Source organism: Oncorhynchus gorbuscha, linkage group LG02, assembly GCF_021184085.1.
Source record: "Oncorhynchus gorbuscha isolate QuinsamMale2020 ecotype Even-year linkage group LG02, OgorEven_v1.0, whole genome shotgun sequence".
NCBI classification, from domain to species: Eukaryota; Metazoa; Chordata; class Actinopteri; order Salmoniformes; family Salmonidae; genus Oncorhynchus; species Oncorhynchus gorbuscha.
In genome coordinates, this window is record NC_060174.1 from 89,184,597 (window position 1) to 89,256,685 (window position 72,089).

The window sequence follows — 72,089 nt, forward strand, 5'->3', positions numbered from 1 at the left end:
ATAGATGACCAGCATGGTAAAATAATAATAATCACAGTGGTTGTAGAGGGTGGTTGTAGAGGGTGCAACAGGTCAGCACCTCAGGCATAAATGTCAGTTGACTTTTCATAGCCTATCATTCAGAGTTCGAGGCAGTATGAGAAAGTTGAAAACAGCAGGTCCGGATCAAGGTGGAACGTCCAGTGAACAGGTCAGGGTTCCATAGCCGCAGGAAGAACAGTTGAAACTGGAGCAGCAGTACGACCAGGTGGACTGGGGACAGCAAGGAGTCATCAGGCCAGGTAGTCCCGAGGCATGGTCCTAGGGCTCAGGTCCTCCAAGAGAAGAGAAAGAGAGACATTTAGAGGGAGCATACTTAAATTCACACGTGACCCCCAGATAAGACAGGAGAAATACTCCAGATATAACAGACTGACCCTAGCCCCCGAGACAAACTATTGCAGCATAATTACTGGAGGCTGAGACCGGAGGAGTCTGGAGACACTGTGGCCCCGTTCGACGATACCCCCGGACAGGGCCAAAGCACAGCCCCCACACCACGAAAGGGATATCTTCAACCACCAACTTACTACCCTGAGACAAGGCCGAGTATAGCCCCACGAAGATCTCACCCATGGCACGAACAAGAGGGGGGTGCCAACCCGAACAGAAAGACCACATCAGACTCAACCCACTCAAGTGACACACCCCTCCTAGGGACGGCATGGAGGAGCACCAGTAAGCCAGTGACCCAGCCCCTGTAATAGGGTTAGAGAAAGAGAATCCCAGTGGAGGGAGGGGAACCGGCCAGGCAGAGGCAGCAAGGGTGGTTCGTCGCTCCAGTGCTTTTCCGTTCACCTTCACACCCCTGGGCCAGACTACACTCAATCATAGGACCTACTGAAGAGATGAGTCTTCAATAAATACTTAAATGTCGAGACCGAGTCTGCAGCTCTCACATCGATAGGCAGACCATTCCATAAAAATGGAGCTCTATAGGAGAAAGCCCTGCCTCCAGCTGTTTGCTTAGAAATTCTAGGGGCAATAAGGAGGCCTACGTCTTGCGACAAAAGCGTACGTGTAGGTATGTATGGCAGGACCAACTCAGAAAGATAGGCGCAAGCCCATGTAATGCTTTGTAGGTTAGCAGTAAAACCTTGAAATCAAACCTAGCCTTAACAGGAAGCCAGTGTAGAGAAGCTAGCACTGGGGTAATATGATTTTTAAAAATTGGTTCTATTCAAAATTCTAGCAGCCATGTTTAGCACTAACTGAAGTTTATTTAGTGCTTTATACGGGTAGCTGGAAATTAGAGCATTGCAGTAGTCTAATCTGGAAGTGACAAAAGCATGGATTCATTTTTCTGCATTTTTGTACAGAAAGTTTCAGATTTTTGCAATGTTACTTAAATGGAAAAAGCTGTCCTTGAAACAGTCTTGATATGTTCGTCAAAAAAGATCAGGGTCCAGATTAACGCAGAGGGATGGTGAGTCGGAAGTAGGTGCAGGTGAAACGTTTTAATAAAACAACAAAACCAAGAACATGACACTAACATAAGACAGAACACCAATACACAAGAACAATACCAACTGGCGAGTGACCCTGGGAGAGTGACATATAAAGCGGAGGAAATTATGAAGGTAATGGAGTCCAGGTGTGAATCATAGGTGCGTGTAATAATAAGTGCCAGATGTGCGTATTGATGAATCCCAGGACCGGTGGTTAGTACTCTGGCAACGTCGTAAGCCGAAGGAGAGGAGCAGGAGCAGACGTAACAGTAACCCCCCTCTGATGTGCGGCTCCAGCCGCAGTATGACACTGACCAGGGGGATGACCCCGAGGGCGAGGAGTTGATCCGGGCTGCGAAGGTGGGAATCACTGATGATGTTGGGGTCCAGAATGTCCTCCACCTGAACCCAACACCGCTCCTCAGGGCCATACCCCTCCCAGTCCACCAGATACTGGAGCCGACCCCCACGATGTCGGGAGACCAGTAGGGATTTGACAAAGTACGCCGGCTCCCCTTGATGTCCAGGGGCGTGGGGGTGTCGTGGGGGACAGCATCAACTAGGGGACAAGGAACCACCGGCCTGAGAAAGGAGACATGAAAAGAGGGTGAGATACAGGTTCCAATTACCAAGTCACTACCGTATGTCACCTCATTGACACTCTGGAGAACCTTGAACGGCCCCACAAACCGGGGGCTCAGTTTCTTGCATGCAGAGAGCCAGACGCACTCCCCAGGGAGGAACACAGGGTGTCTCGCTGTGGTGATGGTCTGCCTGCTCCTTCTGACGATGGACAGCATGCTGGAGTCTCACGTGTGCATTGTGCCACACCACCTCCGCATGCTTGAACTACTCCTCTACCGCAGGAGCTGTGGTCTGGCCCGGGGTCCACGGGGCCAGGGCCGGCTGGAAACCCAACACACACACTGGAAGGGGGTCAACCCAGTGGAGGAGTGACATAGAGAGTTCTGGGCATACTCTGCCCAAGGAAGGAAATGTGCCCTCTCACATGCCGCTCCTGACAGTGACTCCTCAGGAACCTCCCCAGCTCCTGATTCATCTCTCCACCTGTCCGTTAGACTGAGGCCAATACCCGAATGTGAGACTAACCGTGACCCCAAGCTTCTCCAAGAAAGCCCTCCATACTCTGGGTGTGAATTGGTGGCTACGGTCCGAGACGATGTCCTCCGGAAGGCCATAATGCCGGAAGACCTCCTGGAAGAGTGCCTCAGTGACCTGGAGAGCAGTAGGAGACCAGGAAGAGGGATTAAACAACATGACTTGGAAAATCTATCCACTACCACGGTGAAAACATCAGAAGGGGGAAGATCAGTAACAAAGTCAATGGACAGATGGGACCAAGGTTGCTGAGGCATGGGAAGTGGCAGGAGCTTCCTTACTGGATGGAGCAATCTGGAGGGACTTGTTTTGAGCACACACGGAACAGGAGTTGACATACCGCGTAACATCCTGCACCAATGTGGGCCAACAGTATTTCTCAGTGATGGAATGGATGTTGCAGCAGTCGATCCCTTATCTTTGTGGGAATGTAGATGCGCGTGGGAGGACAATTCCGGGGTGCGGGCTCCCTCTCTAGGACCTGGCGGATGTCCACAGCTACGTCCAAAACCACTGGACCCATGACTCGGGAGGACGGTATTATGGGGGCCATCTGGAAGGGCGATATGTCAGCGTGAAGTCGAACCTGGTGAAGAAGAGGGCCCACCTGGCTTGGCGCGGATTCAGTCTCCCAACTGTCCATATGTACTCAAGGTTCCGATGGTCGGTGAGGGTGACGAATGGTTCCTTGGCACCCTCCAGCCAGTGTCCCCACTCCTCTAATGCCAACTTCACCACCAAGAGCTTCCTTATCGCCAACGTCGTAATTCCTCTCTGCGGGGGGCAGATGAGGGGCGTTGATGGCACTGAAGATCCTGATGAAGCAGCGGTAAAATTTGGAAAACCCCAAAAACCGTTCTAACCTCTTGATGGTGGATGGGACTGGCCATGACCTTAGCGCATCTACCTTCTTCTTCTCCATCCTCACTCCCTGTGGGCTGATTTGGTAACCCAGGAATGAGACAGCCCTCTGGTGGAATTGGCACTTCTCCGCCTTGACGAACAGGGGATTAGCGAAGAGACATTCCAGGACTGCTCAAACGTGAGTGATGTGATCCTCCAGGTTAGTCGAGAAGATCAGGATGTCATCAATGTTCACAATCCCCTGCAATCCGAGCATGTCCCTGAACACCTCGTTGACGAATGCCTGGAACACTGACAGAGCAATGGCTAAACCAAAGGGAATAACCAAGTACTCGTAGTGACCAGACATCGTGCTGAATGCTGTCTTCCATTCATCCCTCTCCCGGATGCGAATGAGATTGTAGGCACTCCGCAGGTCCAATTTGGTGAAGAACCGGGGCCCGCGGAGCTGCTCGATGGCATCAGCGGGAGAGGGTACCGATACTTTGTGGTGATGTCATTGAGTCCACGATAATCGATACAAGGGCTAATCCTCCCTCCTTTTTGGCCACGAAGAACAAACCAGCCGACGCAGTGGACTTGGATCTGTGGATGAGGAGTAGCACAGGAAAACAGGTCAATGGCACAGTCCCAGGGGCAATGAGGAGGGAGACAGGTAGCGCGCGTCTTGGAGAATACCTCCCTTAGATCCTGATATTCCTCTGGAATGTTGGGCTGGAGGGTCCAGTATGCAGCTTGAAGATTTAGAGGCCATGACTATTTTCATCAATGCGTCAAGAGATATAGTATTAAAAAACTTGAGTGTCTCCCTTGATCCTAGGTCCAGACAGTGTTGTGCAGACTCAGGACAACTAAGCTTTGGAGAAATACGCAGATTTAAAGATGAGTCCGTAATTTGCTGTCTAATGATCATAATCTTTTCGTCAAAGAAGTTAATGAATTTCACTGCTGAAGTGAAAGCCATCCTCTCTTGGGGAATGCTGCTTTTTAGTTCGCTTTGCAACAATATCAAAAATATATTTTGGATTGTTCTTATTCTCCTCAATTAAGTTGGAAAAATAGGATGATCAAGCTCTTCGATACTGCACTGTACTGTCTTTCCAAGCTAGTCGGAAGACCTCCAGTTTGGTGAAGCGCCATTTCCGTTCCAGTTTTCTGGAAGCTTGCTTTAGGGCGCGGGTATTTTCTGTATACCAGGGAGCTAGTTTGTTATAACAAATGTTTTTTGTTTTTAGGGGTGCGGCTGCATCTGGAATATTATGCAAGGTTCAATTGAGTTCCTCAGTTAGGTGGTTATCTGATTGTTGTACTCTGACGTCCTTGGGTAGGTGGAGGGAGTCTTGAAGGGCATCTAGGAATCTTTGGGTTGTCTGAGAATTTATAGCACAGCTTTTGATGATCCTTGGATGGCGTCTGAGCAGATTATTTGTTGCGATTGCAAACGTAATAAAATGGTGGTCCGATAGTCCAAGATAATGAGGAAAAACATTTAGATCCACAACATTTATTCAATGGGACAAAACTAGGTCCAGAGTATGACTGTGACAGTAAGTAGGTCCAGAGACATGTTGGACAAAACCCACTGAGTCAATGATGGCTCTGAAAGCCCTTTGGAGTGGGTCTGTGGAGTTTTCCATGTGAATATTAAAGTCACAAAAAAATATAATATTATCTGCCATGAATACGAGGTCCGATAGGATTTCAAGGAACTCAGTGAGGAACGCTGTATACGTCCCAGGAGACCAGTAAACAGTAGCTATAAAAAGTGATTGAATAAGCTGCATAGATTTCTTTACTAGAAGCTCAATAGACTAAAAGTCTTATTTTTTTGTTGTAAATTGAAATTTGGTATCGAAATGTTAGCAACACCTCCGCCTTTGCGGGATGCACAGGGGATATGGTCACTAGTGTAACCAGGAGGAGAGCCCTCATTTAACACAGTAAATTCATCAGGCTTAAGCCATGTTTCAGTCAGGCCAATCACATCAACATTATGATCAGTGATTAGTTAATTGTCTATAACTGCATTGGAAGTGAGGGATCTGACATTTAGTACCCTATTTTGAGATGTAAGATATTACAATCTCTTTCAATAATGACAGGAAAGAGGTCGTTATTCCAGTGAGATTGCTAAGGCGAGCACCGCCATGTTTAGTTTTGCCACAGACACGGTCTCAATGGAGATAGCTGAGCTGACTACACTGACTGTGCTAGTGGCAGACTCCACTAAGCTGGCAGGCTGGCTGGCTAACAGCCTGATGCCTGGCCTGCACCCTATTTCATTGTGGAGCTAGGGGAGTTAGAGCCCTGTTCATAGATAAGATGAGAGCATCCCCCCAGCTAGAATGGAGTCCGTCACTCCTCAGCAGGCCAGTCTTGGTCCTGTTTGTGGGTGAGTCCCAGAAAGCGGGCCAATAATCAACAAATTCTATCTTTTGGGAGGGACAGAAAACAGTTTTCAACCAGTGATTTAGTTGTCAGACTCTGCTGTAGTGCTCATCACTCCCCCTAACTGGGAGGGGTCCAGAGACAATTACTCAATGCCGACACATCTTTAGCTGATTTACACGCTGAGGCTATGTTGCGCTTGATGACCTCTGACTGTTCCATCCTAACATCGTTGGTGCCGACATGGATAACAATATCCTTATACTCTCTACACTCGCCAGTTTTAGCCTTAGCCAGCACCATCTTCAGATTAGCCTTAACTTCGGTAGCACTGCCCCCTGGTAAATAGCCTATGATCGCTGGATGATTATTTTTAAGTCTAATACTGCGGGTAATGGAGTCGCCAATTACTAGAGTATTCAATTTGTCAGAGCTAGTGGGAAGCTTCAGCGTCTCAGACCCCATAACGGGTGGAGGAGAGACCAGAGAAGCCTCGGCCTCTGACTAGTTGCTTAATGGGGAGAACCGGTTGAAAGTTTCTGTCAGCTGAATGAACGACACCGTTTGAGCATTCCTACAGCATTTCCTTCAAGAAGCCATGAGAAAGTTGTCCCGCTGCGGGGACTGTGCGAGGGGATTTATACTACTATCTGTACTTATTTGTGGCACAGACGCCGTTTCATCCTGTCCTACACTTAAATTACCCTTGCCTAACGATTGCATCTGAAGCTGGGCTTGTAGCCTGGCTATCTTTACCCTAAGGCGATCTTTCTCCTGTATATTATTGTCATGAGTATGATGGGAGACAGTGTGCTGGTTTCAAGCGCAGGGCGCAGCAGGTGATTATTAGTAAAAGACCACAGGAGGAGGCAGGTAGTTGGGTCCAGGGACAGGGACAGGCAGAAGGTCATACATAGGGACTCCAAAAAGGTAACAGTACAGGCAGGGAAAAGGCTAATAATGTAGTCCAGGAGATCAGGCAAGAGGTTGACGCCAGGAAATCTGATAGGCAAAAGTACTGGCAGGTAATAAGGCAAAAAGGTGTTGTTAGTGAGGATGGCCAAAAACTACGATACATGGGAGGACTACTACTGAAATAAACAGCGCTCTGAATAGACCATGTATCAAAACAAATGGAACAATGGAATAGTCCCAAAAGTAAAAACCCCACACCCATCGTTCACTCCAGGCATGTTCAATCAAACAGTCAAAGTATTTGAAAGAAAACAAATAGGCTACTATTTGAACCCATGTGTGATCACAAATCAGACGTTACTTTTGAAACACAAACGGAGGAGGAGCAGCAGGATTTGGGAGCAGAGAGGAACACAACAAGCCGGTACCCAGAACCCCCACTCATTGCCTGGAGCTGTGGTGCCTTTGTTGCCATAGCAACTGTCATTAAGTGTAATAGTGTGGTTTGTATTGCAGTCACAAGGGGTGTTTCAATCGACAAAGACAATTTGGCTCCTTTGTCTGTCTGTGGCCTCTATCATTTCTTTGTCCTTCAATATACAGTGCCGTAATTAAGTACAGCAAGTTGGTATAAACATCCTCTGTGTCTGTGACTAAAACACTAACTCCTGAAGCATGATGTACAGAAAAAGGCACTTATTATTCATAAGTAAATGAAAAGGGCACATTCCTATCACGCCTCCAATAATAAGGACATCAGTTTGATTAATCATCACGTGGGTTTAGTTTTGCTTGATTTGATATTTTGAAAGACATACTGTATAATATACTGTGTACTATTCAGAGGGGTACAGAACAATCATTTTAATATGGGTTCGGGGACAACACATGCAGTTTTTGTAAAGTCTGCTTCCAACTCGCACTCTCAAACATGTTGATCCCCTGAACGCAGCTCACTTTCCAGCTCACACTCTGAAACACATAGATCCCCTGAACGCAGCTCACTCTCCAGATTCCAATCACCTGAATTCTGATCACCTGTTCACACACCTGTATGTCATTATCACACACTATTTAGTTCAGTTCTCTGCGAGGTATTATTTGTTTTATGACACACTTCTAGTCAGAGCTCTGGTTTGCCCGTAACTTAATCCTCCCGTATATGATAGTTTTTGCCTGCCTCACTAACAACGCCTATTCCCTGCCTGTACCTTAACCTATTGGATTTCCTGTAATCAACCTATTGCCTGATCTCCCAGACGACGTTACTAGCCTTTTCTCTGCCTGTACTGTTGCCTTTTTGGACCCCCTGGGTATGAACTTCTGCCTGCCCCTGGACCCTGCTACTTTTCTCCTCCTGTGGTCCTTTACAAATAAACACCTGCTGCATCCTGCGCTTGAAACCATCTCTGTCTCACATCGTGTTCATTACAGTTTTGTGTTAATGCAACTTGTTACATCTGCACCAATTACTTGTGGAGTCCATTCCTAGGACCATGTAAATGTCCTCTGTTGAATCAACTTCTATTCGCCTCCCTCTGGTTCTCGGCTGCATCATGACTTCGTTTTATATCACTTCACTGCAGCGGTACATCAAAGGGGCAGTCCTTAGAAAGACATTTATCCAACTTATCCAACTTGGTATTAGGTTCTTACTGTGGAATGCAGTGATGGTTTTCGCAAAGCATAACTTATTTATTATTTAACTAGACAAGTCAGTTCAGAACAAATTCTTATTTACAATAACTGCCTACCCCAGCCAAACCCTAACGAGGACGATGCTGGACGTATTGTCCGCCGCCCTGTGGGACTCACAATCATGGCCGGTTGTGATATAGCCTGGAATCGAACCAGGGTCTGTAGTGATGCATTTAGCACTGAAATGCAGTACCTTAGACCGCTGCGCCACTCGGTAGCACAAATATGGGACCCATGTCATCCAAAAAGTTATCCTTTTGACAAATCTGACCATAGAACATTCATAAAAGATTCTTGATGATCATCCAGATGCTTCCAGGAGTTTTTTGGCAAACTTGAATCACTTTTTGGTTGAAAATGGTCCCATTATGTCTGGTGAAAACCTAACACTGCATTCCACTGTAAGAACCTCTAACGGATTTCCTCCTCTTCGTCTGAGGAGGAGTAAGGATCGGACCAAAGCGCAGCGTGGTAAGTGTTCATGATGATTTTTAATTCAAACTCAGAACACTAAACAGAAAATAACAACGTGAATTTACAAAACCGAAACAGTACCGTGTGGCCAAAACACTCACACGGAAACAAACAAAAGTGAAACCCAGGCTACCTAAGTATGATTCTCAATCAGAGACAATTAACGACACCTGCCTCTGATTGAGAACCATACTAGGCTGAACACAAAAACCAACATAGAAAAACAAACAGACTGCCCACCCCAACTCACGCCCTGACCATACTAAAACAAAGAATAAACAAAGGAACTAAGGTCAGAACGTGACAACCTCATTCCAACGGTCAGGCATGGTGGTGGTCGTGTGATGGTTTTGGGATGCTATACTGCTTCAGGACCTGGACCACTTGGTTTAATAGAAGGAACCATGAATTCTTCCCTGTATCAGAGAATTCTACAGGAGTATGTCAGGCCATCCGTCTGTGAGCTGAAACTGAAGAACAGCTGGGTCATCCAAAATGTGTTAAAAAGCAACACATTTGACATTTTGGAATGGCCTGGTCAAAGTCCAGACCTAATCCCAATTGAGATATTGTGGCAGGACTTGAAAAAAGCAGTTCATGCTTAAAAACCCACGAATGTCACTGAGTTATAGCAGTTATGAATGCAAGAGTGAGCCAAAATTCCTCCACAGTGATGTGAGAAACTGATCAACAACTACATGAAGAATTTGGTTGCAACAACCAGCACAACCAGTTATTGATTATAAGAGGGCAATTACTTTTTCACACATTTATATTTGTAAACTCAGGTTCCCGTTATCTAATATTAGGTTTTGGTTGAAGATCTGACAACATTCCATTTGCAAAATTTGCAAAAAGTGGCTTCTTGAGTGGCACAGTGGTCTAAGGCACTGCATCGCATTGTTGCGGTGTCACTACAGCCTGGGGTTCGATGTGTCACAACCGGCCATGACCGAGAGTCCCATAGGGTGGCGCACAATTGGCCCAGCGTTGTCTGGGTTGCGGGAGGGTTTGGCCGGAGGGGCTTTACTTGGCTCATCGCACTCTAGTGACTCATTGTAGCGGGCTGCAGGCTGACTTTGGTCGTCAGTTGAACAGTGTTTTCTCCGACACATCGGTGCAGCTGACTTCTGGGTTAAGCCAACAGGTGTTAAGAAGTGTGGCTTGGTGTGTCATGTTTCAGACGACGCATGACTTGACCTTTGCCTCTCCCAAGCCCGTTGGGGAGTTGCAGAGATGAGACGAGATCTTAATCATAAAGTAGGGAAGGAAAAGAGGGTAAAAAAATATGGAATAATATGCAAAAAACAGAGAAAATAAGAAAGGGGGCAAATACTGTTTCAAGGCACTATAAATACATAACTTTTGTCAGCTCAACTTTAACATGATTTTTGAATGATGACCTCATCTGTACCCCACATACAACAGTTTTGGGTCACTTAGAAATGTCCTTGTTTTTGAAAGAAAAGCCATTTTTGGGGTATTTTTAAAATAACATGAAATTGATCAGAAATACAGTGTAGATATTGTTTATTTTGTAAATTACTATTATAGCTGGAAACGGCTGATTAAAAAAAAAGGAATATCTACATAGGCGTACAGAGGCCCATAATCAGCAACCATCACTCCTGTGTTCCAATGGCATGCAGTGTTAGCTAATCCAAGTTTATCATTTTAAAGGGCTAATTGATCACTAGAAAATCCTTTAGCGTTCATGATAGCACAGCTGAAAACTGTGTGCTAATTAAAGAAGCAATAAAACTGGCCTTCTTTAGACTAGTTGAGTATCTGAAGCATTGGCATTTGTAGTTTCGATTACAGGCTCAAAATGGCCAGAAACAAAGAGCTTTCTTCTGAAATTCATCAGTCTATTCTTGTTCTGAGAAATGAAAGCTATTCCATATGAGAAATTGCCAGGAAGCTGAAGATCTCGTACAACGCTGTGTACTTTTCCCTTCACAGAACAGCGCAAACTGGCCCTAACCAGAATAGAAAGAGGAGTGGGAGGCCCCGGTGCACAACTGAGCAAGAGGACAAGTCATTTAGAGAGTGTCTGGTTTGAGAAACAGATTCCTCACAAGTTCTCAAGTGGTAGCTTCATTAACATAATTGCAAAAAGGTTTTCCAGTGATCAATTAGCCTTTTAAAACGATTGACTTGGATTAGCTAACACAACGTGCACAGGAGTACACAGGAGTGATGGTTGCTGATAATGGGCCTCTGCTCGCCTATGTAGATATTCCATTAAAAAATCTGCCGTTTCAAGCTACAGTAGTCATTTACAATGTCTACACCGTATTTCTGATCACTTTAATGTTATTTTCATAGACATAAAATGTGCCTTTCTTTCAAAAACAAGGAAATTACCCCAAGCTTTTGAACGGGAATGTATCTGCAAGGTCCCTGAGTTCAGCAGTGAATTTCAAACAGACTCAACCACGAAGACCAGGGAGGTTATCCAAAGCCTTGCAAAGAAAGGCACCTATGGGTAGATGGGTAAAACTATTTTAAAAAGCAGACATTGAATATCCTTTTGAGCATGGTGAAGTTATTAATTACACTTTGGATGCAATACATCCAGTCACTACAAAGATGCAGGTGTCCTTCCGAACTCAGTTGCCGGAGAGGAAGGAAACAGTTCAGGGAATTCACCATGAGGCCAGTTACAGAGTTTAATGGCTGTGATAGGAGAAAAATTAGGATGGATCAACAACATTGTAGTTACTCCACAATCCTAACTTAATTTACAGAGTGAAAGGAAGGAAACCTGCACAGAATATATATTCCAAAGCATGCATCCTGTTTGCAACAAAGCACAAAAGTAATACCACAAACAATGTGGTAAAGCAATTCACTTTTTGTCCTGAATACAATGTGTTTTTTTGGGGAAAATCCAATACAACACATTACTGAGTACCACTGTCCGTATTTTCAAGTATAGTGGTGGCTGCATCATGTTATGGGTATAATTCTAATCATTAAGGACAGGGTAGTTTTTCAGGATAAAAAAGAAATGGAATGGAGCTAAGCAGGCAAATTCCTAAAGGAATACCTGAATCAGTCTGCTTTCCACCAGACACTGGGAGATTAATTCACCTTACAGCAGGACAATAACCTGAAACACAAGGCCAAATCTACACTGGAGTTGCTTACCAAGAAGACAGTGACTGTTCCTGCGTGGCAAAGTTACATTTTTGACTTAAATCTGCTTGAAAATAAGTCTATGACAATATTTGAAAATGGTTGTCTAGCAATAATCAACAACCAATTTGACTGAGCTTGAAGAATGATGGGCAAATATTGTACAATCCAGGTGTGTAAAGCTCTTAGAGCCTTACCCAGAAAGACTCTCAGCTGCCAAAGGTGATTCTAACATGTATTGATTCAGGGGTGTGAATGTTTATATAAATTAGATATTTCTGTATTTCATTTTCAAAAAAAGTCTAAAAACATGTTTTCACTTTGCTATTTTACCAGCCAAGTCAGTTAAGAACAAATTCTTATTTTCAATGACGGCCTAGGAACAGTGGGTTAACTGCCTGTTCAGGGGCAGAACAACCTTGTCAGCTCAGGGGTTTGAACTTGCAACCTTCCAGTTACTAGTCCAACACTTTAACCACTAGGCTACCCTGCCCTATAGTGTGTGTAGATGGGTGAGAAAAAATATACATTTGATCCCTTTTGAATTCAGTCTAACAACAAAATGTGGAATAAGTTAAGGGGTATGAATACTTTCTGAAGGCACTGTATATGCACTGTATATGTGATATATATATATATATATATATATATATATATATATATATATATATATATATATATATCGCACATATACAGTGCATATGTATATTGTACGATATATATATATATATCGTACAAGTCAAGTTTGGATAAGTCAAGTTTGGACACATCTACTCATTCAAGGGTTTTTCTTTATTTTGACTCTTTTCTACATTGTAGAATAATAGTGAAGACATCAAAATGTTGAAATAACACATATGGAATCATGTAGTAACCACAAAAGTGTTAAACAAATCATAACATATTTTATATTTGAGATTCTTCAAAATAGTCTTGCCTTGATGACAGCTTTGCACACGCTTGGAATTTTCTCAACCAGCTTCACCTGGAATGCTTTTCCAAAAGTCTTGAAGGAGTTCCGACCTAACCTGAGCACTTGTTGGCTGCTTTTCCTTCACTCTGTGGTCCTACTCATCCGAAGCCATCTCAATTGGGTTGAGTTTGGGTGATTGTGGAGGCCAGGTCATCTGATGCAGCAATCCATCAATCTAAGAAACCTAGAGAGGAACCAGGCATGAGGGGTGGCCATTCCTCTTCTGGCTGTGCCGGGTGGAGATTATAACAGAACATGGCCAAGATATTCAAATGTTCATAATTGACCAGCATGGTCAAAGAATAGTAATCACAGTGAACAGGTCAGGGTTCCATAGCCGCGGGCAGAACAGTTGAAACTGGAGAAGCAGCACGGCCAGGTGACCTGGGGACAACAAGGAGTCATCATGCCAGGTATTCCTGAGAGAAAAAAACAGAATTAGAGAGAGCATACTTAAATTCACACAGGACGTGATTTTCTGGATTTTTATTTTAGATTCCGTCTCTCACGGATGAAGTGTACCTATGATAAAAATTACAGATCTCTACATATTTTGTAAGTCGGAAAACATGCAAAATCGTTAGTGTATCAAATACTTGTTCTCCCCACTGTGTGTATATATATATATATATATATATACTATACCTTTCAGTTAATCCAAGTAATGAAGATGATTACTATTATTTATATATCACTACAGTACTCAGCTACCAATGTGTTGCCTCATTCAGAAACCTTGACAGAAGGCAGACATTGATCAGGGTTCATTTATGTTTGTATTCTCATATCCTACCTGAATAATTAAATAGAGCATGGAGAGATATTTATCAGAGGAAGAGAAACTGTATTTGTTATATTGGGCTGAGACAGATGGAAGAAGATAAACTTTGTAAATGTTGGAATTCCAATATGGCTCCAAATACAATTTTATGTGTAGCAGTTGATTTTCCAGTTCTCTTAAATCATACTGTAAATTGTGTTTAGGATATTCTATCTTGAGAAATGCCACATATATAGAATATTTTGTTCTCTGTACCTAAGCTTTTTTCAACTTGGTCTCAACTCAAGAGTAGGTTTCACGTACTCAGTGGCTCTAAAAAAAAAAACAATCAGAAAACAACGACTAATTTTATATCCTGAACAATTGTTTAAATTGTCTCAAACTACAAAAGAATAGAAGATATGAGTCATTTCTATGGAATGTATTTCTGGTATCATGTAGCATGATAGAGTACTCAAACACCCAGACCTAAAGCATTACATTCAGTGCAGCACGCTAGTGCTCTAATAGGAAAGTAGTTTGAGCATGTGTAGATGCTGCTCCTCCTGGATAAATTGCAGGTGTTTTATTGCAACTGGGACCACAGAGCGGGCACAAGACCAGCTGACCTTGGCTATATCCCTTTACAATGGGAGGAATAATACCAGGGATACAGACTGTGGGGCGAAGGAAGAGCTGTAATGAACAAGCAATGGGAGAATGGCAGAGTGAACAGAGGTGGTAGAAGCCAATGCTACCACATCCCCACTTTTTTGCCAGTTGTGCAACATTTTTGTTCCTTCTAACTTGGCAATATTGGAGAAAGCCATTGTTGTCAAAACATTCAATTTGCTACGATCAAAATTAGGAGTTTAGGAAATAAGACAGACTTGTCATTCAACAGGAGCCAACTGCCAGAATCAGATTTTGGAGTTTTTCAAGGATTCCCTTCTCTCTGTCATCCTGTAATCTTATTTTGTGAGCTGCCTTCCATCGTCTTCTGTCATGGTCCTTAAAGTAAAATACCCGAACAAATATCTTCTTCAAAAAAAGGAAACTGAGACGGGGTGCATGCCTTTTCAACAATTTGATGTTGTCTGTCTCACCTGTCTGGTACTAAAGAATAAATGGGTTGTGAGATTTCAAACATGTAATCAGTTGTTGTTGTTTTTTTTGTGACAAATTCTGAAGAAATCTGACAAATGTTTTCTTTGCTGAAGAGGTTATTGAGTCCAAAGCATATACAGAATTTGACACATCATTCAATATAATCTTATATTACTTCACTGATGAACAATTTATCTTAAAATGACTAATTCACTCATTCTGAGTACTCTTTTATTTCACATTGCCATTTTAATACAGTAGCTTTGATCTCGACTGGTCTAGTCTGTCACAGGGCAGGGAGTTCAGACAGTTCCTCCTCATCCAAAACACCTGCTGCATGCACTCCTCAGAGAAACAATCGTATTCTAATCCCCATGCCAAAAGTATTTAGCTCATTTCCAGCTAAATTACCACTTTCAGCATGTTCTTCAATCCAATCTTGATCCAATTTAGAAATGTCTCACTGTACTGCCTCTCGTATAGTCGGTTTTCTTTTTAACCATCTGTGAAATTCTTTCGATTAGAGGATTATTTTTACCATGTCAAATATGTGGCAGTTTGGGGGCTTTAGGAATTCTGCTCAGAATGTGGCCCTTTCATAATGCTAGTCAGGAAATTAAAGCAAATGAAAAGAAATGACACAACTGTCTGTCTGACTACCCATGTGACTGCTGCTTGTACTGCAGATGAAAGACCTGAATGTTATGCATCACTCGCTTTGTTTTTCAATGCCTCATCCCTAAAATTCCGTTCAGAGGGCTGTGACATTTTTTACGTGATTTATTCCATTGTCCCACCATGCCCCCCCCCCCCTTCTCCTTCCGTCAGCTTTCAACAATCACAGCCTTTGTTTTAGGAATGAGAAGCAGAATTCTTCCAGAGGGATGACCTCTTCTGTCTCCACAGGGCTGGCATTGAGGAAGAGTACCCTGCTGCCGGTGGATCGAATACTCCCGCCCGAATGCACAGCCCGGATCAGCCTGCTCAGACTCAAAGCTTCTCAGTGGGGCAAATCACTTTGTCTAGTTTACTGGAGAGAGAGGAGGAAGCTGACTTAATGGGTCCCGTCTGACACACTATAGCACCATCACCAGACACTGTAGTGACTACAGGATTTGCCTGAGTCACCCTGAGAAGAGCAGCAGATCCAATGTCCTTGTGAGTATGATGAGTCATTCATGTTTGAGTTGCTGTGGCATTTGATTTCCCTCTTATTTTGGAATCAGTCCCAATCTCAACCACAGGAAAATAATGACCACCATCATAGAGTGTTGACACACATGGGGATGTCTGTTCTATAGATTCTATTTCTATGATCTCAAAGTCAAGAATGTTTAACCTGCTGTCCAGGTTCAGGGACTGATCCAATTGGATTGACCTGAGAACTACATGTCATGTAGGTCTGTGGCACAAATAGGTAGTATTTATAATGATGATTCTGTAACTGCTTAGATGCCCATGCAGACCACTCATGGGAACACAAATATTGGTTCCTACTGACCAGTGCAGTCAAAAATGTGATTTTCCTATATTTTATATATATTTCCATACTATGAGGTTGAAATGATACTGTGAAATTGTGATGCCCGTTTAGTGTAAGAGCTGTTTGAAAAGACTGCCTGAAATTGAGCCTATTTTTGTGGGATTGAGTTTTGGCCTTCCACGGTGACATCACCATGCAGTAAATTAGTTAATGTACCAATAAGAAAGATAGTTCCAAATCTTTTGTCTAATAACAGAAGTTTTCAGTTTCCCCTCCCCACTCAGACCATTACCAAACAGTCCTATCAAAGTTCTTGCTTGAGAAATTGCTCTTTGCTAAGCATCTATTTTTGTTTCTTTTTGACAATTTTAATTGAAAACAATCACAGTAATTATTGTATTTTATAATTGACACTGATAAACACTCCATGATGCTGTGTCATGCTGTATGCATGCAAAACATGTCTGCATCTGTATGTGCACTTCACATATTAAAACCAATACATTAGTCTACTTTCTCTTTAACATTTAAAATGGACAACAATCCACTGTATTCCATGCTGACATATTTATAACCTTAGCCTAAAGCATCTTTCCTGTCCTACTCCCACCTTGTGACGGTCGTTAATGCCGACAACATTGTGGATTTCCCGACTGAGACTAGGATTTAACACAAAAAGACCCCTGTCTGAGTGTTTTGATATCAGAAGTCGAAAGTTTACATGCACTTAGGTTGGAGTCATTAAAACGAGTTTTTCAACCACTCCACAAATTTCTTGTTAATAATTTTTTTCTTGTTATAATTTTGCAAGTCAGTTAGGACATCTACTTTGTCCATGATACACGTAAAGTTCCCAACAATTCTTTACAGACAGATTATTTCACTTATAATTCACTGTATCACAATTGCAGTGGGTCAGATGTTTACATACACTATGTTGATTGTGCCTTTAAACAGCTTGGAAAATTCCAGAAAATTATGTCATGGCTTTAGAAGAATGTACATATTTTGAGCCCATTGGAGGTGTACCTGTGGATGTATTTCAAGGCCTACCTTTGCTTGACATCATGGAAAAATAAAATATAAATCAGCCAAGACCTCAGAAAAAACATGTAGACCTCCACAAGTCTGGTTCATCCTTGGGATCAATTTCCAAACGCCTGAATGTACCACGTTCATCTTTACAAACAATAGTACGCAAGTATAAACACCATGGGACCACGCAGCCGTCATACCGCTCAGGAAGGAGATGTGCCCGGTGTCCTATTGTCCTACTGCCAGGTGTCCTACTGTACCACAACTATTGTCGATGGCAATTTGACTTTACAGCCATCCCATTGATTTTGTGGCTGAGAGCCTGTATAGTATTGCAACAAGCAGCTCACAGCAGAGGCAATATGGCTGTCTTGATAAGTGTCCGCATTTGATTATTAAAAGACCCGCAAACTGACTGAACCACCCGCACGGTCCAACCAGAGTTTATGGGTGGCCTGCTTACAGTTACCGGGCCATACCCACATGTAACAAGGCCAACCCCAGTGGTTTCCATTAGTAAGGATCCCTGCATCTTCCAGTGTGGTTTATGGTTTGGTCCTTGTCCAGCTCCTTCACTGAGTGTGAGTGTGAGTGTGAGTGTGAGTGTGAGTGTGAGTGTGTGTGTGTGTGTGTGTGTGTGTGTGTGTGTGTGTGTGTGTGTGTGTGTGTGTGTGTGTGTGTGTGTGTGTGTGTGTGTGTGTGTGTGTGTGTGTGTGTGTGTGTGTGTGTGTGTGGGGACACGCATGCACGTGAGGCTCTTCGTGATGTCTCTGTCACCATGGAGCATGCAGTGAGACTTGCTGTCAGTCCCCCAAATCTATGGCATTCAGAGGACAAACTCCAGAGCTGCCAAGCATTTGAAAAAGTGGTCTGACTGTTATATCTACAGTACCTATCAGTTAGATTCAGTTTGCACATCTACTATATATACCGTAATTTCCGGACTAGAAGCCGCTACTTTATTCCCACGCTTTGAACCTCGCGGTTTATACAATGACGCGGCTAATTTATGGATTTTTCCCGCTTTCACAAGATTCATGCCGCTAAAAAACTGAGCACCGTCACATAATGTGACGGAAATCGAGCGCGCTCAAACTTCCCATCATTCTGATTACAGTAGTAATTTTGTCACCCTCATTATGGCAAAGACACGGAGAAATGCATATGATGCAGCTTTCAAGTTGAAGGCGATTGATCTGGCTGTTGGAAAAGGAAATAGAGCTGCTGCATGGGAGCTTGGCCTTAATGAGTCGATGATAAGTTGGAAACAGCAGCGTGAGGAACTGACTCAGTGCAAAATGAAAACAAAAGCTTTCAGAGGGAAGAAAAGCAGATGGCCCAAAGTATTTGCAGCCACTCGACATCAGTGTAAATCGTGCATTTAAGGTGGCGCTCCTTGTTCAGTTGGAGGCTTGGATGACAAGTGGGGATAAATCCTTCACTAAAACGGGCCGCATGCGAAGAGCAACTTATGGTCAAGTCTGCCAGTGGGTCCTGACAACGTGGAGCATTGTCAAAAAATCCACTATCATCAACGGGTTTCGAAAGGCTGGACTGTTGAAGGGGCAGCATGAGCTCAGCGGGGTATTTGCCTCCGGATGAAAGTGACGAGAGCGACAATGAAAACGATCCAACATCGGATGAAGCAATTCTGAGGCTATTCAACTCCGACACCGAAGGAGATGACTTCAGTGGTTTCAGTGCACAGGAGGAGGAAGATAGTGACCAATGACTTTCTTGGTAGGCTACTGTTTAATTTTTGTTACAAGCCGTGTTTCATTTAAAGGCTGTGTAAAGTTCATTTGTTTCAATGTACCGGTAGGCACCTGCGGTTTATAGACATGTGCGGCTTATTTATGTACAAAATACTTTTTAATAATTCAGTGGGTGCGGTTTATATTCAGGTGCGCTTAATAGTCCAGCAATTACGGTAGGCATCACAACGCTGAAAAAGATGTGACTATTAATTGGCGTCACTAGTAAGCACATAAGAGGTAGTGAGCATTTACAAACATCAATACAGTAAGTGTAACGAGGGAGTAACAATTAAAAAAGTAAGTTGGTTTGTTGTCAGATAAATCAGATACTGTAAGTGTTGTGTGTTGGGCGGTCTTCTCATTCCATCACAATGTCCTGGGGGGGTTGTATTGTGTGATGTGCTTTGATATTATTTTGTCGCTCAGAAAAGCTTTGCATGTAAAACAAGCTGAGTTCATATCATGAGTATAAACATTTAATATATCTACACTGGGTTGGCTTTGCTTGTCTGGCTTTTTAAGCTCAAGATTTTTAATACAAGTTTGTTTGCAGATTTTAACAATACCCCTATTATGACCTGTGGCTATATTATTCCAGTATGATACACTTTACAGTCCATTCACGTCTTAAAATACTGACACGAGAGAAGACACCGTTGTTGCTGTTGTTGTTCCTCTTTTCATCACTGTTTAGTGAGGAAGAACAAGGTCATGGTTTTGTCTTGACTCAGTCCAATCACATAATGACATCCATGGTATGTGCTTTGCTTACCACGCAAAATGGAGTGGAGTCTAAAACTAGACTTAATATACTATCATCAAATAACTGCTTAAAACAGTAACATCTTATATTTTATGTTCATAGTCTGTTTTTAACTCTACCTATTTATATTTGCCAACCACAAAACATACACGGATCTTAGAAATGAGGCTAATGACAAATAGCAAAACATTTGACTAACCTTCACCTGCTCATAGTTGTTTAATATCACGTGTCGCACACCAGATGATGTCATCAGTGTCACCGGATTATGTCATCAGAAACTCTTTGCTTTCTATTTTTTTGACTACAAAACATAGCAACCTGCCATTTTCACAATTTGATATTGGGTTGGTGCTGAAGATATTGAATTTAATGTTGAAAAAGGGTGGAATTTCCCTTTAACAATGAATATAGATATTAGTCATGGTTGCTCTAATACCACATCAAACTGATTACATAATTATAATGCACAGTGTGTCAGCTTTAGGCTTGCCATGTTGGAGCAATGCTGGATGTGTACCCTTTCTAATGAGCCCCAGCCTCTAGATAGGCTTGGTGTGGGCTAGCCCGTGCTAGGCTTGGTGTGGGCTAGCCCGTGCTAGGCTTGGTGTGGGCTAGCCCGTGCTAGGCTTGGTGTGGGCTAGCCTGTTCTAGGCTTGGTGTGGGCTAGCCCGTGCTAGGCTTGGTGTGGGCTAGTTCGTGCTAGGCTTGGTGTGGGCTAACGCTTGCTGGGCTTGGTGTGGGCTAGCCCGTGCTGGGTTTGATGTGGGCTAGTCCATACTGGGCTTGGTATAGGTTGGCCTGTGTTGGATTGGTGTGTGCTAGTCTGTGTTGGGCTGTTTTAGGCTAGCTCGTGTTGGGCTGGTGTGGGCTAGCACGTGTTGGTCTGGCATGGACATGGTGTAGACTAGCACGTGTTGGTCTGGCGTGGACTTGGTGTGGGCTAGCACGTGTTGAGCTTGGAGTGGTCCTGTTGGGTTGGTGTGGGCTTGGTGTGGTCGTGTTGGGCTGTTGTGGGCTTGGTATGGTCGTTTTGGGTTGGTGTTGGGCTGGGGCTGGTGTGGTCGTGTTGGGCTGGTGTGGGCTTGGTGTGGTTGTGTAGGGCTGGTGTGGTTGTGTTGGGCTAGTGTGGGTTTGGTGTGGTTGTGTTGAGTTGGGTTGGTGTGGGCCTGGTGTGGTCGTGTTGGGCTGGTGTGTGCTTGGTGTGGTCATGTTGGGCTGGTGGGGGCTTGGTATGGTCTAGCCTGTGTTGGGTTTTTGTTCGCTAGCACATGATGGGCTGATGTGGGATTGTTGTGGGCTAACCTTGCCCACTGAATACCCACATGGGGTCAATGGGGTCACGTTGGCTGGGTTTACATTAACCATAGCTGTTATCATACAAACAACCAGTTGAACATGGTGGTTTGGTGTTAGGATTGCAGGCCAATTCTCTTTCCACAGGTTGGCCATAATATGACATTGTGCTGATACTGTCCTAATGGGTAATGTAGGCTATAATGATGTTGCATTAGGGCTCAGAGCGGATAAGCTCAGTATCTGGTAAGGTTTGATTTAAAGTAATGTTTGTGTCTCAGACAGAAGTTTCTATTTTTCAAGTAATTTTTTTCAAGTTTTCCAAATTGATTTCCAGGATGCTCTGTAATGTCAATTGCCCTTCGGATATTAATTATACCTAATTAACAAAGAGACCCCCAACACGACTTGCCTAGCTCGAAAATTAGATACTGTGTCCCTTTGATCTCCCAGACTGAGGTTTATCCTCTTTAATCAAGGATTAATTACATCTAAAGAGCTGTGACTAACAAGCCAATCTGTCTTGTTCACACATCGAAGGTGAGGAGAATGAAAAGAGGGTGGGTGGATATTTTTTGTGCCTTATTTATCCCTCCTGTTTTGGTTGGAGATAGGTGGTAACTTAAAGAGGAGTATTTGATTTATGGAATACATACAGTGCCTTGCGAAAGTATTCGGCCCCCTTGAACTTTGCGACCTTTTGCCACATTTCAGGCTTCAAACATAAAGATATAAAACTGTATTTTTTTGTGAAGAATCAACAACAAGTGGGACACAATCATGAAGTGGAACGACATTTATTGGATATTTCAAACTTTTTTAAACAAATCAAAAACTGAAAAATTGGGCGTGCAAAATTATTCAACCCCCTTAAGTTAATACTTTGTAGTGCCACCTTTTGCTGCGATTACAGCTGTAAGTCGCTTGGGGTATGTCTATCAGTTTTGCACATCGAGAGACTGAAATTTTTTCCCATTCCTCCTTGCAAAACAGCTCGAGCTCAGTGAGGTTGGATGGAGAGCATTTGTGAACAGCAGTTTTCAGTTCTTTCCACAGATTCTCGATTGGATTCAGGTCTGGACTTTGACTTGGCCATTCTAACACCTGGATATGTTTATTTTTGAACCATTCCATTGTAGATTTTGCTTTATGTTTTGGATCATTGTCTTGTTGGAAGACAAATCTCCGTCCCAGTCTCAGGTCTTTTGCAGACTCCATCAGGTTTTCTTCCAGAATGGTCCTGTATTTGGCTCCATCCATCTTCCCATCAATTTTAACCATCTTCCCTGTCCCTGCTGAAGAAAAGCAGGCCCAAAACATGATGCAGCCTTCACCATGTTTGACAGTGGGGATGGTGTGTTCAGGGTGTTGCTTTTACGCCAAACATAACGTTTTGCATTGTTGCCAAAAAGTTACATTTTGGTTTCATCTGACCAGAGCACCTTCTTCCACATGTTTGGTGTGTCTCCCAGGTGGCTGTGGCAAACTTTAAACAACACTTTTTATGGATATCTTTAAGAAATGGCTTTCTTCTTGCCACTCTTCCATAAAGGCCAGATTTGTGCAATATAGGATTGTTGTCCTATGGACAGAGTCTCCCACCTCAGCTGTAGATCTCTGCAGTTAATCCAGAATGATCATGGGCCTCTTGGCTGCATCTCTGATCAGTCTTCTCCTTGTATGAGCTGAAAGTTTAGAGGGACGGCCAGTTCTTGGTAGATTTGCAGTGGTCTGATACTCCTTCCATTTCAATACTATCGCTTGCACAGTGCTCCTTGGGATGTTTAAAGCTTGGGAAATCTTTTTTTATCCAAATCCGGCTTTAAACTTCTTCACAACAGTATCTCGGACCTGCCTGGTGTGTTCCTTGTTCTTCATGATGCTCTCTGCGCTTTTAACGGACCTCTGAGACTATCACAGTGCAGGTGCATTCATATGGAGACTTGATTACACACAGGTGGATTGTATTTATCATCATTAGTCATTTAGGTCAACATTGGATCATTCAGAGATCCTCACTGAACTTCTGGAGAGAGTTTGCTGCACTGAAAGTAAAGGGGCTGAATAATTTTGCACGCCCAATTTTTCAGTTTTTGATTTATTTAAAAAAGTTTGAAATATCCAATAAATGTCGTTCCACTTCATGATTATGTCCCACTTGTTGTTGATTCTTCACAAAAAATACAGTTTTATATCTTTGTTTGAAGCCTGAAATGTGGCAAAAGGTCGCAAAGCTCAAGGGGGCCGAATACTTTCGCAAGGCACTGTACCTAGATGTCTGACTAGACTGTAAACTCTCCTTCCAGACTCATATTAAGCATCTCCAATCCAAAATTACATTTAGAATAAGCTTCCTATTTCGCAACAAAGCCTCCTTCACTCACGCTGCCAAACATACCCTCATAAAACTGACTATCCTACCGATCCTCGACTTTGGCGATGTAATTTACAAAATACCCTTCAACAATCTATTCAGCAAACTGTATGCAGTCTATCATAGTGCCATCTGTTTTGTCACCAAAGCCCCATATACCACCCACCACTGCGACCTGTATGCTCTCATCGACTGGCCCTCACTACATATTCGTCACCAGACCCACGGGCTCCAGGTCATCTATAAGTCTTTGCTAAGTAATGCTCCACCTTATCTCAGCCCACTGGTCACCATAACAACACCCACAGATAGCACGCCTCCAGTAGGTATATCTCACTGGTCATCCCCAAAGCCAACACCTACTTTGGCCGCTTTTCCTTACAGTTCTCTGCTGCCAGTGACTGGAACGAATTGCAAAAATCATTGCAGTTGGAGACTTATATCTCCCTCACTAACTTTAAGCATCAGCCCATCTGTAAATAGCCCATCTAACTAACTACCTCATCCCTATATTGTTTTTTTATTTACTTTTTTTGCTCTTTTGCACACCAGTATTTCTACTGGCACATCATCATCTGCATATCTATCACTCCAGTCTAAATTAGATAAATTGTAATTACTTCACTACTATGGCTTATTTATTGCTTATTTATTGCCTTACGCCATTTGACCACACTGTATTTAGATTTTTCTATTGTGTTATTGACTGTACTTTTGTTTATCCCACGTGTAACATTGTGGTGTTTTTTGTCGCACTGCTTTGCTTTATCTTGGCCAGGTCGCAGTTTTAAATGAGAACTTGTTCTCAACTGGCCTACCTGATTAAATAAAGGTGAAATAAAAATGTAAAAAAATAATAATAAAAAATGACAATGCCACCAGCCATACTGCTAATTTTGGGCACGATTTCCTGCAAGACAGGAATGTCAGTGTCTGCCATGGCCAGTTAAGAGCCCGGGTCTCAATCGCATTGAGCACGTCGGGGACCTGATGGATCGGAGGGTGAGGGCTCACAGAACTGGCAAATCTGGTGCAGTCCACGAGGAGGAGATGCACTGCAGTTCTTAATGCAGCTGGTGGCCACACCAGATACTGACTGTTACTTTTGATTTTGACCCCCCCATTTGTTCAGGGACACATTATTACATTTCTGTTAGTCACATGTCTGTGGAACTTGTTCAGTTTATGTCTCGGTGGTTGAATCTTGTAATGTTCATACAAATATTTACACAAAATAAACGCAGTTGACAGTGAGAGGACATAAACATTTTTGCTGAGTTTATATATTCTGATGACAAGTTATGAGGCTTGCATGGAGTATGAGCACATGAATCATGCAGTTACTGGCAGTTTAACCAATGCTTACAGCCCCACCTCTTAGCCTTAACAGGTCAATTGGCTAACAATAATCATTGCATGTCAAAACAGAGGAAAACGACATGTTAACATGTCTGTAAGTAGACTGTTAATGTGTTGCCAATATCAAAACGATATTTACAGAGGGAACTGTAAAAGTGTAAAGGAGACTAAGCACATAACACTCCCCATCTGTTGTGTGTTGCAGGTAATGACGTGGCTCAGGTTTGACCTCGGAGATGCCGAAGAGACGAGACATTCTGGCCATCGTGTTGATCGTGTTGCCTTGGACGCTACTCATCACTGTTTGGCATCAGGGTGCCATCAACCCCTTGCTAGCTGCTCGAAAGGGTAAAAGTCGTTCCTGCATTTACCTAGGGGGGTTTCATCGTTAGTCTCTCTAGTAATGGAAACCATTTTTTCTTATTTTGGGATGCTCCTCTTTATATAGTACACTTTAGAGACATGATTAAAAATAACAGCGTCTACACATGTCCCTGATTTTACAGCTGATTTTTTGGGGGCATTTTCCCCCACTTAACATTTTATCAGAATATGCTTCATTCTCTATTGCAAGACTTTTAAGACAATGGGGATATGTTTTTGTTCATAATGAGCTGAAAATCTCACCTGTGTGTGAAGGAAAATTGTCATTTTGTGAGACCGTGGTATGAGGTCACTATCAATTTGAGCTCTATCAGTACAACATGTATGGTCTGCGAAATTGAATTTCACTATATATACAAAAGTATGTGGACACCCTTTCAAATGAGTGGATTCAACTATTTCAGCTACACCCGTTGCTGGCAGGTGTATAAAATCGAGCACACCGCCATGCAATCTCCATAGACAAACATTGGCAATAGAATGGCCTTACTGAACAGCCCTACCATGGCACCATCATAGGATGCCACCTTTCCAATAAGTCAGTTCGTCAAATTTCTGCCCTGATAGAGCTGCCCCGGTCAACTGTAAGTACTGTTATTGTGAAGTGGAAAAATCTAGGAGTGACAACGGCTCAGCCAGGAAGTGGTAGGCCACACAAGCTCACAGAATGGGAGTGCATACAAATCTGTCCTTGGTTACAATACAAGGCCTAATCGCCCAAAATCAGTGCCAACCTCACTAATGCGCTTGGGGCTGAATTTGAAGCAAATCCCGCAGCAAATGTTCCAACATCTATTGGAAAGCCTTCCCCAAGAGTAGAGGCTGTTGTATCAGCAAGGGGGGGGGGGGCGCAACTGCATATTAATGCCCAGGATTTTGGAATGAAATGTTCGACAAGGTCGTGTAGTGTATTCCTCTATTCGGGTTCACACCTTAAACTAACTCATATTAGTCTGACAACTACTTCATTCCTTTATAAGTTAGTGATGAGTATATTATATTTATCACAAGGAGAATACATGTCTCGCAAAAGAGCATGGCATTAGATTTCAGAATGATACGTTTGTTCAAAAGATTTACTCCATAACATATGGGTAAGTCCAACTGTATAACTATGTACAACTATTTGCAAGACTAGATCTTGCCTTACTCTCTATGAAGGCCATCTTTCTGGAAACATACAGTTCCTAAACAGTCTATAATAGTTTATTATACCAACAATACCAGCTTTCTTTCCCTTCTCCTAGATGACAGACATGAGAGTCGACGAGACTCCCGGAACACCTTCACCCTCAAGAAGCCCTGCTCCTCTGAGAACAACAAGGACATTGTGGAGGTGGTACACACCGAATACGTCTACAGCCGCCCGCCGCCCTGGTCTGATGTCCTCCCCACCCTCCACGTCGTCACCCCAACCTACAGCCGGCCGGTCCAGAAGGCAGAGCTGACACGTCTGGCTAACACCTTCCTCCACGTGCCTAACCTGCACTGGATCCTGGTGGAGGACTCTCCGAGACGAACCCCGCTGGTCACCAGGCTTCTCCGGGAAACAAGCCTGAACTACACTCACCTCAACGTGGAGACACCCAGGAACTATAAGCTGCGTGGGGACACGAGGGACCCCAGGATACCCCGGGGAACCATGCAGAGGAACCTGGCCCTGCGCTGGCTCCGAGAGACGTTCAGCTCCAATAATAGACACAGCCAGCCAGGTATCGTCTACTTTGCAGATGATGACAACACCTACAGTCTGGAGCTGTTTGAGGAGGTGAGTGGAACAGGGAGAGATGTTGTACAGTACAGAGTTGTTTCCTCTTGAGTTACCAAAATAGGCTAAATTTTTGGCTTCAGTGCACACTAACTGTGTAATGACTTAAAGAACATGAATCCTTACAGTATTCCATTAGGTAAATGCACAGCCTAAAAACATAGGCATCACTTGACACCTGCCTATTTGCACACGATAAAATAAATTAATATCCAATAAATGTGGAAAATCAATACTTATTGATCACATGGTAATCCTTCTCCAACCAATGACTCAACCATATAATTACATATAGAATACAAATCTATATGGGAACAACCCTCTCTCTCCTTCATCTTGTGTAGATGCGTTCAACGAGGAAGGTGTCGGTGTGGCCTGTAGCCTTTGTGGGCGGCCTGCGCTACGAGTCCCCTAAGGTCAACCTCCTGGGCAAGGTGTATGGATGGAAGACTGTGTTTGACCCGCACCGACCCTTTGCCATAGACATGGCTGGGTTTGCGGTGAACCTCCGCCTCATTCTCTTTAAACCTCAGGCCTACTTCAAGCTGCGGGGAGTCAAGGGAGGATACCAGGAGAGCAGCTTACTGCGGGAGCTGGTCACCCTCAATGACCTGGAGCCCAAGGCTGCTAATTGCACTAAGGTGAGGATAGTTGTTCTGTGTGGCTCAGTTGATAGAGCATGATGCTTGCAACGCTATGTTTGTGGGTTTGATTCCACCCATAAGAAAATATATGCACTCACTACTGTAAGTTTCTGGATAAAAGTGTCTGCTAAATGGCATATACTATTATTATATTAAAGAGGCGTGTTGTGACTGTTGACCATTACAAGACAAGTAGACAATGTTTTTATTAACCAGGTAGGTTAGTTGAGAACAAGTTCTCATTTGCAACTGCGACCTGGCCAAGATAAAGCATAGCAGTGTGAACAGACAAGACAGAGTTACACATGGAGTAAACAATTAACAAGTCAATAACACAGTAGAAAAAAGGGGGAGTCTATATACATTGTGTGCAAAAGGCATGAGGAGGTAGGCGAATAATTACAGATGACCTGGAGCCAGTGGGTCTGGCGACGATTATGTAGCGAGGGCCAGCCGACTAGAGCATACAAGTCGCAGTGGTGGGTGGTATAAGGTGCTTTAGTGACAAAACGGATGGCACTGTGATAAACTGCATCCAGTTTGCTGAGTAGAGTGTTGGAAGCAATTTTGTAGATGACATCGCCAAAGTTGAGGATCGGTAGGATAGTCAGTTTTACTAGGGTAAGTTTGGCGGCGTGAGTGAAGGAGGCTTTGTTGCGGAATAGAAAGCCGACTCTTGATTTGATTTTCGATTGGAGATGTTTGATATGAGTCTGGAAGGAGAGTTTACAGTCTAGCCAGACACCTAGGTACTTAAAGATATCCACATATTCAAGGTCGGAACCATCCAGGGTGGTGATGCTGGTCAGGCGTACGGGTGCAGGCAGCGAACGGTTGAAAAGCATGCATTTGGTTTTACTAGCGTTTAAGAGCAGATGGAGGCCACGGAAGGAGTGTTGTATGGCATTGAAGCTCGTTTGGAGGTTAGATAGCACAGTGTCCAAGGACGGGCCGAAAGTATATAGAATGGTGTCGTCTGCGTAGAGGTGGATCAGGGAATCGCCCGCAGCAAGAGCAACATCATTGATATATACAGAGAAAAGAGTCGGCCCGAGAATTGAACCCTGTGGCACCCCCATAGAGACTGCCAGAGGACCGGACAGCATGCCCTCCGATTTGACACACTGAACTCTGTCTGCAAAGTAATTGGTGAACCAGGCAAGGCAGTCATCCGAAAAACCGAGGCTTTTGAGTCTGCCGATAAGAATATGGTGATTGACAGAGTCGAAAGCCTTGGCAAGGTCGATGAAGACTGCTGCACAGTACTGTCTTTTATCGATGGCGGTTAATGATATTGTTTAGTACCTTGAGCGTGGCTGAGGTGCACCCGTGACCGGCTCGGAAACCAGATTGCACAGCGGGATTCGAGATGGTCAGTGACCTGTTCGGGAACAGGTGTGGGAAGACTAAATGATGATTAGGGGAATAGGATTGAGGGGGGGGAGGGATAGAAGGAGGGAAAGAACCAAACAAGACCAGCAGAGGGAAACGAATAGCATGGGGAGCACAGGGACAAGCAGACAATAAATGACAAACATGACAGTACCCCCCACTCACGGCGCCTCCTGGCGACGAGAGATCCTGGCGGCAACGGAGGAAATCATCGATGAGCGAACGGTCCAGCACGTCCCGAGACGGAACCCAACTCCTCTCCTGTTGACGTAAAGGAAAGTGGAAAGCCACAAACTCTTAATCCTGCGTTTATTGGCGGCTCTGTGCCCACCGTCTGTGCCCCTGACAAACGTAACGCGGACCCTCCTGCCCAGGGGAGGTGACGCAGGGTTTCTGAAAGAAAGGTTGCGTAGTTAATTGGCCCTCTCTCTCTTGACCGTTGGCTTTCGAAGACCTTAGATAGGCAGGGCAGGATGGATATAGGTCTGTAACAGTTTGGGTCCCGGGTGTCTCCCCCTTTGAAGAGGGGGATGACTGCGGCAGCTTTCCAATCCTTGGGGATCTCAGACGATATGAGAGGTTGAACAGGCTGGTAATAGGGGTTGCGACAATGGCGGCGGATAGTTTCAGAAATAGAGGGTCCAGATTGTCAAGCCCAGCTGATTTGTACGGGTCCAGGTTTTGCAGCTCTTTCAGAACATCTGCAATCTGGATTTGGGTAAAGAATTACTGTATATTGGTTACAGCTGATATTACACTGACATTATAATCTTGTTGTAGTGACTTCATTTCAACTAGTTTGGTGCTCTGAAAATGTGGTCATAACAAATAGTGGTATGCACAGCACAGGAAGTCACTGAAGCAAACTTGTCTTTTAGTTGTTCTTTTCCACTGTAAATGGAGGAGAATAATGCTCTTACTGTATGGATTTCAATAGGCTTTCAGTTGCTAAGGCCTTTATTCCTCTACATTTTTTTTACATTTTGCCTCATGAAATGTACTTCCGATCAAATGCTTTAGAAAATGCATGTTGTTTCATAAACCCATGTGTTTTAGACCCCTTGCATCTCACCTGTGTTCACACACTCGCACACACAGTTCTGCACTCCATATACCTTCAGCAAATGTGGACCATGTTTGAATATCAGTGCGAATCTAGCAAGTGAATCATACTTCCGCTCTCTACAACAATACAAACATCTTCAAAAACACGATAAAAAAGGTGCGCAAAGGTTTGTGGATCTTTGAACTGGTACAAACATGCTTTCAGCTGTACCTTCTCCACCTTTTTAACTTGAACCCCCTCACCCACCAGGTACTTGTATGGCACACTAGGACAGAGAAGCCTGTTCTGGTGAATGAGGGAAAGAAAGGATTTACCGACTCCAACGTGGAGATATGAAACTTCTTCCAACACAGGTAATAAGAAAGCTTTACATGTAGAGGGGGAAACAACTGGAGAAAGCAAGCCGTAGTCGACTGAGGGCTTAACACAGGCAGCATCTGATGAAGGCACAAAACACGACAGGACAGGGTGATACACATCACGGCAAAAACACGACAGGACAGGACGAAACGCAATCACAGCATGGTGAATACAATACAAGGAACCGACGGGACAGAAACGGATCACAAAGGAATAAATAGGGAATCTAACTGGGATTATGTACCTTTCCCAAAGTTCCCAGGTTTTTCAAACGGAATTTTGCAACCTTATGTCTGAGGGCCAACCTGTCTATCTGAGCCTCTGTGAGCTTATTATTATATTAAAACATTTAATATTATTCTATTATTCATAGAGTAAAGCTTTGCCGAATCTGTCTGAATTTGTATAACAGGGATGTTATGATTTCATAAAATAAAAACTTCACAAGTGATCCATACTAAAAAGCTATTTTTATGGTTTAATGTCTATGAACCCCTCTTCAAAACCAGTTGCCTAAACAATTCTCTGTGTTTGGTATTAATGAGAATGTAACTCTGAAATTATTTCTTAATTATGTATTTTCTTTATCTCCTAAGCCCATATACTTTACACCATTGAGTTATTAATAAATATGACTGTCATTCCAAACGGACTGACAAAAGACAAGGCAGGCAGGATTGGAGTTTAACATGTATTTACAGTAATAGTACTGTAAAGGGAGTCAGACAGCCACCTTGTCTATTACAAGCAGCACATAGCCACGTATCAAGACAGGTGTATAATATCAAAGCATAGCTTCAAAGATGGTGACACTGTATCTAGCTAAGCGTTTTACTGATGCATCGATGGAAGCTGTACACGAGGAGCTAGCCAGTCGCCAGAGTGCAGCTTAAGACAAAAGACTGTCGGTGGTTCAGACTACTGTCGGTGGTTCCTTACAATGGCCAATAAGAAGCATTGTCAACCCAGCCGACACGAACCAACTGTCCAATCAACATCCTTAAAACTAGGTACTGGACCAAACCGGACCAATCAGGGGACCTGAATGGCCCTTGTTTGCTGGTGATTGGGCTCCCTTTGTCGTAGAGCGGACTCTTGGGGTGTGGAGCAGACCTGGATAAAGGGGTCCTTGTCTGACTCGAGTCAGCATTGACTGAAAGAATGATCTGGAGAGGACATGAACCCTTCCCACGTTCCACTGTAAAACACTGAACAGACACAGACAGCTACACTCCCTCAAATCACTAATTATGACACGTCTCATACACAGACACAGATAGGCGTGCACAGTGTACAGACATACAAATGCGTTTGCACAGACACACACATACATACATGCGGGTGAGCATGCGTGACGCACATGCACACAGACTTTTGGTTGTTTGTTTTTTGTCCATTTGCACATGTTTACTGATCACATAACACTACTGATTGTATCAGCACTTTAAGATCAGGCTCTGCTGCCTGTGTTCATTTTGGTGTGAAATGCTGTTTCACCTACAACAGAAAATAGGTGAGGACGTTTGCCAGTGAAAACGTTTTATTTAAAAAATAAAAAATAAATGTTATAATGCTAGTCAATGCAATATTATTATTTCACAACACATACTACAGGATACATGCCAGTAATAGTCTTCCCTTGATACAGTATGTCATTTTCTGACCAGTCTTGACCCCAAACACCACTTATTGACCTTTGATTTGATATTCAAAGGTAAACAGAAGGAATACTTCTGCATTGTAAACTGCCACTGTAATATTTATATGTAAATACGATCATAAAAATGTACTTAGTATGTCAGCATCTCTTTGCTTTCCTTGTTTGACGTGGTTTATTATTATTGTTGATATTGTAATTTCTGTTCAAAATCATAGCATTGGTTTAAATTTGTATTAATTAGTCCTATACAGTCCTGGTCTCAGGGAAGATACATTATTGAAGTGCCAGGCATATACAGCACACTAACTCATATTTGCCAATTTGATGCATGATGAATACTAAAATAAAACTGCTGAAGCTCTTGTAGTCTATCAATCAGTGGTCAGATGATACAGGTATAACATTTTGTTTGGAAGCAAGGGTCACCAGAATGCTATCATTAACATGACATGCCATTTGTTATAACCAAAATACTTGTCATCATGACACATACAGACGTTGATGACTTGTTTAGCCAACACAATGATTCGAGTTGAAAATAGCTTTGTTTTTAGGCTGTGATATTTTGTTCTCGTTACTAGATTCAATACAAATCCAGTTTGGATGATATTTACGTCAATAAAATTACAAACAATATTGTATGGTGAGTTATCCCCATACAATGTACAGCATTTTGGGTCCCAGAAAAAAATGAAAAATAAGATCCATCCAGTATTATTGTTTATTAAAATTACAGTAGCTTGGGAATGCAGTTACTGAATGTCCACAGCCATGCCCAGATCAGGAGTCTCTTCAAACGTGATTTTATAATCAGCTTCCTGCTCTTCAAACACAATGACCTGCATGATGATGATGATTATGATGTTGATGAAGAAACACATGAGGGTAACTGAACGAGACTGTAAGTAAACACAACTTTGTGAATCTAAGACTAAGAACCTAAGAGCATGTATGATCTCTTTTAATGTCTTATTTTACCATAATGTTGCTGACTAAGTGCTTTGTAGTGAGTCCTACCTGGTTTACTCCACTGTTGAGAAAAGGTCCTGGGAGGTAGAGTGTTTGCTGGGGGCCGATATACCAGTGGCGCCCCAGGTTCAAACCATTGATGAAGACTACCCCTTTGCCCCAGCCCTGCAAAGATTATTATAGGCAATACAAAATTATCAACATCATAACTTTACTGTCATCCCCTTTAGTTTACACCTCATAAATAAATAATTAATGTGCTTGCTGAAAGCCACCTCAAACATACTACTTCAATACCATAAGTACTATCAACACATTTTTATCAAAGGCATTTTCTAGTTCATTCTTAGAAAATGTATCTATTTACAATTCACTTAGGAGGAATTCAGATTTGAGCTATGGGACTTTATTCCCTCTTTATGCACTTTTATCTTTACGCGTATTTTGACCTTGAACTTGTGTGTGAGGAAACGCGTGTGACAGCCAGCTATTGGTTTGTGGTGGAGATCATAGAAATGTATGGCGGAGGTGAGTATACAGATACGCCGTATTCTGCCATGGTTTAATACCCTCATAATTTCACCACCTTTACGCATGAGGAAACCATGAATAAGGTCGAGCACCGGTCGGTTCCAAGTGGAAAAATATCTGCTATAGAAATAACACCATTCTCCATGCGCTATAATGTAGAAATTGATAAGAGCTAGGTAATTGAGTTTGGAGAAGGGGATTGTAATTACAAATAGCATTTTTCTTTAGATGATATGATATTTACTTATGATCGCTGGAGACAAATGTGAAACCAGTCATATGGAAGCAAACATTTCAACATGATATGTACAGTGCATTCAGAAAGTCTTTAGACCCCTTGACTTTTTCAATATTTTGTTGCATTACAGCCTTATTCTAACATTGATTAAATTGTCCCCCCCCCTCATTAGTCTACAAAGCTAAAACTGTTTAAAAATAAGAATAATAATGAAAAATGACATTTATATACAATAGCAATCAAAAGTTTGGACAAACCTACTCATTCCAAGGGTTTTCTTTATTTTTTACTATTTTATACGTTGTAGAATAATAGTGAAGACATCAAAACTATGAAATAACAAATATAATCAAGTAGAAACCAAAAATGTGTTAAACAAATTAAAATATATTTTATATTCTTCAAAGTAGCTACCCTTTACCTTGATGACAGCTTTGCACACTCTTGGCATTATCTCAACCAACTTTACCTGGAATGCTTTCCCAAAAGTCTTGAAGGAGTTTCCACATATGCTGAGCACTTGTTGGCTGCTTTTCCTTCACCCTGCAGTCCAACTCATCCCAAACCATGTTAATTGAGTTGAGGTCAGGTGATTGTGGAGGGTGACAGGTCATTTGATGCAGCACTCCATCACTCTCCTTGGTCAAATAGCCCTTACACAGCCTGGAGGTGTGTTTTGGGCATTGTCCTGAAGAAAAACAAATAATAGTCCCACTAAGAGCAAAACAGATGGAATGGCGTATCGCTGCAGAATGCTGTGGTAGCCATACTGGTGAAGTGTGCCTTGCATTCTAAATAAATCATTGACAGTGTCACCAGCAAAGCAACCCCACACCATCACACCTCCTCCTCCATGGTTCACGATGGGAACCACACATGCGGAGATCATCCGTTCACCTACTCTGCGTCTCACAAAGACATGGCGGTTGGAACCAAAAATCTCAAATTTGGACTAATCAGACCAAAGGACAGATTTCCACCAGTCTAATGTCCATTGCTCGTGTTTCTTGGCCAAAGCAAGTCTCTTCTTATTATTTGTATCCTTTAGTAGTGGTTTATTTGCAGAAATTCGAACATGAAGGCCTGATTCACGCAGTCTTTGAACAGTTGAGGTTAAGATGTGTCTGTTACTTGAACTCTGTGAAGCATTAATTTGGGCTGATATTTCTGAGGCTGGTAACTCTAATGAACTTATCTTCTGCAGCAGAGGTAACTCTTGGTCTTTATTTCCTGTAGCGGTCCTCACAAGAGACAGTTTCATCATAGCGATGGTTTTTTGCAACTGCACTTGAAGAAACTGTCAAAGATCTTGAAATGTTCCTGACCTTCATGTCTTAAAGTTAAAAAATGTTGTTTCTCTTTGCTTATTTGAGCTGTTCTTGCCATAATATGGACATGGTCTTTTACCAAATAGGGCTATCTTCTGTATACCACCCCTACCTTGTCACAACACAACTGATTGGCTCTCCAGGCACATTGAGAAGGAAAGATATTCCACAAATTAATTTTGAACAAGGCACACCTGTTAATTGAAATGCATTCCAGGTGACTACCTCATGAAGCTGGTTGAGTGAATGCCAAGAGTGTGCGAAGCTGTCATCAAGGCAAAGGGTGACTACTTTGAAGAATCTTAAAAATAAAATATATTTAGATTTGTTTAACACATTTTTTGGTTAAGAATCTTAAAAATAAAATATATTTAGATTTGTTTAACACATTTTTTGGTTACTACATGATTCCATATGTGTTATTTCATAGTGTTGATGTCTTGACTATTATTCTACAATGTAGAATATAGTCAAAGAAAACCCCTGGAATGAGTAGGTGTGTCCAAACTTTTGACTAGTACTGTAAGTATTTAGACCCATTACTCAGTACTTTGTTGAAGCACTTTTGGCAGCGATTACAGCCTCGAGTCTTCTTGGGTATGACGCTACAAGCTTGGCACACCCGTATTTGAGGAGTTTCTACCATTCTTTTCTGCAGATCCTTTCAAGCTCTGAATATGCATATGTTTAGGTGGCTTTCTTTCATTGATCCCTAATATTCTGAACTGTTATCTCAATATATTATATTGAGTCTATAAAAAAAGTATCATCAATGGTACACCGTATTTAAAGGGATGGCTTTAGATAAATGTACTGAAAACACCATTGAATGAAAACTCCATGAGGAAATCTACTTGCCAGCAAGTAGGAGGTTTTTCAGCGGTTTAATTCAATATATTCAGTCCGCATAAGGGAGACACTCCCAAAGAGCTCATTGTGCATTTCCTAAGTCTGAAAATCAGGCCCTTAAACACAAGACTTCCCTGCTCCACTTCCACGATAACAAACATACAATAGCATCAGAGAGAAGCACGCACACCATAACAAGTGTCACAGCCAAAGTATCACAGTATAATATGACTGTATTTACTCACTGGTAGCTTGACGAAGGTGTCACTTGGATAGCCGTAGGTAAACATTCTTCCCAGGAAGAATCCAGGGAAACTGGGAACGTGTGGAAGGGACATCCAAGGCGCCTGGTTGAGGCTGAAATAGATATTACTCAAGGTATAGTCACAAATATATTAACGCCACACTGTTTAATATGTACATGCATACCATCAAAGAGTGGGCCACCAACAGAAATGTGTTCCATGAAATGTTCACACGCAAACATGGGTTTACTTGATTGGTATCTGTAGTGCTCAAGCTCATAAAAATGACTTTTTATGAACTTGATTGTTTACAAGTACTACAAGTTGAAAATTAAAATATACAAACCTATCAATAAAGCTGGTTTTCATATCCAGACTGTATATCGTGAAGTCCCTCAAAGGACTGTTGTTCAATAGAATGTCACCTACGAGACCTAAAATACAACACAGACAATAAAAAGGCATCAAAGCTGAAAATAAGGACATTGTTATCGGTTTCTGCTACAGTAGAATAATATAGGCAAAATAGGTGTGCACCTTTGCGCTGTTTATCTAGAGCTTTCCCATAGTGAACTCGTCCACAGTTCTCAACCAGTAAGCTCAATGTCCGTTTCTCCTGTAGTTCGAATATTAAATCATTATTTGGCTCCATACTTTTTGTTGTTGACAATTATGAGAGTTTGAAAAGCTTGTAGGTACTATTTGGAAGTAGCTTCCAGTAGGCCTCGTGTTCATCTTGCAGTACCTTTCCATCAGGCACCGCTAACTCCAGATTCTGATGCTTGAAAATGCCAATGTAGTGTCTGTCCACAAACACCTAAAAACAAACTTCATATCTGTCAAATAAATGCCTTCAAACGGGACTGTATTTTCCCAGCTTCTTTATCATCAGAGAATCATAACAGATTTCCACATTAGCAGGACCATTTTATTAAAAACATGTGATAGAACTGTGTCATAAACTCTATTTTTTAACAAGACATCGTGTCTATAGGATGTGTAGACTCACCAGGGCTCTGTCCCGTACATTGTCTCCAGACTTGAGGGAGCCTCCGCTGGTTATAATGGTCTCATAGAGGGTATAGCCATAGGACTGGCCATTCCCACTGTTCACTGGGAGATTCTCCATGTTGACTGGGGTTGGTGATTTAAATGGCTAGAGACACATAAAGAGCCACACTCACACACACACAGTCGTGAAGCGTAAGTTTGGTGTAGATCTGACCCATGCATACGCATACACACGCATACAGTACATACACACATACGCACAAATGCACACAGAGGCACAAACAGACACACACACACACAGACCGACCTACACATGGACCAACACACACACACACACACACACACACACACACACACACACACACACACACACACACACACACACACACACACACACACACACACACACACACACACACACACACACACACACACACACACACACACACACACACACACATATGCACACGCATACCTCCTCAGCGAAGGTCAAGGCGTCCCACAGAGAGAGGTGCTGGTACATGATGGCTGGCTCATACGTCTCCTTCCAACGCAGGGCAGGCATATCAGGGAGCTTCTCACCTCCGACACACAAGGACAAGGGAGTCATCAGACAGTGAGGTCACACACAATCTTCCAGACTCAGGTTACAGTAAAACTAACCCTGGATTTGAACATATTTTTAATGGGGATTCTCTATTGGTCTAGAAAACCAGCCCTTAAAGTTGACAAACGTTGGGCTATTTAATTATTATTTTTACGTTTAGTGATCAACTTACTGTGATACTGACTGAATAGATCCCTGAGAAGGTGATACTTTGGCGTGTATTCTCCCGATTCGGACAGAGGTGCATCATAATCTGGATAACATCAATCATTAGTCGGGACAGGGAAGATCTCTTATGACATGTTGGTACACACTGCCACTCACTGGTGGCAATGTGTAATACAAAATAATACAATACAAAACTAATTTGTGAGAGGAAACTTCAAAACACATTGCCACTAGTGTAAATTGGAATGCTGCTAAAACCTGTAATAAATATCTGGATAAGATACCATAGCTTGTGATTAGTGCCTTGTAGATTGGGTTTGTCAGTGCTCCACTCATGAAGCCAAAGTTAGTCCCTCCGTGGAACATGTACAGGTTGATGGACATGCCGCGTCTCAGAATCTCCCGTACAGCAGAAATCATATCTGACGAACAAAGAGATCATTCATGTTCATCGCAGATATCAAACAATTTAATAACTGACATTTTGGAGAAGCATGTTAATGTGGAAATGACAGGCACAAGAATATGTTCATGAATAGCAGCTTCAGAAAAACTACAGAATAAGCTAACGGAATATTAGTCATTTCACTGACTACTACTTTCAAATCATTGCGGAATCCTGCATATACTGGAAAGATGAAGGTAAACACATGGGAAGAGGTTCAGGACAGGGAGAAATGGAGGGACCACGACAAAGCCGAAGTAAGTAAGTAAGCTTAAAAATACAACCCTACCCTCTTGAGCGAGGACATGGTGGAGGTCTCCCCATGCATCAAACCAGCCTGTCCAGCACTCCATCACCATCATGGGGCTATTGGGCTGCCATGCATAAATACACAGTCCACAACATAAACATGATCAATACAGACTTGTGTCATTTTAAAACGTGCCCAATGTATAAATACTTTGCTGATCTTCCTAGTAACCTTTGCTAAGCATTTGTTGAAAATGTTCTAATATGAAGATGAGGAGCAAGTGGAGTGGATGAGACGTACCTGAATAGCATTCAAATACTTGATGTCCTCCTGATTTAGTTTCTGTAGATTCACTGTTCTGATTACTATAAGATAGGTTGGAATGAAAGGAATACACTGTAAAATGACAGCAGAACTTTGATCAGTGAATGTGGACACAAGGACGGTGTAAAATAAGGACTCTGTAAGTGCGTCAACTGTAATGATAACCTGTACCTCCCGTCACACCCCCTTCCTTTAATCCCTCATGGTTATCTGATGTCAGTAAGAGCTCATTGATTCCTCTGGACTGTAGAGCCTATGAAGAAACACAGTAGTGAGTACCAATACTGGACATGACCCATACATTATAAAACCTCATTGGATAATGCCATACATACCGTAGTTACATTGTGTGTGTGTGTGTGTGTGTGTGTGTGTGTGTGTGTGTGTGTGTGTGTGTGTGTGTGTGTGTGTGTGTGTGTGTGTGTGTGTGTGTGTGTGTGTGTGTGTGTGTGTGTGTGTGTGTGTGTGTGTGTGTGTGTGTGTGTGTGTGTGTGTGTGTGTGTGTGTGTATGATTACCTCCTTGATGAAAGGCATGTAAGTGTTATCCATTGCAAATGATCCATATTCATTTTCCAACTGTACAGCAATGATGGGCCCTCCTTTCTTGAACTGAAAAAAAAACAAAAATACATTTTTAAATTATATAGGACAATTATACCGCTAATGTATTCCCTAGCTATAGCTTTAGTTTGGCTACAGCCAGGTTCTATTCGAATAGGAACCAAGTAATGACCTGTAGAGGAACCACTTTTGGAATGAGCTTGTCAAAGAACGTGTTGACTGCCTCAGCAAATCCTGGGTGAGTAGTCCTCAACCTCATACTCTCGTCACGAAGAAGCCAACTTAACCGAGGGAAGAAAAGAGAGTGGAAAAGTATTATTAGAACTGCCAGGGAGAAAGAGAATTGGGGGTGTTGTAGTCAGTGAAACTCACTGTTCATGAACTGTTGAGTCATATTCCCAGGAGGACAGAAAGGTAGAAGACAGCCAATCCACTCCTCCCTGGGGTATAGCATAAGTTGTTTACCCTGGTCCCCATGGTCGCATATTACAATCAAAATGGTACCTTGTGTTGCTAGATCAAGTGCCTCTGTGCAAAACACATTTACACGCTCTGACTTCCTTATTACATTTACTGAGGAATGTTGCCTCAGAAATGTCCTGGCTCTTAAGAGTAGACAATTCAACAGTAAAGTAGTGTAGGACAGAGTCTCCTATTCAAAATGGATGGCTCCGTTGGCCTCAATTTCACCAAACTCCAAATGCAGTGGTTTAAAAATGGAAGGTCAGACAGACAGATATACAGGCAAACATACAAATAGATAGACCGACAGCTGACTGACCTCGGCAGCCCTCCTAGGTCGAGCTCAGAGCAAATGTATGGCCCTGGACGCAGGATCACCCAGAGTCCTACCTCAGCAGCCAAGTTAATGTAGGCTCTGGGAAAACAAGGCACGATGAAGAGTTATAATCAGTCAGGTACACCACTTACTTCACCTCAACACCAGTGGCAAAAACAGGGACATCACTCTTTACCAAAGATTGTCAGTACTTTTCAGATATAAAAATAAGTCCACTTCTGGACTGAGGTCTGATTTTGGAGTGTAAGTTTCACTTGAGCATCAGATTTGCAAATATTCTGTGAACCATAGACATATGAAATTGGTGTGAACCCAAGTCCCCTGGAAACATGATAAATCATGTGACCTGACCTCAGTGCCATTAATTGCACAGCAAGCGCTGTTGTTGTGGAGATGCATTGGATGTTGTCAGGATAGTGCATCTGCTACTCACTCCCATGAGCATGGCAGCTCGGGTAATAACACCTGATGCCAAAAGATGTCGAATGAAATTGCCAATACATTTCAGTCGTTTGAGTATTAATGCCAGGGGGGGTAAATAAGATGAAAGGCAATTGTTTGTGTTTGTATAGAGCAATGGAAAGCTGCAAACATTCAACTGTAAATGTTGAAGAGGAGGAACTGGTCGTCCTTACTCTAAATCCAACTCTGTTTGAAAGTGGAAAACCCCTCTCTCTGGCTGATGTAAGCTCCATGGTACATATCTGCAAGATAAACAGAATGCTCCTCATTATCGCCCAACAAATGACCAGTCATGAACTATTACAACACACACACACACACACATGACATGCGCACACATGTATACTGATGCCACAGGCACACTGAACACAAACACTTTCACACTCACCACATATACTGCAGTTACTGTCTATTATCTATCCTGTTGCCTAGTCACTTTACCCCTACCTACTGTATATATTCATAGCTACATAAACAACCTTGTACCCCTGCACATCGACTCGGTACTGGTACTCCCTGTGTACAGACAAAGTGTTTTTTACTCATTATTGTTATTCGTTATTCACTTCCTCGGTTTACTATTTCAAATGTATTTATTTTTATCTTTAATTCTGCATTGTTTGAAAATGACCCGTAAGTAAGCATTTCACTGTTAGTCTACACATGTTGTTTACAAAGCGTGTGACAAATAAAATTTGATTTTATTTTATTAGTAACTATTGTACTGTAGGCTTAAGTTACGACCAAATTGGAACCCTATTCAGTATAGTGCACTACTCGGACCCATAGGACACATAGGACCCATAGGACCCATAGGACCCATAGGACTCTGGTCAAAAGTAGTGCTCTATGAATAGCATGCCATTTCAGATGGTCAAAGGTAGTGATTCCCTTAGTGATTGTATGCTACCTACGTAGTGAGGGTGTTGATGCCACAAGCCTTCATTTTCATCAGGCGGTCTCTCCAGTAGGCTCTAGGGACCCGGAAGTAGTGGACGGATCCCCCCAGAATACGGAATGTTTCTCCCTCCAAGGTGAACTGGGACGAGTTGGCACTCAAACCTACTCTCCTGCTCATTCTCCTGCCTCCGGGCGCAGTACTAGGCAAGAATTGTCCGTGTCACATAGATTTGGGTCAATAAACATTGAACAATACAGGTCACATAAGTAGCACTCCTTTCTAGGCTACTCCAATTCATAGCCTTGTGCTTGGAGATTTTTTTATTTTTAGACCCCAAGTTTGCTGAAGTTTCAGATGGGACATAATCCTCCAATCTTATAAATAGATAATATGGATAAAATCAAGAAATGATATGCATGAAACCACACACAGTTGTATTCATCCTTTTTACATACTGGATAGAAAAGGGCATTGTGCGAAAGTCCAATACTTCAGAGTAGGGCTAATCATTGAAGTGAAGACAAAACGTTTTTTCAGTCTATCAATTCATGCTCATAAAACATGCCATAGAATGAATAATAAGTATTATTATCTTACTTACCCCAGGTACCGGTACATGATGAAGCCAACAATGCTCAAACATAGAAGTGCATAACGTCTTTTGTGGGCTTTCCTTATTCTTAGAACAACCATCTGTTAAGCGTAAATATATATATTAAACTGTTACCTGTTGATAGACAGTACTTACTTTATAGAAATGAAACCCTTTCCAATGACAAACACATCTAATCTGCTCGGATCTGCTGGGGAAAATGTAGCTAGGAGGATCACTGCAACTCCCTCAGGATAGATAGAGCATAGCCTATTAAGCATTGTACCGCCTAGAAAGGGTGTGTTTGTGCGATGGTGTGAGAGAGAGACTTTGACTCTTTGAGACAAAAGAAATACATTGAGACATTTCCACATCATAAATTGATAGCCTATCGAAGCAAAATGCTGAAGAATTTAAAATATTAAAGTATTTATGGGACATTATTATTTCCATATTACAAGCATGGTTGGGGTAATGTAGTCAGTCGTTGGTGTGGTAAATGTTTGTAAGGTTGAAGGAAGCATGGAGAGGTCAACGATAGCCAGAACTCCAGTAGGAATTATATTTTTGGAGAAAGTGGACCCTTGCCTTTTGGCTGATCTATTTGTGGTTTCAGGGTGGGTGAGAAAGGAGTTGGGGACAGTTGAATCAGTGAAGGTAGCCTGTAGTGGACTTGTGATATTTGTTTGTGTTTCTTCTGAACAGAGGGAACAGGCTTGGGTTATGTAACTTGGGTCAATATCTGTTTCTTGCTTTGCTCTTAGGAACAGGGCACCATGGAAAGGAGTAGCGTTAAGTTTGGAGGTGGGGCAATTTAAGTTGAAAATTCCTGGTGTTTGTGATGCCCGCCGTTTGGTGTGACGTAGAACCGGTGGGGAGCGTAGTAAAACAGAGGAATCATTGTCAGGAGGGCATGGGACAGAGGTATAGTTTTGGTGGATAAAGTTGTGTGTCAATGGTAGGGGTGCTCATCTTCCCGGCGGATCGGCGGTGTAAGGTGCGAGAGAGGCAGGTTGATGTGGCCAGAGTTCGAATAGTGCAGAGGGTGTATGCTGAGGTAATGAAGAGAGTGGAGGAGGATGGGTCAAGGGTGAGGGATAGTAGTAGATTTGTGCCAGCACAGAGGGTTAGTGTTGGTATAATTTCATTATTCCAATATGTTTTCATTAATTTAATTCACTTAGTCTATTTTATGAGAATTTGTAAGATTCTTATTTGCATAAAATAGACGGAGACCAGTCTTATCAAAAATAGATAATAGTATTTATTCTCGGAGCGCGCTGCCATGTAACCACGAACAACAGTTTATATACAAAATATGACGTCATTGGTTCTAGAATGAATCTCCTTCTCTCGACCAAGACAAAGCAGGTTTAAAAGTTAATTCCGACCTACTAGCGCACACACATGACACACAATATAACTGAATTAACTCTTGACTCCTCATCATTATCCATCACCACTTAGCTGACAGTTCCAGTTAACGGAAAACCTGGGAAAGCACTCACTGCCTTATCTAAACATCCCAGAGCTAAGTTGCGTCGGTTCAACCATAGGTTAATGACCTTTTCTGCTTACTTAAAAAACCCAACTTCCAATCTTCTCCAACCTGGCTGGAATGGTATTTATTTTATTTAATTACCCCCTGTTTCAGGCTCCACAATATGAATATGAATATGAATTCATATTGTTAATCAGATATAATAAAACAGAGCATAAGTTTACTTATAGTTCTATTTATAATGGGAATATTGTTTCGTCATTTATTCCTAAAAGTCCCTAAATAGTTAGGGCAACAAGTGAGTTATGCTTCAGTAAGGTTGGCTTCTTAGCGTTCATAGCAATGGTTATTAACTGTACCGCAGAAATGGAACGTAAATCACAGAGAATAGATGTTGTGGTGGGTATACGTATTGCGTATTTGGGTATACGAGATTTGACTTCAGAATGGTTACAGGGTGTGTTGAGGGGTGGTGTCAGGTCCTCGCAGGCCGTTGGCGTAGAGCAGGAGCTAATAGGGTCAAAGTAGTGGAATGGGTTAGTGGGGTTTTCATGAGTTTAGGTGGCAGCTGCAGAGAAGTACCTGGGTTTATGCAATTTTAGGATTAGGGTTAGGGTAAATGGGGTGGTGATTTAAATTTTGATGAAATAGTGGTATATAGGTGTATGGTTAGGTGGTCCATGTTTTTCCTTTTAGAAACAGGAATAATGAAGAGAATTTAATGTAGGTCAGCCGTGACTGGCCTCACACTTTAGTACAGAAGGTGGCGGTGTATGAACCTTTAATTCAGATGCGATCCACCAACCCAATCCCGAAGAAGAAGAAGAAGAAGCAGGGTTCGAAAATGGTTGGGGAAAGATGGATGAAGAGTTTGAATCAAGCAGAGCGTTGAGCAAAGTTGGTGAAGATGAATGTTCTGAAAGGACAACAGTAGTTTCAAAAACTGGGGGAAAAAAAGGAAATTGTCTAAAATTTGAGTGGATGATACTTGTATGAATTATAATGAATCACTTATTGTTGGGATATGTTTATTGAGTAGGGGTGCATATGTGGAAGACCCGTTTTAGGTGTTGAAAATGGTGAAGTACTCATTGGGAAAAGTGGAGTCTGTCAGAGTGACCAGGAGTGGTCTTATTTTGATTAATTGTATTTCTGAAGAACAGAGGAAGATTGCAGTGAGCCTCAAAAGAATCCGGACAACAGAAGGTTTGTGGTTTTAACCGGTCAAAGGAGTCATCTCAGGGGTGACGACGGATGTTCAGGTTAAATCCCAGAAGAGAATTCCTGGTGTGGTTGGTGCCTGGCGTCTGACTCACTGGTTAAATGGAGAACGAGAAGAAATGCTGTATGTCCTGTTTTTTTTATAAAGAGCAAGTACCTACACATGTGAAGCTTGGTTATGTAAGATACACTGTAAGAGCTTTTGTCCCCAAACCATTGCAGTTGTAGAATTGTAAAGGATTTGGCCATGTTTCAAGTGTGTGCAGACAGACAGAGTATATTGAAGAAATGGTGTGGAGAAGGACGACGGTATTGCAATTGTGGTGGGGATCATGATCCCAATTACCTGAAGTGCCCTGTAAGGGTGATGGAGATTGAGGTGGCAAAAGTTAGAGCGGTCAATCGAATCTCCTATGTGGAGGCGATTAAAAGAATTGAGAATACAATTGATGCTAGTAAAGACACGGTGGTGGACACACCACAGCCTGCAGTAAATGTTTGATATCCTGGGTGTTAAAAAGGTGGCCCGTCCTCCCAGGTTCCCCTTGAGCCTGTGTAGAGATCAGATTTGTGGTTTATTTTTTTATTTTTTTTAAAAAGTTGTTTGATTTAGTTTATTTATTTATATTTTGGTAGTTTGGTATTTTTTTGTTCTATTTTCTTCCAAATTTTGGAATCATGTTTCCATCCCGCACAGTAGGTGGCGGAATACATATGAAATTGAGTGATCGCCAATATAGCATAGACGAAGAAGAAGAAGAAGAAGAAGAAGAAGAAGAAGAAGAAGAAGAAGAAGAAGAAGAAGAAGAAGAAGAAGAACCACCTGATGGAACCTGGAGAGGCCACAATGTGGAAAGGTGGCGAGGCGGACGCTGAAGTGGATTGTGAATCTAATGGTGGTAGAATGAAGGAGAATTGGAGTATTGTCAAAAAGAATGGAAAACAGAGAAAAGTATTGTACAGTGCTGAGAATGTCTCTTCATATCTTGTAGGAGTGTGGTTTGTTAATGAGCAGCAGCTGATCGAAATACCAATCTTGAAGAATCGATTTGAGCTATCCACACTGGTGGAGTGTGTTATGGGTAAAGTGAAGGCTTTGAGGATCACAAGAGGCGGGCTTGTTTTGATTTTTTGTACTTCTGCGGATCTGAAGGAACGTGTGCTGCGTCTCAACCGGTTTGATAAGTTTGACGTGTTGTGTGTGTCTCTTTGGAACAGGGCACCCCTCAAGATGATAATATCTGACATTACGTTGAAAGTCGATGTTGAAGAGATGAAAAATATTCCTGGAGTGATTGATGCACATCGGATGACTTGTGTGGTGAATGATGATGAAGTGAAGAGTTTTTCTGTTCTTTTGTTTTTTGATTTGATGTTTCTCCCTACTAAAATGCAGTTGGGGTATATAAACTACACAGTCAGAGCATTTATCCCAAGACCAATGCAGTGGGATCACTGTAAAGCTTTTGGTCATTATTTCAAGTGTTTGCAGACGGGAGAAACCGAGATATCCAAGTTGTGGAAAACATCACATCATGTGTTATAAAAGTGATGAAAACGTGACATGTTGTGATTGTGGTGGGAACCATGAAGCCACGTCATTTCAATGCCCGACAAGGGTGAAAGAAAATTAGGTGGCCAAAGTTAGGCTTGTCCAGAGCATTTCATATGTAGCAGTTGTTTAAGGTGTTGATGGTTTGAATGGTGCTCCTGAAAAGTCCCATGCTGGTGGATAGGCTTCACTACATGCTGCAGGGGTTTGCCTTTCACTAGCAGGACCTTGATATTTTTAAGAAGGTGGCCTTTATAGCTATGGTGATCGATGGCATTGCCAAGGTGGAGAGAAGGTGCAGGAAAAAATACATTATTGTGAATGCGGCGGAGCATTTCCTGGGAGTGAAAGATTTGTCGGCGGAGGAATAGGGAATATTGTCACAAGCCGTACTCTCAGGCCCTAGAGCCTGAGAAGGAGATATGGAGAAGTGGGAGTTTTGTTTTGTTTTTGTCAATTTACTATTTTTATTTGGGTGGATTAAGTTAGTTTCCCTATCACGTATGGATTAGATTTTGTACCTTTTTTTTTTCAACCCGTCCAGTTGGTGGCGGCAATATACCTTTTCGGGTTGTAGTCCGCTATAAAACCCACAGAAGAGGAAGAAGAAGAAGAACAACAACAACAACATTGGCTACTAGGATGGTGGTTAGAAGAGAGTGCTTGTTTGAAATGGAAAAGCGTTGGGGTATCTTTTGATAAAGAATAACATCAAGACGAAGCAGCTGTTTTACAAGTGGGATACACTGTTGAGCACTACATCCCGAGGGGTTTGTGCTGATTGTACGGAGATTGTGACAATCGGTTAAATGGCGTCCATTTGTCACGTTCTGACCTTAGTTCCTTTGATTTGTCTTTGTTTTAGTATGGTCAGGGCGTGAGTTGGGTGGGTGGTCTATGTTCCATTTTCTATGTTGTGTTTGCGTTTGGCCTGGTATGTTTCTCAATCAGAGGCAGGTGTGTGTTGTTAGTTGTCTCTGCTTGAGAATCATATTTAGGTAGCCTTTTCCCACTTGTGTTTCGTGGGTGTTTATTTTCTGTTCTGTGTTTGTATTTCACCGTTCTGGACTGTTTTCGTTTCGTTCTCGTGTTTTTTTTTCCGTTCGAGTATTCCTTTTCATTAAAAGATAATGTGAACACCTACCATGCTGCACCTTGGTCCTCCTCTCTATCTCCCAACGACGAGCGTTACAGAAACACCCACCACCAAAGGACCAAGCAGCGTGGTAATGGGCAGCAGCAGCAGCAGCAGCAGCGGCCGAAATCTCAGGACTCCTGGACATGGGAGAAGATTTTGAACGGAGAAGGACCCTGGGTTCAGGCTGGAGAATATCTCCGCCCCAAAGCAGAGCTGGAGGCAGCGAGAGCTGAGCGGCGGTGGTATGAGGAGGCAGCACGGCAGCGCGGTTGTAAGCCCGTGAGGCAACCCCAAAAATGTCTTGGGGGCGGCACATGGGGAGTGTGGCGAAGTCAGGTAGGAGACCTGCACCAACTCCCCGTGCTTAATGTGGAGAGAGAGGGACCGGGCAGGCAACGTGTTATGCCGTGAGGCGCACGGTGTCCCCGGTGTGCAGGCATAGCCCGGTGCGGTACATAGCAGCGCCTCGTATCGGCCGGGCTAGGTCGGGCATCGAGCCAGGTGCCATGAAGCCGGCTCAGCGCATCTGGTCTCCAGTGCGTCTCCTCGAGCCGGGGTACATGGCACCAGCCCTACGCATGTCCCCGGTTCGCCAGCACCACCTCGCCGCACTGGCCTGGCTACGGGGAGCATCCAGCCAGGTAGGGTTGTGCAGGCTCGGTACTCAAGACCTCCAGTGCGCCTTCACGGTCCGGTCTATCCGGTGGCACTTCCACGCACCAGCCCTCCCTACAAGTGCTCCCGCCTGTCCAGCGCTGCCAGAGCCTTCCTCCTGCCCAGCGCTGCCAGAGTCTCCCGTCTGTCCTGAGCTGCCAGAGTCTCCCGTCTGTCCTGAGCTGACAGAGTCGCCCGTCTGTCCTGAGCTGACAGAGTCGCCCATCTGTCCTGAGCTGACAGAGTCGCCCGTCTGTCCTGAGCTGCCAGAGTCGCCTGTCTGTCCTGAGCTGCCAGAGTCGCTTGTCTGTCCAGAGCTGCTAGAGTTGCCCGTCAGTCAGGAGCTACCAGAGCCACTCGTCAGTCAGGAGCTGCCAGAGCCGCTCGTCAGCCAGGAGCTGCCAGAGCCGTCCGTCAGCCAAGAGCTGCCAGAGCCGTCCATCAGCCAGGAGCTGCCAGAGCCATCCATCAGCCAGGAGCTGCCGGAGTCTCCCGCCTGTCCGGTGCTGCCGGAATCTCCTGTCCATTCGGGATCCATTGCTAGGGTCCCCAGTCCGAGGACGGTGGCGAGGGTCGCCGCTCGAAAGAGGCCACGGAGGCAGTTGAGGAGGCGGACAAAGACTATGGTGGAGTGGGATCCACGTCCCGCGCCAGAGCCGCAGACACCCACCCAGACCGTCAGACACCCACCCAGACCGTCCCCTATGGGTTCAGGTTTTGCGGCCGGAGTCCGCACCTTTGGGGGGGGGGGGGTACTGTCATGGTCTGACCTTAGTTCCTTGGTTTTGTCTTTGTTTTAGTATGATCAGGGCGTGAGTTGGGTGGGTGGTCTATGTTCCGTTTTCTATGTTGTGTTTGTGTTTGACCTGGTATGGTTCTCAATCAGAGGCAGGTGTCGTTAGTTGTCTCTGATTAAGAATCATACTTTTCCCACTTGTGTTTCGTGGGTGTTTATTTTCTGTTCTGTGTTTGTATTTCACCGTTCAGGACTGTTTTCGTTCGAGTATTCATTTTCATTAAAAGAAAATATGAATACTTACCACGCTGCACCTTGGTCCTCCTCTCTATCTCCCAACGACGAGCGTTACACCCTTGTAAAGGGACCGTTCAAAAGTTTTAGAAGACTTACTCATTCAAGGTTTTTATTTTTATTTTTACTATTTTCTACATTATAGAATAATAGTGAAGACATCAAACCTATGAAATAACACATATGGAATCATGTAGTAACCAAAACAGTGTTAAACAAATTCAAATATTTTATCAAAATATTTTACCAAATATCAAATCAAAATCAAAACAAATGTGTTTATATAGCCCTTCTTACATCAGCTGATATATCAAAGTGCTGTACAGAAACTCAGCCTAAAACCCCAAACAGCAAGCAAAGCAGATGTAGAAGCACAGTGGCTATGCCAAAACCTAGGAAGAAACCTAGAGAGGAACTAGGCTATGAGGGGTGGCCAGTTCTCTTCTGTCTGTGCCGGGTGAAGATTATAACAGAACATGACCAAGATGTTTAAATGTTCATAAATGACCAGCATGATCAAATAATAGTAATCACAGTGAACAGGTCAGGGTTCCATAACCGCTGGCAGAACAGTTGAAACTGGAGCAGCAGCACGGCCAAGTGGACTGGGGACAGCAAGGAGTCATCATGCCAGGTATTCCTGAGGCATTGTCCTAGAGCTCAGGTCCTCCGAGAGAGAGAAAGAAAGAGAGAGAATTAGAGAGAACATACTTAAATTTACACAGGACACCGGATAAGACAGGAGAAATACTCCAGATAAAACATACGGACCCTAGCCCCTGACACATAAACTACTGCAGCATAAACACTGGAGGCTGAGACAGGAGGGGTCAGGAGACACTGTGGGCCATCCGATGATACCCCCAGACAGGGCCAAACAGGCAGGATATAACCCCACTCACTTTGCCATGGCACAGCCCCCACACCAGAGGGATATCTTTAACCATCAACTTACCATCCTGAGACAAGGCCGAGTATAGCCCACACAGATCTCCGCCACAGCACACCCAAGGGGGGGCACCAACCCAGACAGGAAGACCACGTCAGTGACTCAACCCACTCAAGTGACGCACCCCTCCTAGGGACGGCATGGAAGAGCACCAGTAAGCTAGACACTCAGCCCCTGTAATAAGGTTAGAGGCAGAGAATCCCAGTGGAGAGAAAGGAACCGGCCAAGCAGAGACAGCAAGGGTGGTTCATTGCTCCAGTGCCTTTCCATTCACCTTCACACTCCTGAGCCAGACTACACTCAATCATAGGACCTACTGAAGAGATGAGTCTTCAATAAAGACTTAAAACCTGTTACGGCTAGACGTTCCGCTAGCGGAACCCCTCGACAACATCCGATGAAATGGCAGAGCGCCAAATTCAAATTAAATTACTATAAATATTAAACTTTCATGAAATCACACATGCAATACACCAAATTAAAGCTACACTTGTTGTTAATCCAGCCAACGTGTCAGATTTTTAAAAGGCTTTACGGCAAAAGCAAACTATACGATTATCTGAGGATAGCACCCCACCAAACAAACACATGACATTAATATTTCAACCAGCCAGGCATGACACAAAATTCAGAAATAACGATATAATTCATGCCTTACCTTTGAAGATCTTCTTTTGTTGGCACTCCAAAATGTCCCATAAACATCACAAACGGTCCATTTGTTCGATAAATTCCATCTTCATATCTCCAAAATATCCATTTATTTGGCACGTTTGATGCAGAAAAACACTGGTTCCAACTCGCGCAACATGACTACAAAATATCTAATAAGTTACCTGTAAACTTGTTCCAAACATTTCAAACAACTTTCCTAATACAACTTTAGGTATTTTTTTACGTAAATAATCGATCAAATTTAAGACGGGATAAACTGTGTTCAATACCGGACGAAAACAAAGTGGAGCGAGCTTTCAGGTCGCGTGCCCCAACCACAACAGTACACTTAGCTATCCACCCAGATAGGAAATGGCTACTTCTTCATTTCTCAAAGGAAAAACATCAACCAATTTCTCAAGACTGTTGACATCTAGTGGAAGCGATGGGAACTGCAAGCAAGTGCCTTAGAAATCTAGATCCACATAGAAAACCCATTGAAAACACTGTTACCTCAACAACAACTAAAATCCTGGATGGGTATTTATCGCCTGCTATATCAGTTCTGTTATACTCACAGACATGATTTATTTATTTATTAAATCTACCAATTATATGCATATCCTAGCTTATGGGCCTGAGTAGCAGGCAGTTTACTTTGGGCACACTTTTCATCCGCACGTGAAAATACTGCCCACCTGCCCAAAGAGGTTATTAAAGGTTGAGACAGAGTCTGCTTCTCTCACATGGGTATGCAGACCATTCCATAAAATGGAGCTCTATAGGAGAAAGCCCTGCCTCCAGCTGTTTGCTTAGAAATTATAGGGACAATTAGGAGATCTGCTTCTTGTGACCATAGCGTACGTGTAGGTATGTACGGCAGGACCAAATCGGAAAGATAGGTAGGAGCAAGCCCATGTAATGCTTTGTAGGTTAGCAGTAAAACCTTGAAATCAGCCCTTGCCTTAACAGGAAGCCAGTGTAGGGAGCCTAGCACTGGAGTAATATGATCACATTTTTTGGTTCTAGTCAGGATTCTAGCAGCCGTATTTAGCACTAACTGAAGTTTATTCAGTGCTTTATCTGGGTAGCCGGATAGTAGAGCATTGCAGTAGTCTAACCTAGAAGTAACAAAAGCATGGATTACTTTTTCTGCATAATTTCTGGACAGAAAATTTCTGATTTTTGCAATGTTACGTAAATGGAAATAAGCTGTCCTTGAAACAGTCTTGATATGTTTGTCAAAAGAGAGATCAGGGTCCAGAGTAACGCCGAGGTCCTTCACAGTTTTATTTGAGATGACTGTACAACCATCAATATTAATTGTCAGATTCAACAGAAGATGTCTTTGTTTCTTGGGACCTAGAACAAGCATCTTTGTTTTGTCCGAGTTTAAAAGTAGAAAGTTTGCAGCCATCCACTTCCTTATGTCTGAAACACAGGCTTCTAGTGAGGGCAATTTTGGGGCTTCACCATGTTTCATTGAAATGTACAGCTGTGTGTCATCCGCATAGCAGTGAAAGTTAACATTATGTTTTCAAATGACATCCCCAAGAGGTAAAATCTATAGTGAAAACAATAGTGGTCCTAAAACAGAACCTTGAGGAACACCGAAATTTACAGTTGATTTGTCAGAGGCCAAACCATTCAGAGACAAACTGATATCTTTCCGACAGATAAGATCTAAACCAGGCCAGAACTTGTCCGTGTAGATCTAAGCAGGGTTGGTCCTGGTCAGTGCCTGGATGGGAGACCAGATCCTGCTGGAAGAGGTGTTGGAGGGCCAGTAGGAGGCACTCTCTCCTCTGGTCTAAAAAAATGAAAATATCCCAATGCCCCAGGGTGCTGTGTAGGGTGCTGTCTTTCAGATGGGATGTTAAACGGGTGTCCTGACTCTCTGAGGTCATTGAAGATCCCATGGCACTTATTGTAAGAGTAGGGGTGTTAACCCCAGTGTCTTGGCTAAATTCCCAACCTGGCCCTCAAACCATCACGGTCACCTAATAATCCCCAATTTATAATTGGCTCATTCATCCCCCTCCTCTCCCCTGTAACTATTCCCCAGGTCATTGCTGCCAATGAGAACGTGTTCTCAGTCAACTTACCTGGTAAAATAAAAATGATCTTTTCCTCAAAGAAGTTAATGAATTTATTACTGCTGAAGTGAAAGCCATCCTCTCTTGGGGAATGTTGCTTTTTTTTTATTTTTAGCTTTGCGACATTATCAAAATTAAATGTAGGATTGTCCTCAATTAAGTTGGAAAAATAGGATGATCGAGCAGCAGTGAAGGCTCTTTGATACTGCACGGTACTGTCTTTCCAAGCTAGTCGGAAGACTTCCAGTTTGGTGTGGGCCATTTAAGTTCCAATTTTCTGGAAGCTTGCTTCAGAGCTCGGGTATTTTCTGTATACCAGGGAGCTGGTTTCTTATGACATATGTTTTTAGTTTTTAGGGGTGCAACTGCATCTAGGGTATAGCGCAAGGTTAAATTGAGTTCCTCAGTTGGGTGGTTAACTGATTTTTGTTCTCTGATGTCCTTGGGTAGACAGAGGGAGTCTGGAAGGGCATCAATGAATCTTTGGGTTGTCTGAGAATTTATAGCACTACTTTTGATGCTCCTTGGTTGGGGTCTGAGCAGATTATTTGTTGCGATTGCAAACATAATAAAATGGTGGTCCGATAGTCCAGTAGAATAAGGAAAAACATTAAGATCCACAACATTTATTCCATGGGACAAAACTAGGTCCAGAGTATGACTGTGGCAGTGAGTAGGTCCGGAGACATGTTTGACAAAATCCACTGAGTTGATGATGGCTCCGAAAGCCTTTTGTAGTGGGTCTGTGGACTTTTCCACGTGAATATTAAAGTCACCAAAAATGTTCATATTATCTGCTATAACTACAAGGTCCGATAGGAATTCAGGGAACTCAGCGAGGAGTTGAAATTTGCTATCGTAAATGTTAGCAACACCTCCGTCTTTGCGGGATGCGTGGGGAATATGGTCACTAGTGTAACCAGGAGATGAGGCCTCATTTAACACAGTAAATTCATCAGGGTTAAGTCTTGTTTCAGTCAGGCCAATCACATCAAGATTATGATCAGTGATTAGTTCATTGACTATAACTGCCTTTGAAGTGAGGGATCTAACACCTAAGTAGCCCTAAATAGCCACCCTTTGCCTTGATGACAGCTTTGCAGCCTCTTGGCATTCTCTCAACCAGCTTCATGAGGTAGTCACCTGGAATGCATTTCAATTATATATATTTTCCCCCTTCTGATGACCAGGTGGCGAATCGCATCTCTGCATGTCTGGCAGACATATCAGTGTGGATGACGGATCACCACCTCAAGCTGAACTTCGGCAAGACGGAGCTGCTCTTCCTCCCGGGGAAGGACTGCCCGTTCCATGATCTCGCCATCACGGTTGACAAATCCATTGTGTCCTCCTCCCAGAGCGCTAAGAACCTTGGCGTGATCCTGGACAACACCCTGTCGTTCTCAACTAACATCAAGGCGGTGGCCCGTTCCTGTAGGTTCATGCTCTACAACATCCGCAGAGTACGACCCTGCCTCACACAGGAAGCGGCGCAGGTCCTAATCCAGGCACTTGTCATCTCCCGTCTGGATTACTGAAACTCGCTGTTGGCTGGGCTCCCTGCCTGTGCCATTAAAACCCTACAACTCATCCAGAACGCCGCAGCCCGTCTAGTGTTCAACCTTCCCAAGTTCTCTCACGTCACCCCGCTCCTCCGCTCTCTCCACTGGCTTCCAGTTGAAACTCGCATCCGCTACAAGACCATGGTGCTTGCCTACGGAGCTGTGAGGGGAACGGCACCTCAGTACCTCCAGGCTCTGATCAGGCCCTACACCCAAATAAGGGCACTGCGTTCATCCACCTCTGGCCTGCTCGCCTCCCTACCACTGAGGAAGTACAGTTCCCGCTCAGCCCAGTCAAAACTGTTCGCTGCTCTGGCTCCCCAATGGTGGAACAAACTCCCTCACGACGCCAGGACAGCGGAGTCAATCCCCACCTTCCGGAGACACCTGAAACCCCACCTCTTTAAGGAATACTTAGGATAGGATAAAGTAATCCTTCTCACCCCCCTTAAAATATTTAGATGCACTATTGTAAAGTGGCTGTTCCACTGGATGTCATAAGGTGAATGCACCAATTTGTAAGTCGCTCTGGATAAGAGTGTCTGCTAAATGACTTACATGTAAATGTAAATGTAATTAACAGGTGTGCCTTGTTCAAAGTTTATTTGTGGAATTTCTTTCCTTCTTAATGCGTTTGAGCCAATCAGTTGTGTGCGACAAGGTAGGGGTGGTATACAGAAGATAGCCCTATTTGGTAAAAGACCAAGTCCATGTTAGGGCAAGAACAGCTCAAATAAGCAAAGTGAAATGACAGTCCATCCTTGCTTTAAGACATGAAGGTCAGTCAATACGGAAAATTTAAAGAACTTTGAAAGTTTCTTCAAGTGCAGTCACAAAAACCATCAAGCGCTATGATGAAACTGGCTCTCATGAGGACCGCCACAGGAATGGAAGACAACTAGTTACTAGAGGTCGACCGATTATGATTTTTCAACGCCGATACCTATACCGATTATTGGAGGCCCAAAAAAGCCAATATCGATTAATAGGCCGATTTTTATATATATTTGTAAAAATTACAATTACAACAATACTGAATTAACAATGAACACTTTTATTTATTATTTTTTAACCCCCTTTTCCTCCCCAATTTTGTGGTATCCAATTGTTTTAGTAGCTACTATCTTGTCTCATCGCTACAACTCCCGTATGGGCTCGGGAGAGACGAAGGTCGAAAGTCATGCGTCCTCCGATACACAACCCAACCAAGCCGCACTGCTTCTTAACACAGCGCGCATCCAACCTGGAAGCCAGCCGCATCAATGTGTCGGAGGAAACACCGTGCACCTGGCAACCTTGGTTAGCGCGCACTGCCCCCGGCCCGCCACAGGAGTCGCTGGTGCGGTTGGGTTGTGTTTCGGAGGACGCATGGCTTTCGACCTTCATCTCTCCCGAGCCCATACGGGAGTTGTAGCTAACAAAAAAACAAAACAAAAAAAGAGTTACCAGCCTCAGAAATAGCAGCCCAAATAAATGCGTCACAGAGTTCAAGTAACAGACATATCTCAACATCAACTGTTCAGAAACTGTGTGAATCAGGACTTCATGGTCAAATATGGTCATTGTCTGTTCTTTTGAATGTTAATGTTGAGTCTTTGCTCGACAAAGTGATGTTAGGATATATAAGTTATCCTGTACGAGCTTTTGTGCAGAATACATTACGTTGTTATAGGTGTCAAGCTTATGGGCATGTGTGTAGGAGGGAGGTTGCTAGGTGTGAGAAGTGTGTAGAAGGCCATGAGATAAAGGAATGTGTAGCATTGAGGAAAGTAGTGTTAATTATACGGGTGCCGATGGGGCTGGGGAACAGAAATGTATGAGAGAGGCAGGTTGAGGTTTCCAGGGTTAGAGTAGTGCAAAAGTTGTCATATGTTGATGCAGTGAAGAAAGTAAAGGAAGATGGGTCAAGTGTGAGGGACCCTGAGAGGAGTGGTGTGAGTAGTAGATCTCTACCAGTACATATATGTTTCAGTAAGATTGGATTTTTAGCATTTATAGCAATGGTTATCAACTGTACTGCAGGGATGGAACGTAAGTTGCAGAAAATTGAGGTTGTGGTGGCAACTACAGAGAGGTATTTGGGTGTGAGAGACTTGACATCAGAAGAGTTAGAGGGTGTGTTAAGTGGTGATGTCCAATCCTTTCAGGTTGTTGGCCTGAGGAAAGTCTAAATAGATTTAAATAGTCGAGTAGGGTGGTATTATTTTTATTGTATAAAAAGTGTGGTGTTAGAAGGGTAGTTAGTGTATTTGCTTATATTGTTATATTTTTTATTTTCAAGCGAGGTATAAGGGAGCTGTAATTCAGTCTAGTAGGTGGCGGTAATGCAACATATTGGATGTCAGACGCGGTTAAACCTCATCGAAGAAGAAAATGATTAAGAATGTTGGAACCTGACCAGTGGGTGTGGCAGTTTATGGAAAATGGCTAGCTGGGGAAGGGCTGCTGGAGTTTTGAGAAACTTTTTGACTAGACCTTGGTCGTATAGAGCGCTGCATCGTGCCTTGGGACCTGGCATTTTGGGGTCTCTCGTTGGAAGCGGACTGATATATTATCACTATGAACGGAGTAAAATGTTTTTTCCCTTCACCGTTCATGCCGAGGAAGAAAAGGTAACGTATATTTGGCGCATCAGTAACTAACTTTAGCTGGATTGATATCTATGTTAGCTAGCTAAAGTTAGCTAGTCAGCCACGATGTTTGACATTTTCTTGCTAGTTAGTTACCTGTCAGTGCCTGGTGAATCAGTGTTTGTTCGCTACACTCGTCTACCATGATCACAACTGAATATTACAGTGCACAAGTAAACAGCCCTACATAGGACGATTCGCGGAGTCCTATATAGGGCTAAAGTAAACAAGTAACGTTAGTCAGAGTTGAGGAGTAACTGATTACATATAATCTGTTACATGTAATGGATTACATTTTAAAATTGTAATCCGTTAACCTTTAAATATATATATATATATTGTAATCAGATTACCTATAGTTTTGAAAAACTAGATTACTTCGAGGATTATTTATGAATTCTGAAAGGATGTTTAAGAAAAACAATATTTGACACTTCTCTGTTTACTAAATGACATTCAAATAAGCATTGAAAAACGGCGCATGTTTACATTTGTTCCACCTGAGCGAGTCTGGCCACAATGATGACACACCAAATGTGTTTGATTGATCGCGGGAAAATAGCAGGAATAGGCTTTTGCAGGCTACAGTTCAAGCCATGTCTTCTAATGGTTCGACTAATGTCGGCATCCAAAGATGTTCCAACTCGAATAAATGGAGGTAAGGGTGGCAGCAGTGGTGTAGCCTACGGCGATACGGATATAACTTATTATTGATATCTACATAGCGCATTGACGTTAATCATACTGTTGCGCTGTCATTAGCTATTTGCGCCTTACGGATTGAGGTTGTTGTGGATGGCTGTTGAACCCAATAATGGTTGAATTCAAGAAGCTTAAACTGCCGATCAATTGAAGCCAGTGGACAGTGCGGAACCTAGCCTATGGAATACAAGTGGTATTTTATTGCTCAATCTAATTAATTCGGATAAATAAATACAACAAATCCATAGGCCTAATGCTCAAACTGGCACACTTTTGATAGACTTAAAAGGACAATCTGTAGTTGCTACATCCATATTTGGACTTATCAATTATCAATATATATATATATATATAATCTCCATTGTTGAATATAACTTATAAATGCCTCATGAGCTTAGTTCAACTGTCACACTCCACGAGAACCCAAAATATAAGCCTGTCTTTCACCAATGTTTGTAAACATTGTAAGTCTAAACAAACACTTTATAGCCTCATAATATTGTTAAAACTATAATGTTAATATCATGGATGGTCAATCCACAGCTCTGTCTATTAATCTGAGAGTGGTTACATTTCTTCAAGCCCATCGCTCAGTTTCTTTACCAAAACAGAGGCGGGCAACCGTTTTGTTATTGCTTCATTTGAGGATTTGTCCTTTAAACAGCTGCATATTAAGATATCAGAACTTTTGTGAAATAGCACTGTTGCAAATAGAAATCAAACTGGATCTGATCCTACTCCAGGCCAATGACCTGAGAGGACAGGACCTTCTGTAGCTCAGTTGGTAGAGCATGGCGCTTGTAACGCCAGGGTAGTGGGTTTGATCCCCGGGACCACCCATACGTAGAATGTATGCACACATGACTGTATGTCGCTTTGGATAAAAGCGTCTGCTAAATGGCATATATTATATATATTGCATATATACTACTACTCAACACACCCTGTAACTCTCCTGAAGTCAACTCTACTCCCTCCAGGTACTTCTCTGCAACTGCCAATGCATCTATTTTCTGTGACTTATGTTCCATCTCTGCTGTACAGTTGATAAACATTGCTATGAACGCTTAGAGAACAACCTTACTTAAATTTCACTCATTGGTCTCCCTCTGTTCTTGCACAGATGTACTATTCACAGGGATCCTCTCAGAATCCCTCACCATTGATCTACCCTCCTCCTTTCATCACTGCCTCACCATACAACATCTTCTGCACTACTCTGACCCTGGCCACCTCAACCTGTCTCTCTCGCACTGGACACCTCCAATCCCCGGCAATGTGGGCACCCCTACAGTTGACACACACAGCTTTTTTTCACCGGAACTACACATTACTCTGTCCCATGTCCTCTTACACACTTCCCACATATTGGAATCTCCCTCCTACACACTGCTGTGACATGCTCATGACGGCTATAACACTAGTGTATTCATCACAAAATCTTTTAACAGCATCACTCCTACAGTTGAAGTCGGAAGTTTACATACACCCTAGCCAAATACATTTCAACTCAATTTTTCACAATTCCTGACATTTAATCCTAGTAAAAATTCCCTGTTTTATGTCAGTTAGGATCACTACCTTATTTTAAGAATGTGAAATGTCAGAATAATAGTAGCGTTATTTATTTCAGCTTTTATTTCTTTCATCACATTCCCAGTGGGTCAGAAGTTCACATACACTCAATTAGTATTTGGTAGCATTGCCTTTAAGTTGTTTAACTTGGGTCAAATGTTTCGGATAGCCTTCCACAAGCTTCCCACAATAGGATGGGTGAATTTTGTCCCATTCCTCCTGACAGAGCTTGTGTAACTGAGTCAGGTTTATCGGCCTCCAAGCTCCCACACGCATTTTCAGTTATGCCCCCACATTTTCTATAGGATTGAGGTCAGGGCTTTGTGATGGCCACTCCAATACCTTGACTTTGTTGTCCTTAAACCATTTTGCCACAACTTTGGAAGTACGCTTGGGGTCATTGTCCATTTGGAAGACCCATTTGCGATCAAGCTTTAACTTCCTGACTGATGTCTTGAGATGTTGCTTCAATATATCCACATAATTTTCCATCCTCGTGATGTCCTCTATTTTGTGAAATGCACCAGTCCCTCCTGCAGCAAAGCATCCCCACAACATTATGCTGCCACCCCTGTGCTTCATGGTTGGGATGGTGTTCTTCGCCTTGCAAGCCTCCCCCGTTTTCCTCCTAACATAACAATGGTCATTATGGCCAAACAGTTATATTTTTGTTTCATCAGAGCAGAGGACATTTCTCCAAAAAGTACCATCTTTGTCCCCATGTGCAGATGCAAACTGTAGTCTGGCTTTTTTATGGCGGTTTTGGAGCAGTGGCATCTTCCTTGCTGAGTGGCCTTTCAGGTTATGTCGGAAAGAAGACTAATTTTACTGTGGCTCCAACCTAAGTATATGTAAACTTCCAACTTCAACTGTATATCCTAACATTACTTTTTCAGGTAAAGACTCTGAATCAAAGCTCAAAAGAACAGACTGCCACCTCTGTTTCACCATGCTCCCCACCGGATCTACTTTACACCATATGGCAGGCGTCGCAAACACCAGGGAACTTAAATTCCACCTCCACACTTAATGCTACCCCAGAAATCACTCCCTTCAATGGTGCCCTGTACCTAAGTGCAAAGCAAGATACTGGTCTTTCCTCAAGTTGCCGCATGGAGTGCCTGCTCCCTCTGATCGGAAAAAACACAAACATCACAAGTCTGCTTCGGGTTACCTTCACCGACTCAACAGCACCCACCATCTTTTCCACCCAACCTGAAACCATCCATGGATCAGCCAAAAGGCCTGGTACCACCCTATTCAAAAATCACACTCCCTCTTGACCAAACGTATCTTTATCACAACCATGTCCGTCAATGCAAGGCTCTGGCTCCGAGCTCCTCACAACACCTTCTACCCCTTCCATTTCACCTCCAGAACTCAAAAATGGCATCTGGCTTACTTTGTTTGAACTTGACACCAATCGTCCTTTACATACCCTCTCCCTTGTTATTGTTAGCTTCAACAGATTCAAACCCATACTCTGCCTCCCTCAGTCTTTTCAACCTCCTCTCTCTTTCCCTCCAATCCTCCTCCCTTAACCAATTACCCAACTCCTTTTGAAAATATTCAACCTTTCCAAGACAATCTCGTTTTAGCCTCCTCGAGAGATATGCTAAGCCCTGTACTCCCTTCACCTCAAACGTGAACAATCTGCCCAAAATGCTACTGAACAACAAGCTAGCTAGCGAAATTGCCCCAATCAGCATTCGAGCCCGGAATGCTGATTGGCTGACAGCCATGGTATATCAGACCGTATACCACAAGTATTTTTACTGCTCTAGTTAAGTTGGTAACCAGTTTATAATAGCAATAAGGCTACTATGATATATGGCCAATATACCACAGCCCTTAGCTGTAGTAGATTGGTCCTATACCACCCCCCTCAGGACTTATTGCTTATATATACCACTATCCCCAACACACCCCACCATTCCTTCCCACTACTTTTGGGGTAAAAAAAAAGAAGACATTGGGGGCTTAGCTGAAAGTTACATAGCCTATAAAGGGATAACAGACAATAGGCTAACAGACATGAGCCACGTAGAAAATGGGTTATAAGACCCCTGATTCATTTAATTTAGTCAGTTCTACCACTGAATTGCTCATTTTTAAGGTTAAAGGTTGCAGTACAGTTCAGCTTCAGTCCACAGGAGGGCACTGTGTCTCTGTCAGAAGATGTGTGCTTCAGTCAGAAAAAGTTTCTTATCTCTTTGGTCTCAGCTAGCTAGCCAGCCAGCAAGCCAGCCAGCCAGCCAAGCTAGCTACAGAAACGAAACCAATCAAATGCACTCACTGGAAATAAACACTTTTCCTGTTAATGTAAACATGCATGTTATTCGATCATTGCATCCAAACAGCTTGCGCTTGTCAACGAGTGTCTGCGTAGCCAGGCGCTAAGATATAACTTGGTTCTATTTGTGACGCTTGACGAGCTGAAAGTCCTGCCTCTCCCATCTCATTGGTTTTTGGGAACATATTCCCATGTGGGTGATTGAAAGATGAACTAAGGTCCACACTCCAGCCCAGTTGGTGGTGGTAATGCACCTTAAAGTTGGTTGCCAACCGCCATATAAAGTCCAAAGAAGAAGCCTGAAGGAGGAGATATAACTAGAAACAAACTCAGTTTACCCTTTTATCTGTGGATTAATTAAAAATAACAACGCAATTTTTAAATCGCAGGACAAATTAGCTAACTGCAAGCTAGCTAGCTAAATTCCCATGAATGTTTCATGCTTTTCGACTTGTCCCCAAATGATTAACATAATTGTAATATAGTTGCTTCAGAGTTCGTTTTGATATTTAAACCTACGTGTCCTGATCGTGTCTGGTGTGGATGGACAAAATCAACATGCGCGAACGCATGATCTAATAAGCATGTTGGCTTGCCCATTCACTACATACACTGTTAAATAACTCCGACTGACACACAGTACCTTAAATTAGCCAACTCTTATGCTGAGGGAGACTAGCTATTTAGTATGAAAGTCCAGAGAGGACATATAAATAAAACATTTATCTCATGTTGATCACAATTGATTTATTTCATGATCATGACATAACAAAAGTTGTTTTGTTGAGATCACGATAAGCTCTATATATAGGAGTGGACATATTGATGATAGATTAAAAGTATGGCTGAGGTGGCAGAGCCCATGATGGGTCAGCGCATAGTGTAGCAATCAATAAAAAAAAACGAAGAGATGGTACCTTCCATGCTAACATCATGCATCCATTTGTGTTTTGGAGCTCAGTATCAGTTTATAAGTTAGAATGTTAGGAAGCCAAATTGCCTGTTACCTTGAGCTAAGAGCTTGTGGGGCATTTAAGCACTTTATGATGCCTGTAAGCCAGCTCTTTTTCTCTTAGGCTGTGTGCCACCCAAAAGACCACAGCCAATCGCATGCGAGCAACAATGCCACTAACTTGCCGAATCTTGTGAGTGAGCGCATTACAATCAAAGCAGTCACAGGGTTCCTTGATGTGGTTCTTGTGCATCTGGACAAATGAATGGATAATACGTGGTACTTTGGATTTATCTCATCTCGACAAAATGTTCTCGTGATCACAATTAAACAACTTTTATGTAGTGATTATGAGATAAATAAGTTGTGATCTCGACATAACGAGGGATTCATTTTATTCATATGTCCTCTCTTGACTTCTGTAAGTTAGCTATCACCAACTCTGCACACACCAAGGGGCCAGGGTTTTGGTCTAGAAGCACTGGTTTGACTGCTCCTACAGTTTTGCTCGGTACTGCAGTTTAACTGACACCCGGCCCAGAAACACAATTTCCATAGACGGTCACATAAAGAAATCAGATTTGAAGACACTTTAGTCATCAACTTTGTGCACAAAACATCCATTGAATTATTCAAATAATTGTTGCTGAGGTGGATTATTATTATTATTAATATTCATTATTTTTTTCATCACTTTTTTATATTCATCCAATGTCTTCCTTGTTTTTGGATGACCAGATGACGTCGCTGCTCGTTGACGCTGACCCCTACCTTTTTTAGGGAATAAAAGTATTACTTTTTCTCTGAGCAATTTTATTAGTATAAAATAATATAATTTCCCAATTTTTTTTGGAGCATACAATATAGCTCAGTACTTGAATGATTTATTTTATACAGTAATTTTTGCTCATCTTTATCAAGGGTGTCATTAATTTGGGACCCCACTGTATATCCATAGTAGGTAGACAGTTCTTACTAAATCGGCATCCCTTACATCACCACACCGAGCAGTGCACAATAAACTATTCAATCCAGTTGTTAGACCTATGTTTTCTATCTATGGGGAAATTGTGCAATCAGTAGCCTTGATAAATTGATAGCTGAAGCAAGTGAAATATATTAACTAGTTGCTGTTAGACAAATTACAGACATTCATGCAATGTGCCACAATAGTTGGTCAGGAGTCCTGACAATTCTTCTATAGTCATTACCTTATCCAATTTTCAGCTTTGCACTGCCCTTGTATTTTAGACCTTGTCTTTCTTTTAGTGCTAATGCTTCTTTCCATATTATAGTTGCTTCCAGTGTTCCAGCTGTCTGCCAGACGGATGTGCTTCAACCAGTTTGCTTCCATGACGTACAATAAGGAACTCTACATGACACCAAGGGATTTCCTCTTCTCAATCATGTTGGAGAATGTCGACCGTAAGTACAGTTGTATCAATTGATAGTGTCCATGTTGTAAAATGGCCTAGCTGGTAGAAAAGGGAATACTTCATGATGTAATGAATTGAATTGATTGGTATATGGCTACACAAGCTCCCTCTGTAAGTGTATTCAATTTTGTTACAGGCAAAAAACTGCACTTTACATAATTTTCCTTTCATCTGCCATTAGGTAAATTACCAAAGAAAGCTCTAACCAAAAAGGTGAGTGTTGTGATCGGGTTAACTCATTGTCAGAACGGGTTTTTCTCATCAACATGAGCTTTACAGCAAGAGAATACTATTGGTTGTTTCTCCTTGTATAATATATGTTACTTGCAGGAGGTGGATAAGATGCTGGATGCTGCCTCACTGGTCCAGGCAGGTAACAGTCTGTTCAGACACTTCGGAGACGATGGTACGTTTTCATGCCATGGTCAAACAGCCTCACTGGTGCTATGTGCTTCATCAATGTAAAAAGATGCGGGATAGTTATACTTCAGGCAGGACATATGTATTTGATCACTATGTGGGAGTGTCAATCTAAACAGGATAAATGAACACTCACTGAAATGTTTGTGTGATGGAGAAGGCATGTTTTGTCTTGCAGGTCTGATATCCTACACAGAGTACCTGTTCCTGTTGACTATTCTGACCAGTAAGTTATAGACCCAGAATGACATACAGTGGAAACAGCCCTCCCTTTCAATGACATGCATTTGCAACCAGCATCCTCTAATTCTCTTACACAACACATTTCACTTCATCTGGGTTGTGTGGATTATGAGTCCATGTCCTTGTTTTTGTTTGAAAAGCCATTTTTTTTGTCAATTTAAAATAACATCAAATTGATCAGAAATACAGTGTAGACATTGTTAATGTTGTAAATTACTATTGTAGCTGGAAACGGCAGATATATAATTTATGGAATATCTACATGGGCGTACAGAGGCCCATTTATCAGCAACCATCACTCCTGTGTTCCAATGGCACGTTGTGTTAGCTAATCCAAGTCTATCATTTTGAGAGGCTAATTGATCATTAGAAAAGCCTTTTGCAATTATGTTAGCACAGCTGAAAACTGTTCTGATTTAAAGAAGCAATAAAACTGACCTTTAGACTAGTTGACAATGTCTGCACTGTATTTCTGATCAATTTGATGTTATTTTAATTGACAAATTATTTTTGCTTTTCTTCAGAGAGAGAGATCATTTTAGAATAATAGTGAAGACATCAAAACTATGAAACACCTGGAATAATATAGTAACCAAAGTATTCTTCAAAGTAGCCACCCTTTGCTTTGATGACAGCTTTGCACACTCTTGGCATTCTCTCAACCAGCTTCATGAGGTATTCACCTGGAATGCATTATAATTAACAGGTGTGCAATGTTAAAAGTTAATTTTTGGAATTTCTTTCAAAATGCGTTTGAGCCAATCCGTTGTGTTGTGACAAGGTAGGGGTGGAATACAGAAGACATCCCTATTTGGTAAAATACCAAGTCCATAGTATGGCAAGAAACACAAATAAGCAAAGATAAACGACAGTCTGTTACTTCAAGGCATGAAGGTCAGTCAATCTGGAAAATTTCAAGAACTTTGAAAGTTTCTTCAAGTGCAGTCGCAAAAACTACCAAGCGCTATGATGAAACTGGCTCTCATGACCACCACAGGAAAGGAAGACCCAGAGGTACCTCTGCTGCAGAGGATAAGTTAACTAATTAACTGCACCTCGAATTGCAGCCCAAGTAAATGCTTCACAGCGTTTAAGTAACATACCCATCTCAACATCAACTGTTCAGAGGATACTGTTCAGAGGAGACTGCATGAATCAGGCCTTCATGGTTAATTTGCTGCAAAGAAACCACTAAAGGACACCAATAAGAAGAAGAGACTTGCTTGGGTAAAGAAACACAAGCAATGGACATTTGACCAGTGGAAGTCTGTCCTTTTTGTCTGAGTCCAAATTTGAGATTTTTGTTTCCAACCTCCATGTCTTTGTGAGACGAAGAGTAGGTGAATGGATGATTTCCGCATATGTGCTTCCCCCCATGAAGTGTGGAGGTGTGTCGAGGCTTTGCTGGTGACACTGATTTATTTAGAATTTAAGGCACACTTAACAAGCATGGCTACCACAGCATTCTGCAGCGATACTCCATCCCATCTGGTTTGTGCTTAGTGGGATGATCATTTGTTTTTCAATGGGGCAATGACCCAACACACCTCCAGGCTGTGTTAGGGCTATTTGTGCTGCATCAGATGACCTGGCTTCCACAATCACCCGACCTCAAAACAATTTAAGATGGTTTGGGATGAGTTGGACCACAGAGTGAAGGAAAAGCAGTGCTCAGCATATGTGGGAACTCCTTCAAAATATAGAAAACCCTTGACTGAGTAGGTGTGTCCAAACTTTTGACAGATACTTATCTTTTTTTCTTTCTTACTTTCTAACCCTACCTCTCCTGATTGGAGTGAGAGCTAACAACAATGCTTAGCCCTCTACTTCCAGCTTATACATATTATGGACACAGTATTTTACAATAGTTATATTTTGTTTGTTTTTACTCCTTTCCTTCATAATTTACATGCATTAACATGTAGTGTGTGTGCATCTATCAGGTGCATTTCAGTACAGTACAGTACATATAGTGGAGACAACATATGGGTGACAGTTGTCAACGTGTTCAGAGGGTCCCTGATTCGAGCCCAGGTTGGGGCAAGGAGAGGGACTGAAGCTGTTACACAAGTACATATAGTACCACCTTGTTTCACTCTGTTTTGGAACACTTTCTTCTGTTGAGTTTTGCCTAATGAACAGGACCCTGGTTTAGTGCAGCTGTAGCTTAAAGACGTGACCAGGCAGTGCCACATTAGTGAGCTCTCATATACTTTTCTGCATGCACGGCACAACCATGCCTTGGCAGACCAGCACAACCATAATTGTCGCAATATTTTTGTACAGGAGCTGGCTCCTTATGGATTGCCGATTGTCCGTTGCCCATGATATTCTCAGGACCTGCAGTTGTCTGCACATTAACTTCATTTATTGACATTGTACGTTAGATTATGGTATCTATCCTGTTTAGGATCGTACATTGTGTAGCCTTTTACTGTAACACATTGACTGAACCTGGGTGGTGTTAAGTTGGCACAAAACAAAAAAGGATGTCTTCAAACGGTCCAATAAAACACAAATTTTCCATTGACAGTTTTTTGCTGTTTTCGTACTTACTGAACACACTGCCCATGTGGTAGTGTTTTGACGACTTAGCTTCCTCATTCAAAATGTTGCCCAGTCACCAACAATGTTGTGCTTGAATCATTATTTCAGGAGACCCTGCTGTTAACCTTGTGGCGTGGACAGCAATCGAAAACTAACCGCTCATCTTGTCGCTGCTTTGTTCTGTCCAAGCAGCACCTAGTGAAGTTAATTTCTAACAGAAAATGCATTGTTATTTCAGAGCCACACACAGGATTTCATATAGCTTTCAAAATGCTTGATATTGATGGCAATGAGCATGTGGACAGAAAGGAGTTTCTCAAGGTATGTTTTATAATCTATATTATAAAATGTTCCTTAAAGGGCCAAGCTGCAGTTCAAACAACACCAAATGGGTACCACTCCACAGTTTTAGGTAAACGGCTTTGGGGTGGGACTAGAGAAATGTAACCACTCTCACTTTCATAGACAGGACTATGGATGCAAGGACTAACCATCCATGAGAGCAAAATAATAGGTTTAACTATGTTTTTAAGCTATAGTGTTATTTTACAATTGCATTGTTTATAAACAATGGAGTAACTCAAGCTTATATATAAGCTTATCGTTAATTTTACATTTTAAAAATGGATGTAGCAATTGCAGATTGCCCCTTTTTTTAAATGTTTTATTTTATGCTTCCAAAGGAATTGATGGAATTGTATTCTGTATTCAGTGTCATGTATTGTATATCTATACAGTGGGGCAAAAAAGTATTTAGTCAGCCACCATTTGTGCAAGTTCTCCCACTTGAAAATTACAGGCCTTTCTCATATGTTTATCATAGGTACACTTCAACTATGACAGACAAAATAAGAAAAAGAAATCAAGAAAATCAGATTGTAGGATTTTTAATGAATTTATTTGCAAATTATGGTGGAAAATAAGTATTTGGTCAATACTTTGTCAATACTCTCAATACTTTGTTATATACCCTTTGTTGGCAATGACAGAGGTCAAACGTTTTCTGTAAGTCTTCACAAGGTTTTCACACACTGTTGCTGATATTTTGGCCCATTCCTCCATGCAGATCTCCTCTAGAGCAGTGATGTTTTGGGGCTGTTGCTGGGCAACACTGACTTTCAACTCCCTCCAAAGATTTTCTATGGGGTTGAGATCTGGAGACTGGCTAGGCCACTCCAGGACCTTGAAATGCTTCTTACGAAGCCACTCCTTCGTTGTCCGGGCGGTGTGTTTGGGGATCATTGTCATGCTGAAAGACCCAGCAACGTTTCATCTTCAATGCCCTTGCTGATGAAGGAGATTTTCACTCAAAATCTCACGATACATGGCCCCATTCATTCGTTCCTTTACACGGATCAGTCGTCCTGGTCCCTTTGCAGAAAAACAGCCCCAAAGCATGATGTTTCCACCCCCATGCTTCACAGTATGTATGGTGTTCTTTGGATGCAACTCAACATTCTTTGTCTTCCAAATACGACGTGTTGAGTTTTTACCAAAAAGTTATATTTTGGTTTCATCTGACCATTTGACATTCTCCCAATCTTCTTCTGGATCATCCAAATGCTCTCTAGCAAACTTCAGACGGGCCTGGATATGTACTGGCTTAAGCAGGGGGACACGTCTGGCACTGCAGGATTTGAGTCCCTGGCGGCGTAGTGTGTTACTGATGGTAGGCTTTGTTACTTTGGTCCCAGCTCTCTGCAGGTCATTCACTAGGTCCCCCGGTGTGGTTCTGGGATTTTTGCTAACCGTTCTTGTGATCATTTTGACCCCACGGGGTGAAATCTTGCGTGGAGCCCCAGATCGAGGGAGATTATCAGTGGTCTTGTATGTCTTCCATTTCCGAATAATTGCTCCCACAGTTGATTTCTTCAAACCAAGCTGCTTACCTTTTGCAGATTCAGGCTTCCCAGCCTGGTGCAGGTCTACAATTTTGTATCTGGTGTCCTTTGACAGCTCTTTGGTTTTGGCCATAGTGGAGTTTGGAGTGTGGCTGTTTGAGGTTGTGGACATGTGTCTTTTATACTGATAACAAGTTCAAACAGGTGCCATTAATACAGGTAACGAGTGGAGGACAGAAGAGCCTCTTTAAGAAGAAGTTACAGGTCTGCGAGAGCCAGAAATCTTGCTTGTTTGTAGGTGACCAAATATTTATTTTCCACCATAATTTGCAAATAAATTCATTAAAAATCCTACAAAGTGTTTTTCTGGATTTTTTCCCCTAATTTTGTCTGTCATGGTTGAAGTGTACCTATGATGAAAATTATAGGCCTCATCTTTTTTAAAGGGGAGAACGTGCACAATTGGTGGCTGACTAAATACTTTTTTGTCCCACTGTATAAAGTATCCACACTGCAAAATATTGCCGCCCCTTACATGGACATTACCTAATTGGAGGTTTTGACATACATGCTCCTACAATGAATGAGTACTATGAAGACTTGATGCTAACGCAGAGGTACTCTATGGCCAGTACCTTAATAAGTCTGTGCCACATGTTTGTTCCTCTGAACTAGTTTCTCTCACCTCAATTGGTTTCTTCTGTCAAAACATTGGCCTATCACATTTAGGCCAATGTATCACTTTTTACAAGGCACAGAAACTATCTTGTAAACATACTGTATCTGTTAGTTGGCTTTAGCACAATACAGTATGCATACATGGCTACAAAAATGCCTGTGACTATACAATTTTGTACAAAACCAGTGAAAAGTTGATTCCTTAATTTAGAGCTGAGGCTGTTGTGAAAATTGGCACCACTGGGAACCACAAGGGTTAGAGTCAGACCACTTGTGTTCCTAAAACCCACTGCACATCTAAAAGGTGTTATGCACCTCCAATTAGATTATTGTTTGGTTTAGAAGATGAGTTCCACACCTGACAAAGTAGAGCGGAGCAGCATGGATAATAATTCAGTGTGTTTGAGGGGATCCGTGTGAGCAAAGCAAGGCAAAGGATCACTAATCTTGATCACATAATAATTAGTAATTGGGCTACAAGGTGATGTGTAGATTAGTGATTCTGTGTGGTCCAACTGCTTTGTTGTCGATCTCAAACACTCACTGTTTGCTGTTTCATACTGTTTCCAGTTTTAATATTAGAGTGAGGCATTGTGGGTAGTTGATAACCTTTTGACTAATGAAATGTTCTGTTATTGCTGACATTTCTTGGATTATTCAGATGAGTAAGAGGTATGTATGTGTTATTTGTGAATTGAACTGAATTAGTAGTTTCCCGCATTCTGAGAACATAGCTAGCTAAGAAATGCTCTCACAAGTAGTAAATGTTTTTAGCTTAATCTTCTGTTTTATCTGCATTATTATAATGCAAAGAATCATTGTTGCTGCTTTGTTTTATGATGAAGCTCAAGAAAATCATTGGGAAAAGAAAAGAGACCGTGCCTAAGGAAGGTGCCACAGATGTGGTAAGTCAACACTGAACTTTTATTTTTAAGGCGGAATTCTCATGTGACTTTTGGAAACACTTTTTTCGAATACTTTCTATAGATGACATTGAATGGCCTTTGGGGAAATGCCTATTGAAAGCACTAAGCCTGGCCAACTGTCATTATATGATAATGTAAACCGTTGTATACGGGCTAGAAAAATGATTGTTTACTCGTATTTCAAGCGTGATGGGGCTTGCAGTAATAACAAAGGCTGGAAGTGTTTAAACTTGATGTCATCTAAACAGAAACCAGTCGCAGAGGGGGATGATGTGAACACTACACTGCAGGCCTTCTTCTTTGGCAGGAATGGTGAAAACAAGCTTCAGTACAAGGGATTTTGCAGGTAAAATATCTGTGGGTTACAATGTAGTATCATTGGTGTTAAACGGTATAGCTACTCCCAACCTTTTCCTTGTAGGTATACCTAATCCTAGTAAAATCATGTTTTCGATACTTCATATAGACACTATGGATAGACTTCAGAGTAGGAGTGTTGATCTAGGATCATTGTTGCCTGTTAGATCATAATGAATATGGTTACATGGACAGGGGGAACTTGATCCTAGATCAGTACTCCTACTCTTAGACACTTTTTGAATACAGGCCCAGAACCGACCTAGTCATGTTCAGTGTCTTTACTCTGGATTTCTCCTCTAGGTTCATGGAGGACCTGCAGGCGGAGGTGCAGGAGATGGAGTTCCTGCAGTTCTCCAAAGGTATGGACACCATGCGGCGGGAGGACTTTGCCGAGTGGCTGCTGCACTACACCAACGAGGAAGCCAACGAGGCCTACTGGGAGAACATGAGGAAGAGGATCCCTGCGGGCCAGGTAAAAAGGAAAGTAATCCACCCTCCTTTCCTCGTTTCCTTGAGATCATCACAGATCAGTAAGGGTTGTAATAGGTGAAAGCGAGGTTGCCAATTACTACCCAAATGTT

General features: G+C 42.6%; 3 protein-coding genes across 4 annotated transcripts in view; 2 read left to right on the top strand and 1 right to left on the bottom strand.

Moving 5' to 3' along the window:
- The first annotated feature begins 15,802 nt into the window (after window positions 1-15,802).
- Window positions 15,803-32,623, top strand: LOC124012400 (galactosylgalactosylxylosylprotein 3-beta-glucuronosyltransferase 1-like). The gene is made up of 6 exons (XM_046325982.1): window positions 15,803-16,084; window positions 25,199-25,341; window positions 26,625-27,145; window positions 27,490-27,786; window positions 30,497-30,620; window positions 30,835-32,623. Exons 2-5 carry the CDS (start codon window positions 25,230-25,232, stop codon window positions 30,581-30,583), a joined length of 1,017 nt encoding a protein of 338 aa, XP_046181938.1. The 5' UTR covers window positions 15,803-16,084; window positions 25,199-25,229; the 3' UTR covers window positions 30,584-30,620; window positions 30,835-32,623.
- LOC124012387 (beta-galactosidase-1-like protein 2) lies at window positions 32,130-44,038 on the bottom strand. Of its 2 annotated transcripts, XM_046325962.1 has the most exons (19): window positions 42,558-44,019; window positions 41,970-42,155; window positions 41,229-41,297; window positions 40,576-40,671; window positions 39,967-40,075; window positions 39,750-39,842; window positions 39,404-39,485; window positions 39,209-39,273; window positions 38,948-39,032; window positions 38,498-38,635; window positions 38,218-38,298; window positions 37,914-38,020; window positions 37,437-37,583; window positions 37,173-37,244; window positions 36,965-37,043; window positions 36,774-36,861; window positions 36,428-36,539; window positions 33,285-33,401; window positions 32,130-33,106 (listed from the first exon to the last, which is right to left on the bottom strand). In XM_046325962.1, exons 1-19 carry the CDS (start codon window positions 42,647-42,649, stop codon window positions 33,020-33,022), a joined length of 1,905 nt encoding a protein of 634 aa, XP_046181918.1. In that variant the 5' UTR covers window positions 42,650-44,019; the 3' UTR covers window positions 32,130-33,019. The 2 variants fall into 2 exon arrangements, with proteins under 2 accessions (XP_046181918.1, XP_046181926.1); XM_046325970.1 differs by lacking the exons at window positions 32,130-33,106; window positions 33,285-33,401 and adding an exon at window positions 34,635-34,693 and having other exon boundaries at window positions 42,558-44,038.
- Window positions 44,039-57,299: 13,261 nt separating this feature from the next.
- micu2 (mitochondrial calcium uptake 2) overlaps window positions 57,300-72,089 on the top strand; it is an 18,128-nt gene continuing 3,338 nt past the window's right edge. The window contains exons 1-9 of the mRNA XM_046325995.1: window positions 57,300-57,517; window positions 64,353-64,482; window positions 64,675-64,706; window positions 64,824-64,899; window positions 65,092-65,139; window positions 67,942-68,024; window positions 71,068-71,127; window positions 71,397-71,494; window positions 71,809-71,980. Coding sequence (XP_046181951.1) covers window positions 57,329-57,517; window positions 64,353-64,482; window positions 64,675-64,706; window positions 64,824-64,899; window positions 65,092-65,139; window positions 67,942-68,024; window positions 71,068-71,127; window positions 71,397-71,494; window positions 71,809-71,980 — 888 coding nt within the window. The 5' untranslated portion in view covers window positions 57,300-57,328. The remainder of the gene's footprint in view (window positions 57,518-64,352; window positions 64,483-64,674; window positions 64,707-64,823; window positions 64,900-65,091; window positions 65,140-67,941; window positions 68,025-71,067; window positions 71,128-71,396; window positions 71,495-71,808; window positions 71,981-72,089) is intronic.

What these genes read in the sequence shown, in the direction of transcription:
- LOC124012400 (XM_046325982.1), top strand. Translation starts at nt 25,230, where the DNA reads ATGCCGAAGAGACGAGACATTCTGGCCATCGTGTTGATCGTGTTGCCT. An exon ending in GTCTGGAGCTGTTTGAGGAG is followed by an intron (nt 27,146 to 27,489) that starts GTGAGTGGAACA and finishes CATCTTGTGTAG; the next exon opens with ATGCGTTCAACGAGGAAGGT. An exon ending in AGGCTGCTAATTGCACTAAG is followed by an intron (nt 27,787 to 30,496) that starts GTGAGGATAGTT and finishes CTCACCCACCAG; the next exon opens with GTACTTGTATGGCACACTAG.
- LOC124012387 (XM_046325962.1), bottom strand. Translation starts at nt 42,649, where the DNA reads ATGGTTGTTCTAAGAATAAGGAAAGCCCACAAAAGACGTTATGCACTT. An exon ending in GGCATCAACACCCTCACTAC is followed by an intron (nt 41,298 to 41,969) that starts GTAGGTAGCATA and finishes TTTATCTTGCAG; the next exon opens with ATATGTACCATGGAGCTTAC. An exon ending in TCTAGATAAACAGCGCAAAG is followed by an intron (nt 36,862 to 36,964) that starts GTGCACACCTAT and finishes GTTGTATTTTAG; the next exon opens with GTCTCGTAGGTGACATTCTA.